Consider the following 60,948-nt stretch of genomic DNA (forward strand, 5'->3'; position numbering starts at 1 on the left):
GTCTCCAGGCAGGCTGTACTCCTTCACTAGCCTCCTGGTGGCAACTAGAAGCCTGGACTATCTTGCTGCATGTCAGGAGGAGGCCCTCAGCATATCTCTGGCTGGTGCCTTCTCACTTCTGTCTCCACTGACTCCTGACTATGACCTAATCCCTCCCTGTCTGGGCCTGACATTTATACTAGGGGCTCCCTATCTCCCTCTAGTGTCTGGGATGTCTAACTACACCCAAATAGGCCTGCTGAGCATATAACAGGGGAAACAACACATGTAAAAACACATTAAATGCATATAGGAATATAACATTACTGTCCCTTGTGAGCAGAAGTAACAAGTGACCCAATTAACCCTTGTGTAGTGCCCACTCCTACCTAGTGGGACACTACAATATGACTCCTTTGCTCAGTGTGAGTAGAGATTTAGATGATGTGACAACTCGGGGTCACTTAGCTCTCCTGGATCGCCATCTCCTCAGCTTAGGCTGCCTGCAGCGTTTTGCTGTCCGCTTGACGAAACTGAGCCAAACGGATCCGTCCTGGCACACAATATAAGTCAATGGGGACGGATCAGTTTTCTCTGACACAATCTGGCACAATAGAAAACAGATCCGTCCCCCATTGACTTTCAATGGTGTTCAAGACGGATCCGTCATGGCTATAGAACACGTAATACAACCGGATCCGTTCATGACGGATGCATGCGGTTGTATTATTGTAACGAAAGCGTTTTTGCAGATCCATGACACATCCGCAAAAAAATCTAGTGTGAAAGTAACCTTAGACGGTTGGCTCTGTTTAAGAAGCTCCTCCAACACTGCAGATTTTGCAACCAGCTTTATTGTCACTTTCACAGCAGTAAAAACAGAAAACATAAATCCTCGGCCGCTTGGCCACTAGCTACACAGTAGTTCTCCCTCTCTATCGGGATCCGGGTCTATCACCCAGCTCCCTAAAACACCACGCAGTGCTTACCCCACACAGGGTCAGAGGGTCCCGACTCCCACAGGCCTTGGTGCAGCTGGCTTGTTCCCCAGACTGGGAGCCCTGATTGAGGAGCCCAGCCCACATTTACCAGAGCTCCTCGGCTGCCCCTCATTAATAGCCTGGGGTACACACCGAGGAAAAACCCTATTTTCCCAACCTTTCCTCTGGGTGAGATACACCATTTTAGCGGCTCCCTTATAAGTTATAAATCTTTTCCAACAGAACTAGATATTTTATAAATCGGCTCAGCAAATCCTGCTCTATAACATGCTGCCTGCAGATTAGACAGCATTTTCATTGTGATAGGTTCCCTTTACGGACTCTTTCACACGACCGTATGGCTTTTTCAGTGTTTTGCGGTCTGCTTTTCACGGATCTGTTGTTCCGTTTTTTTGTTTCAGTTGTGCTTCCGTTTCTGTTCTGTTTTTCCATATGGCATCTACAATATACAGTAATTACATAGAAAAAAAAATTGGTCTGGACATAAAATTTTTAATAGATGGTTCCGCAAAAACAGAACGGATACGGAAGACATACAGATGCATTTCCGTATGTGTTCCGTTTTTTTTTGCGGACCCATTGACTTGAATGGAGCCATGGAACGTGATTTGCAGGCAATAATAGGACATGTTCTATCTTTCAACGGAATGGAAAAACAGAAACGGAATGCATATGGAGTACATTCCGTTTTTTTTGCGAAACCGTTGACGGGAAAAAAAGACGGTCGTGTGAAAGAGGCCTAAGGGTGAGTTCACACTCCTTCTAGTTATTTCAGTTTTTGTTCAGCTCTGTTAGAGGAGCTGAACAATGAAAATAACAGAAATGCTGGATTCAACATAATAACTGACCTGAAAAGACTCCATTGACTACAGCGGTTTCCGTTTGGGATCCTGTTTATTTTTACCGGACAAAAATGGAGATGCTGAACAAAGCCTCCAACACAGATGTTAACAAGCCTTAGGCCTCTTTCACACTACAGTATGTTGCATTCAGTGTTTTGCGTTCCGTTTTTCACGGATCCGTTGTTCCGTTTTTTGCTTCCGTTGTGGTTCCGTTTCCGTTCCGTTGTTCCGTTCCGTTTTTCCGTATGGCAAATACAGTATACAGTAATTTCATATTAAAAATTGGGCTGGGCATAACATTTTCAATTGATGGTTCCGCAAAAAACGGAACGGATACGGAAGACATACGGATGCATTTCCGTATGTGTTCCGTTTTTTTTGCGGCCCCATTGACTTGAATGGAGCCACGGACTGTGATTCTCGGCCAAATATAGGACATGTTCTATCTTTTCAACGGAACGGAAAAACGGAAATACGGAAACGGAATGCATACGGAACACATTCCGTTTTTTTGCGGAACCATTGAAATGAATGGTTCCGTATACGGACCGTATACGGAACGCAAAAAACTGACCGTATACGGAACGCAAAAAACTGTAGTGTGAAAGAGGCCTTAAAGTGGGTTTCTTATATAGACAACTCCCATCTTTATGCCCTGTGAGAGCATCCGGATATAATAGAGTGGAATTCCCAAGGAGTATGCAGAGTAGGTGACTTTGTAGGGGGATAGGCAATTTATGGATTAATAAAAATACTGTAGTGTTCTTCCTTTAAATGTTTTACCGTTCATGTTACCCTGTATAAGTAAGAATACTAGGGGATAGAAAGGTACAACAGAGAACAATTAAATGAAGAAACTATCATATTGAACTTTAGGCAACAAGGGGGCATCCATTCCGAAACACTGTCTTGGACATAGACCCCCCTCTTAATTAACCAATGAAGAGCCTCTGTAAATAGAGAGTGAACCCCACCCATTCCTTATCCATACATTCTCATTCATGTCCAGCCCCTTTTGTGCCCGCCACACAGGAAGGATGCCTCCTTAGTGCTCCTCACAATTGTGATCACTCCTTAGTGCTTCAACACAGTAAGAATATACTATTAGTGCTGGCCTCACCATACCCTTAGTGCCCTCCACACATTGAAGGTGCCCCCAAACATTGGTGTTGCCATCTTAGTGCTCCTCTGACAGTAATGATGCACCCTCGGTCCCCCAACACAGTATGCTACTTCTTTAGTGTCTCTGACATAGTGTGATGACCAGATTAATAACTATCTAGTCCTGAACGAAACTCATCCCTTACTGCAGGCCCGTGCTGTCTGTGGCTCACGGCAGGTGAGCTGAAGTGGCTGCATTGTGCCTTTGCCAAACCGCTGCAGGTGGAGCAGGGAGCTAATGGCATCCTTCTTCAGCATTGTACTTAACTATATATGGGTCCTCAGGACACAGATGCATTTGGAATTTGGACATGTTCCTGTCATCCCGGACAGCACCTGAAATCTGAGACTGTGCCACTGGATCCGGGAAGATTGGAAGACTAGCTGGAGGACACAGTCTGCATGGGCCCTAAATCATTGTGGTATACAATGAAGGGAACACATGGTGGCCTGGTTCCTTTCATTGTATTATGTGTTAATAAAGTTATCTTACCTGGTAATAGGTGTCATCCATGAAGATCAACAACAATTTCTTGTCGTTTATCTTGATCTTCACCATCATTGGATGGCAGCCTAATGGTAAAGGCAGGTGGACACCTATAAAAGAAGAGAAATAACGCATTCTCGGCTTTGAAAAGGAAGCTGTCCCTCCCACCCGCCCTATAGAACTGCCTTGTTCAATTATTGGGGTAAGTCACTCATACTGTATGTTGATGTGTTCTTATGAGAGTAAGTTAACAGTTATCAATAGTTTTGTAAATAATGGAACACCGCGGCCTAGATAATCCACTAATAAATCTCATTTCATGGAACAAAAGAAATGTTATCTTAAAATATTTTAATGCTTAGTGTCAAGTTATTTTAATGAAAACTGGAACATATGCCACCATGTCTATGCATTACACGGACGGCCCATTCCTGACCAACTACCAGTGGCCTGGCACCATATATGGGAGGACATGTCGTTGAGATGTATATATGGGGTGCATGGCATAACAATGGCTGGCACTTTATGTGGTGTGTGGTACGCTCTTGGCCTAGTGGGGCATGGGGTTAGAAATTTGTATAGGAGGGTGTGTAGTTGGACTGTATAGGTGGCAGGCAACTCTGGTCTATAAGAGGGCACACAGCTGGCACTATGGGGGAATTTGACTGGTACTTGGCATGATATGAGTTCAGTGGTTTTCACTGTATATGGGAGCATGTGACTTTTTCTTTATGAGGCCTACTGATGAATTTTTCATTCTCAAATAGCGAGAATTCTGAGGCTCAGCCCCCTCACCCCCTTCTGCTGGTGTCCTATCACGATGATCACACATGGACTCTGGTTCAAGAATACTGATACACTCTCAAACACTAGAGGGCAGCCTACTGTTCAAGACGCATCTCTATATCCTGCATCGACAAACCAATAAGTACTGTGGATGCAAGGAAGCATGCTGGAAATAATATATGTATACAGTGTGATTGTAATTTCTTATCTTGTTGATTTAAGATTTGCTGTTAATGGATTTCTCTGAAGATAAGCAGTTGCAGTGTTTGCTGTTAATAGGTGTTTGCTGAGGAACACATATATAAGAAGAAGCAGATGCAGGACACAACCATCAAAGTTACATTCTGAGTGTTGACTTGATTATTTAGCACCTCGGTATAGCAGCCATGGCAAACCTAGCATTCTGCATTCTGGTTGCTTTTGCAGCGGTTGGGCAACTTACTGAAGCTCGAAGAATACCATTACAATATGGACTGGTAAGAGCTAAGATAATGGAATGTGGTCATCAAGGAGAGGGGCTTTATACTGGTCGCATCACTTATGTGTTTTAGGTAATAGGAGGACAATAGAGGGGGGCCTTCCTGAGAGCACTATTGTAAAGGCTAGCCAGGAGAGCTGCCACAAACAGAGGCTCTTATTCTGATAGACCAGTACTATCCGTTTATTATAAGGATGCCTGCTTACTTCAGTGGGTGCCTTGTAATACTCCATTTCCCTTTGGGTGCAGCCCCGATAACCAGTACTTTGTAGGGGCTGCCCTTTCGAATAGGAAATTAAGGGGTAGCTGGACAATTAGCTGTAATCCGCATGTGGATCCCGAGTCCCAGGCTGCACCATGTAAGGACACCCTTTGGGTGAAATGAGCAGTCTAGTGAATGCTAAGCAGATCATTATTAGATCCTCATCAATGGCAACCACCTTGGTCTAGGGCCATCATCAAGAAAAGCAGCAGCTGGGCACTTCTTTATTGTCTAAAATCAGAGAGTGAAGCATGTTCATATTTTTTAACATTTTCTAATTGCAGATTTAGATTTTTTTATTTTTTTAGTACATGATTATGGGGGCAGCCATCTTGCCTAAGCTGCTGTTAAAGAGGTTATCCCAGGAAAAGTATTAATAAGCAATAAATAGGGCATTGGAAATTAACTATTATTGCAAAATACATGCAATAAAAATATTGTCAGTTTTTTCATGTACATTACATTTTCCTTTTTGGTGGCGCCCCCTGCTGTGTATCCTTATGGTCCACCTTCTTTTGCATTCAGTGGTGCGCTAAGGCTACTTTCACACTAGCGGCAGGATGGATCCGACAGGCTGTTTACCCTGTCAGATCCGTCCTGCCACTATTTCGCTGTGCCGCCGCTCCATCTCCATTGACTATAATGTTTATGGGGACGGAGCTCCGGCGCAGCACGGCAGTGAGAGGCCGCCAGACTATAAAGTCGGACATGCAGTACTTTTAGTCCGGCGGCCTTTCGCCACGCACTGCCGTGCTGCGCCGGAGCTCCGCCACCGTCCCAATAATAGTCAATGGGGTTGGAGCGGCGGTCCGGCGAAATAGCAGCAGGACGGATTCGACAGGGTGAACAGCCTGTCGGATCCGTTCTGCCGCTCAGTAGCTTCCCTGCTCCCTCCTCTCAGTGTTGGTGTAGTGATCTCATAGTGAAGCGACCTAGACGCCTTTCATTCATTCATAGAAGCATACAACTGTAGACAATGGAGAAGGAAATTGGGCGAGGACATTATATACTATATTTATATCTGGGGCTGGGAGGGACTATTTTCTATGCAGGGGAGGAAGTTATTATCAGGAATTCTGTAGCTGCTGCTGCTCACCTACAGAAAAGGAAAAACATCCTCCAGATATGCGAATTAAAAAGAAAACTTTAAAAATGAGAAGAAATACCCTATTTAGCAGCATTTCAATATATGTTTCACAGCAGCCATGTGGCCATTAGCAGCAATCGACATGACATTTTCTGTGGGAGAGTTCATTGTGTGCAGGTCATTGTGCAGAGAGGGGAGTAGGTCAGCTGTGACCATCAACTATTGTGATTATTGGATACTATGCTATCTATACAGAGGGATTACCTGTCTGTAATCCTGCATGTGACGATCATAAGATGACTGCTGAAAGATGAGTCGTACGGAATGGAAAGTTTCAGCCTATTATTAGGCTCAGTGGCCAGAGTGAAAAAGCAGGATTATTTTAAATATACCGTATTTTCACTTTATAAGACGCAGGGGGGGGGGGGGGGTGGCAGTGCATCTTATGAAGCAAATTCTGCCATTTTTACTCTGGTGATGCTGATACATCGCCGGCCGCTATGCTGAACAGAGCAGCCTGCGATGTATCAGCGGGGAGGGAGGAGGGGCTGGAGGCCGGCAACTGGTGTTGGAATCGCGACAGGGCCCGGTGTAGTCACTATACTCTATTACACTGGGCCCCACTCACAGCAGTCTTTATATGTACTGTGTAGTCATGGCAGCTTTGTTAAAGTAGCGCAATCATCTGTAGTACTTACTATCAAACTACCATAGCAGGCAGGCCGGCAGCGTAACACCACTCACTCCGTCACGCGCCTGCTCCTCCTACATTATTAATGAAGCAGGTGGAGCAGGCGCGTGACGGTGTGAGTGACGTTACGCTGCCGGCCGGCCTGCCTGCTACAGGGCCCGGTGTAATAGTGAACAATGACTGCCCCGCCGAGATTCCAACAGCAGTTGTCAGCCTCAAGCCTCTCTATTGGGGGGGTCACTATTTACACAGGGACACTGTTATGGGGGGGGGGGGGATCTGTGGATGACACATATATAGCATAAGATGTTATATATGTGTCTTCCACAGATCCCCCCCATAGCAGTGTCATCCATAGATCCCCCATAACAGTGTCATCCACAGATCCCCCCTAACCATGTCATCCACAGATCCCCCTAACCGTGTCATCCACAGACCCCCCAACCGTGTCATCCACAGATCCTCCCCTTACCGTGTCATCCACAGATACCCCCATAACAGTGTCATCCACAGATATCCTCATAACCGTGTCATCCATAGATCTTCCATAACAGTGTCAACCACAGATATCCCCATACAGTGTCATCAACAGATCTCCCATAACAGTGTCATCCACAGATCTCCCTATAACAGTGTCATCCACAGATATCCCATAACAGTGTCATCCACAGATATCCCATAACAGTGTCATCCACAGATATCCCCATAACAGTGTCATCTACAAATATCGCCATAACAGTGTCATCCATAGATTCCCCCATAACAGTGCGTTATCTATAGATGCCCCATAACAGTGTCATCCACAGATATCTCCATAACAGTGCGTCATTCACAGATGCCCCCATAACAGTGCGTCATCCACAGATGCCCCCATAACAGTGCGTCATCCACAGATGCCCCCATAACAGTGCGTCATCCACAGATCCCCTCCATAATAGTGTCATCCACTGACCACCATTAGTTCAAAACCCACCAAAAGCACACCTTTTAGTTCAAAATATATTTTTTCTTATTTTCCTCCTCAAAAACCTAGGTGTGTCTTATCATCAGGTGCATCTTATAAAGTGGAAAATACGGTATATAGGGCCATGGATGCATAAACAACACCAACATTTCTTCACCAAAAATATTTAATCAGTAGGTTATTATCTGATGGCACGTTCCCTTTAAAATGGTTTTTCAGGGTTTAAAAACTTAGAACTCCCTTCATTATTTACACAGGGACAGTGCCATACATGTGCCAGCAAGGACTTGTCAGTCATAGTCAATTTAATAGAGATTTGCGGCACACAGCTTTTTTTGTCTGCAATTTATGGCATTTTATTCATGTTATATCACATGATCCAGTAATATCTAAGAAGCAAAAATTAATCACATATATCAGATTTGGCAACCGGACGTTTCGGCCTGTCAAGGCCTTCCTCCGCGGTCTATTATCTCAATGCGGCTTTGACCGTAAGAGCCGCATTGAGATAATAGACCGCTGAGGAAGGCCTTGACAGGCCGAAATGTCCAGTCACCAAATCATGCATGCTGTTAACATAAGGTTAGGGCTAAACGACAACATTTGTCACGCAACTATTTTTCGCAGTAATGTCGTGCAACATTTTATAATGATAGTCTATGGTGACGCACTGCGACATGCTGCGACTGCAAAACGACAGTTGGAAAAAACCTGGATGGGTTTTTTGCGACTGTTGAGTCGCAGCAAGTGGCATGTGGCAGTGCAACACCATAGACTATGATTATAAAATATGTCGAGTGACATTACTGCGACATGAATGTCGCGCGACAGATGCTGCAGTGTAGTCGTACCTTATAGGTGGCTGTGTAGTCTTAGCCTAAAACTGCATGGTTCTGAGGTAAAGCAAGCATGGAGAGACAATGTTAAGTATACCAGAGCAATAAACAGGGTATTACATATCATAGCATAGGCAACTAACTATACATTACAAAATGAGCCTCAGGTTTTAAGTGGAAATTTTTTAAAAGTAACATAAAATCTATTAATATTCACTTTTAAAATAACCAAAAACAGAAGTGCAGAAAAGTCCTCTTTTTCGTTTCAAAATACTGAAAATTATACTCTTCACCACTAGAGAGCAGCCTACTCTCCTCAATTCATCTCATTGAAGACCAGGGTAAGGCCTCTTTCACACTTGCGTTGTCCGGATCCGGCGTGTACTCCACTTGCCGGAATTACACGCCGGATCCGGAAAAACGCAAGTGAACTGAAAGCATTTGAAGACGGATCCGTCTTCAAAATGCTTTCAGTGTTACTATGGCAGCCAGGACGCTATTAAAATATATATAAAGAATCCCAGCAGTCGTGTCTTAGTGCAAATCAGATGTCTTTTATTCCATAAATGAAAAGACCAGGACCAGGTTTCGGCAATGTGCCTTCGGCAATGTGCCTGTTGATGAAGGCACATTGCCGAAACCTGGTCCTGGTCTTTTCATTTATGGAATAAAAGACATCTGATTTGCACTAAGACACGACTGCTGGGATTCTTTATATATATTGCTGTGGATTGACGTCCTCTCCCGTGCAGCGTGCACTTGAATGTGAGTGCTGGTTTCTCTACATCAAAAAGGACGCTATTAAAGTCCTGGTTGCCATAGTAGTAGTGGGGAGCGGGGGAGCGGTATACTTACAGTCCGTGCGGCTCCCGGGGCGCTCCAGAGTGACGTCAGAGCGCCCCATGCGCATGGATGACGTGCCATGCGATCACGTGATCCATGCGCCTGGGGCGCCCTGACGTCACTCTGGAGCGCCCCGGGAGCCGCACGGATGATAAGTATGCTGCTCCCCCGCTCCCCACTACACTTTACCATGGCTGCCGGGACTTTAGCGTCCTCGCAGCCATAGTAACCATTCAGAAAAAGCTAAACGTCGCATCCGGCAATGCGCCGAAACGACGTTTAGCTTAAGGCCAGATCCGGATCAATGCCTTTCAATGGGAATTAATTACGGATCTGGCCTTGCGGAAAGTCTTCAGGATTTTGGGCCGGAGCAAAAAGCGCAGCATGCTGCGGTATTTTCTCCGTCCAAAAAACGTTCCGTTCCGGAACTGAAGACATCCTGATGCATCCTGAACGGATTTCACTCCATTCAGAATGCATTAGGATAAAACTGATCAGGATTCTTCCGGCATAGAGCCCCGACGACGGAACTCTATGCCGGAAGACAAGAACGCAAGTGTGAAAGAGCCCTAAAACATCTAGTCTTCATGAAACCATTTGACTACAATATGATCGCCATTTCTTTATCTTACTGGTTTAATACCTGGCTTTGATGCTTGATAGATTAACAGTTGTGGTGTTTTCTATATTGATTTAGGGATGAGCGAATCGACTTCGGATGAAACATCCGAAGTCGATTTGCATAAAACTTTGTTTCAATACTGTACGGAGCAGGAGCTCCGTACAGTATTAGAATGTATTGGCTCTGGTGAGCCGAAGTTATTACTCACCAGAGCCAATACATTCTAATACTGCACGGAGCTCTCGCTCTGTACAGTATTAAAAATAAGTTTTATGCGAATCGACTTCGGATGTTTTATCCGAAGTCGATTGGCTCATGCCTATTTTGCTATATTCGCCTTTGGGGTTTATAAGGAGAAGCAGATGTACAGGATCAGTGTATAGCAGCTATGGTAAAGCATGCCTTCTGTGTCCTAGTTGCCTTGGCAGCATTAGGACATCTATCTGAAGGTATGATCGTAATTCCATGGTGGAGACTCGCTATGGTAAGAGCTGACATGATGCATCACTTACATCCCACCGATATGCTGTTCACAACTTCACTATTAACCCTTTAAGGCGTTTTCGTTTTGCTCTCCCTGCCTTCCTAGAGCCATAACTTTTTAATATTCTGTTCACATTGCCACATGAGGGCTTGTTTTTTGTGCGAAAAGTTGTACTTTCCAACGCCACCATTTAATATTGCATATAATGTAATGGAAAGCGGGGAAAAAATTCCAAAAGGGGTGAAATAATTAAAAAAAAAAGCAATTCCACCACAGTTTTACGTTTTTTATTTACGATGTTCGATGTGTGATAAAACTGACCGGTTACTTTTTCTCTACAGGTCAGTACAAATCCGGTGTTACCTTATATGTATAGTTTTTCTTGCGTTTTGATAGTAAGAAAAAAATGTAAAAGTGGGAAAAAAATCTGTTTAATTTTTTTTTCGCCATATTTTGACCCCTATAACTTTTTTGTAATTATTTGTATGGAGCTGTATGGGGGGCTCATTTTTTGCGGGGCAATCTGAGCTTTTCATTGATACCATTATGGGGTGTGTGTGACTTTATGATCACTTTTTATGAAAAAAATTGTAGAAAATGAAGTGGCCAAAAACGTAGATTTGCATGCTTTTTTCCATCTTGCTGTATGGGGAATATATTTTTATACTGTGCTGTGGGCGTTTTCGCACATCGCGACACCCATGATGTGTATTTTTTAATTTTTTAATTTTTTTTAGTTCTTTTATTTTTATTTTGGGAAAAGGGGGGTGATTTTTTTTAGCCTTTTATAGTTCCCATAGGCAACTATAACATGCAATCATCTGATTCTTCTATTCTCATAGACTCCAATGCACTTGCATTGGAGTCTATGATAATTTTACTAGTTTCCTATGGAGCCCTATTACAGGCAAGGGCTCCATAGGAAATACTATTCAGCAGCCTACTGTCATACACGCTCCGGCTCCTTCGATCGCCACACGGGGGAGCCGGAGCACAACTGAAAGTGAGCACTTTTGGTTTCAGCGCGCTCAGATGCCGTGGTCAGGATTGACCACGGCATCTGAGGGGTTAAATGTCCGCGATCTGCATTACTGCCGGTTGCGGACATGAGCGACATGGGTGTCTACTAGAAGAAGCATGTACCGCGCTGGGCATGAAGGGGTTAATCAGAAATTAAGACATTTTTATTTGGCCATATTTTATGGGATAGCAGATAAGCCATCAATATCTGATCAGTGGGAGTAGCTCCATTGGAAGTAGACATGGGAACCTCCATAATGGCCATTCACTCTCAGGGGGACAGCAGTGAAGTAACCAGCTGTGGTCACTACAAAATGAATAGAGCTTTGTAGTTCTATTTCCCGCACAGGAGCTACTCCCCAAAGGCTGATACGAAACCCTGCTGATCTGATGTTGATGGCCAATCCAGAAAACCCCTTTAAATTCCCAATTTACCAGTTTGTTTTTGGAGTGTGTGAGAAAGCTGTCACGAGGGTGTCAAGAGCCACGTCTGACTCCGTTATACCCGGGGTCAGGAAGTCGCAGCGGGTGGCTGCGCGCTCTATGCCTAAAGATCACGGTGTTTCTTAGTGTTTGTTTTCTGTGTTTGCCTTGCTATCCTTTTTGTCTCACTCAGGGATCCGTAGCTTCTCCTCCTCAGCTGTTTCTTGTCTGCCACTCCCAAACTCCTTATATTCTCCTCTCACACTTCTCTTGTTGCCAGTTATAGAGCTTCCTGCCTGGACATCTATGCTGACCCACTGGAGCTGAGAATCTGGTTGTTGTTCCAGAGTGCTACCCTCCGGATCCCTGTTGGGCTTTTGTTGTCTCCTGTTGTTGCCCACCTGGGATTATATGTTTAGTTTGTATTGTCTGTCCTCCCCTTGGTGTTTTCCTCTAGAGCTAGTGGTGCGGACTAGTGTTCCCACCGCCCTGTTCACTATCTAGGGCTCATCCTAGGGAAAGCCAGGGTTTTAGGCACGTGATCGGCGTACGGGTGAGGAACCCGTCTAGGGACGACAGGGCAGCCAGGTGCCAGACGCAAGGTGAGTCAGGGGTCACCACCTTCCCTCTCACTAGGGCAGGGCCTCCCTCTGTTCCTCCCTCCGTGTCACGTATGTGACAGTTACGCCGATCGTGATATTATAACTGGCCCTTATTTTTTGAGAAAAAATAAAAAATAAAAAAATTATTTAATTTTTTTTTCTCTACTTAGAATCCAATATGGATCCTATTGCTGCTTTGGCAAAACAGCTTCAAGGCCTGTCTTTGGAGGTGGCAGGATTGAAGGCGTCTGTCCTCCAACAGCAGCAGCAAATGCAGCAGACCGTAAGCCCAGCGGTTGCTATGGGTAACCAGGTTGTTACAGAACCCAAGGTTGTTCTTCCTGACAGATTCTCTGGGGGAAGGGACAAATTTGTGTTGTTCCGTGAGGCCTGCAAATTATATTTTAAGCTGCGCCCTTACTCCTCAGGTAATGAAGAACAGCGGGTGGGGATTGTTATTTCCCTGCTTCAGGGGGACCCGCAATCCTGGGCGTTCTCGTTACCCCCTGGTTCCCAGGCTCTCCGGTCAGTGGAGGGATTTTTTGGGGCTTTGGGTCTCATATATGATGACCCTGACCGTGTCGCCCTGGCTGAGTCGAAGTTACGGAGACTCCTACAAGGAGATCGGCCAGCAGAGGAATATTGCTCAGAGTTCCGTAGGTGGGCTACGGATACTCAGTGGAACGACCCAGCTCTCAGGAGTCAGTTCTGCTCTGGGTTATCTGAAAGGGTTAAGGATGCGCTGGCGCTGTATGAGACTCCCCTTTCCCTTGATGCTGTTATGTCCCTCTCTATCAGGATAGATAGACGTCTTAGGGAGAGATCGAAAATTCCTGAGCAATCGGTAACCTCTCCCAAGCAGCAGTTAGTCTGTACTGACTTGGATGAGCCTATGCAGCTAGGAGGAACTTCTCGTCAGGTCCGTCCTCCTGAGGTTCGCCGTAGGTGGGGGGCTTGTTTTTTCTGTGGGGAGAGGGGTCATTTCATTAATGTCTGTCCCTCCTTTCCCAAAAACAAAAGACCGTCGGAACTACTAACCCCAGGCTGTGCGGAGGATGTCAGCCGGGGGGTATACGTTTCCTCCATACGAACATCTCAATTTGTGTTGCCAGCGGTTATTGTTTTTGGCGCTAAGACGGAGACTATTTCTTTTTTTCTAGACAGTGGTGCAGGGGTAAATTTGATAGATGCCCATTTTGCCCGCACTATGGGTTTGTCTCTCTGTACGCTGCAGAGACCCATTCCCATATTCGCTATTGACTCTGCTCCTCTGTCTCAGAGAAACCTCACTCACGTTGTCCATAACTTACATCTTCGGGTAGGGGACCACCATAAGGAGCGTCTTTCATGTTACGTTCCGGAGGGTAGCACTCTGGAACAACAACCAGATTCTCAGCTCCAGTGGGTCAGCATAGATGTCCAGGCAGGAAGCTCTATAACTGGCAACAAGAGAAGTGTGAGAGGAGAATATAAGGAGTTTGGGAGTGGCAGACAAGAAACAGCTGAGGAGGAGAAGCTACGGATCCCTGAGTGAGACAAAAAGGATAGCAAGGCAAACACAGAAAACAAACACTAAGAAACACCGTGATCTTTAGGCATAGAGCGCGCAGCCACCCGCTGCGACTTCCTGACCCCGGGTATAACGGAGTCAGACGTGGCTCTTGACACCCTCGTGACAAAAGCAGAGAAGTACATAAATACTTCGTGGAGATGTTGCCTATGGTCAGATTTAATCCCAGGACACACCTTGGTGTATTAGCTCTAAACCTCAGCCCAGCCCAGCTCAAAATGCGTCAGTGTTATCTGTGCGCTCGGCAGTTTATTGAGGGATTTCATTCATGATGAGTTGGTGTGCTATTATTGGTTGATAACCCTTTTAAACTTTCAATGTTTCCCACAGGACTTGAAGAGTATTACATGGGAAAACTGTGATTCAGGCAAACTGCCTGGAACAATCAAGAGTCTTTCTATTAGCCCCGACCCCGTCTCTATCCCCGGAGATGTGACCGTCTCTGTCGTCCTGAACACTGAGGTGCCCTTAAGTTCTCCCCTCCAGGTGAGCTAACATCCTGAACTTTTCATGCCAAGTCATGAGGTTTTCTACTGCTACAGGCCCAATGTTGTAGGAAATGTCCGAGCATGCTTACAAACTGAGATTAAAACACTTATCCAACCTGAGACCACAAAGCCTCACCTTCTCTGCAATGGATATTTCAGTTCTGTTTGTTGGTGCCTCTCCTAGTACCTGGGGCACATGTCCCACCAACCCTTCCCTAGCTATGTCCCTGTTTTGGATGACAGTTCCCTCAATCGTTTCTGGTTGTCTATCCTTGTAAGGTCTCATGCACACGACCGTTGTTGTGGTCCGCATCCGAGCCGCAGTTTTTGCGGTTCGGAATCGGACCCATTCACTTCAACGGGGCTGCAAAAGATGCGGATAGAACTCCTTGTGCTGTCCGCATCCGTTGCTCCGTTCCGTGGCCCCGCAAAAAAAATATAGCATGTGCTATTCTTGTCTGTTTTGTGGACAAGAATAGACATTTCTACAATTGGTCGCCCGTTCCGTAAATTGCGGAAGGCACATGGGCGGCTTCCGTTTTTTGCGGATCCGCGGTTTGCAGACCGCAAAAAAACTAACGGTTGTGTGCATGAGGCCTAAGTCTAGCCCACAAAACTGGTGTCACTTATAAGTGTCGTATACTGAATTATATACCCAGTACTTCCCTCTGTATTCCAGATCAAAATTACTGCTGAGAAGGAACTGCTGGGCGAGTGGTTGACTGTTCCCTGTATCGATAAGTTTGGCAGCTGCACCTACAATGATATCTGTAGCTTGCTGGATGCTTTCTTCAAGCCAGGACAGCAATGCCCAGGACCCCTGGCAACCTATGGCCTTCCCTGCCACTGTCCATTCAAAGCTGTAAGTATTCTTTGCTGCTATTGTGGCAGCACTTAAAAATTCCATCAGCATGTAAGTGCTCAAAGGGGTTGTCCAGGATCCCCTTAGTCTTGAGTTAGCCTCCCTAGGATGGTTGACCTAATAGAAGACTCATACATACCTGGTCCTCGCCTCTCTGCTCCTGTGCCCTGGTTGTGGTCAACAATCTGATCCCAGGTTTGTTGACTTCCAATTGGGATGTGGATAGGATCACGTGTGCTGCTGCAGCCAAAAACTAGCCTCAGCAGTGATGTGTCCTCAGGGGATAGATGCTGTGTTTTGCGTTCCGTACACTGAACCATTCATTTCAATGGTTCTGCCCAAAAAAACTGAATGTACTCCGTATGCATTCCGTTTCCGCATTTCCGTTGTTCCGTTCAAAGATAGAACATGTCCTATTATTGCCCGCAAATCACGTTCCGTGGCTCCATTCAAGTCAAACGTTCCGCAAAAAAAAAGGAACACATACAGAATGTACTCTGTATGTCTTCCATATCCGTTCCAGTTTTTGCTGAACCATCTATTGAAAATGTTATGCCAAGCCCAAATTTTTCTATGTAATTACTGTATACTGTATATGCCATACGGAGAAACGGAAACACTACTGAAATAAATTTAAAAAAACCTGAAAAACTGCCTGCAAAACACTGAAAAAGACATACGGTTGTGTGAACAAGCCCTAATTCTAAACTCCAATATCCAGGGACCCCACCCAGAGCCTCCAAAAATTCATCAAGACCATCCATATAAAAAATGTAATGCAGGGTTCCCATACTCCATGATGGATTATCAACTCCCACCTGCTATGACAAGGGCAAATACAAATATGACCACCACAACATGATACATAAACTGCACTGAACCACATCCCACCGATCTGTCCAGGAATGCCCACAAAACTTCCAGAAAATCCCATCTTGGAGAACATTTGCAGAAGCTCATGCCCTCTGAGATCTGTTTTGCAGTACAATCCAGATCCTTATCCCAAAATTGGGAGACCCAAGTAGTATTCTTCCTACTGTTTCATTGTACCACATAATAATTCAGTTCTGTTTTACCTTTTTAGGGTTCCTACTCTCTCCCGACCACCAGTTTTAAGATCCCAAACATTTCTCTGCCATCCTGGATGGCCGATGGGAGTTACAGAGTAACTGGAATTCTGACCCACCAAGATAAGGAGATTGGATGTGCTAAATTAACCTTTTCTCTGTCATCTACCTCCTCCTGGTGGTGGTAAAGAGAAGACCCTGCAGCTGCCTGCGACAAAGAAGATATTTCATATCCAAAATGATTTCCCTATATCTGATACCACCGACAGCCCCACTAGCAGCCTCATTCACACTGTACAAACACATGTATTTAAGGACTAGTCTGTAAAGACAGATGCAGCAGATCTGATTTTGTCATGAATAAAGTGAGACCTGTTGATATGCACAAAAATAATGCAGCCCCAATGTTGCAAATGACAAACTCAGCTCTACTACATCTGTATGGCCATGCTACTCACACGTCTCCATAATGGGTATTATGAGAGCCCGGATACATTGAACTTGTGACAGCTCCACTTTTTCCTTCTTGGTTGCAGCCTGAAATACTACTGTCCTGCATGTTTCATCCCCTGTCCTGGTAAAGAATAGCCCCTGAGCACTACAGGCTCTGTGCACCTAACAAAGAGGCGATCATGTTCCTAATGCAAGGCTGATGGTGAAAATGGTTTGGTCGAAAGTGCAACCTTGGAGCAAATGTCCACATCAGCAGCACAGAAGTAAAGCTGTTATCAATGGTCAGAATGAACAGATGCATTAGGACTTCACTAGTCTTCCCAGGATCTGTTACTGCTGCCCCTATAGAGTGACGCTCTTGTTAATATTCAGCCTCTATTTATGTACTGACTCTATATAATTCCATCTGTCTCAAAATCAATCTTCAATCACCACCAATAAATCTGTTACTACTTAAATATGTCTCTGTGCTTTATGTAAGGGCCAAGTCATGTGGGGTGCTCTTGATAATTATGATGAAAAGTAGCAACTCTGTTATGAAACTGGATGTGGGTAACACAAGATCCACTATTACAAATAGGTTATGAGGACAGGTACTCCCCCTCCCTGCACAATGACCTCTGCACGTTACACTCTCACAAGTTATTAAGTAGTTTTCAGACTCCATCATTGTCTGACAGCACTGCCGACCATTCAGATGTACAATAAAGTACCATGCTTTCTCCACCAATCAGAAAGCAGCCCTGCCAAATTGAACCACCCATGAGGTTTTAATAAGGTCACGAAGTGGACTTGGATCTCCACTAATGAGAGAGCAGCACTAGATATAAGTAGCAGCAGATGTCTATGCAGCATGCCCAGCAGAGGAGAGGAGTGATAGTAGATAAGAATGGTGATTGTAGTTGTTACTTACTGTGACGTTCCACTAGGATGTGCAGTGATGCAAATGGAACATCTGTTCATTTGGGAAATTTAAAGAATATAGTGGCTCACCCTCTATGTGACAGGGAAAGGTGCTCTTGCTCAGAAAGTAGAGTTGAGCGGACACCTGGATGTTCGGGTTCGAGAAGTTCGGCCTGAACTTCCCGGAAATGTTCAGGTTCGGGATCCGAACCCGATCCGAACTTTGTCCCGAACCCGAACCCCATTGAAGTCAATGGGGACCCGAACTTTTCGGCACTAAAAAGGCTGTAAAACAGCCCAGGAAAGGGCTAGAGGGCTGCAAAAGGCAGCAACATGTAGGTAAATCCCCTGCAAACAAATGTGGATAGGGAAATGAATAAAAATAAAATAAATAAAAATTAACCAATATCAATTGGAGAGAGGTCCCATAGCAGAGAATCTGGCTTCACGTCACCCACCACTGGAACAGTCCATTCTCAGATATTTAGGCCCCGGCACCCAGGCAGAGGAGAGAGGTCCCGTAACAAAGAATCTGGCTTCATGTCAGCAGAGAATCAGTCTGCATGTCATAGCAGAGAATCAGGCTTCACGTCAGCCACCACTGCAACAGTCCATTGTCATATATTTAGCCCCAGCACCCAGGCAGAGGAGAGAGGTCCCGTAACAGAGAATCTGTCTTCATGTCAGCAGAGAATCAGTCTGCATGTCATAGCAGAGAATCAGGCTTCACGTCAGCCACCACTGCAACAGTCCATTGGCATATATTTAGGCCCAGCACCCAGGCAGAGGAGAGAGGTCCCGTAACAGAGAATCTGTCTTCATGTCAGCAGAGAATTAGTCTGCATGTCATAGCAGAGAATCAGGCTTCACGTCAGCCACCACTGCAACAGTCCATTGTCAGATATTTAGGCCCAGCACACAGGCAGAGGAGAGAGGTCCCGTAACAGAGAATCTGGCTTCATGTCAGCAGAGAATCAGTCTGCAAGTCATAGCAGAGAATCAGGCTTCACGTCAGCCACCACTGCAACAGTCCATTGGCATATATTTAGGCCCAGCACCCAGGCAGAGGAGAGAGGTCCCGTAAAAGAGAATCTGGCTTCATGTCAGCAGAGAATCAGTCTGCATGTCATAGCAGAGAATCAGGCTTCACGTCAGCCACCACTGTAACAGTCTATTGTCATATATTTAGGCCCAGCACCCAGGCAGAGGAGAGAGGTCCCGTAACAGAGGATCTGGCTTCATGTCAGCAGAGAATCAGTCTGCATGTCATAGCAGAGAATCAGACTTCACGTCACCCACCACTGTAACAGTCCATTGTCATATATTTAGGCCCAGCACCCAGGCAGAGGAGAGAGGTCCCGTAACAGAGAATCTGGCTTCATGTCAGCAGAGAATCAGTCTGCATGTCATAGCAGAGAATCAGGCTTCACGTCAGCCACCACTGCAACAGTCCATTGTCAGATATTTAGGCCCAGCACCCAGGCAGAGGAGAGAGGTCCCGCAACAGAGAATCTGTCTTCATGTCAGCAGAGAATTAGTCTGCATGTCATAGCAGAGAATCAGGCTTCACGTCAGCCACCACTGCAACAGTCCATTGTCAGATATTTAGGCCCAGCACACAGGCAGAGGAGAGAGGTCCCGGAACAGAGAATCTGGCTTCATGTCAGCAGAGAATCAGTCTGCATGTCATAGCAGAGAATCAGGCTTCACGTCAGCCACCACTGCAACAGTCCATTGGCATATATTTAGGCCCAGCACCCAGGCAGAGGAGAGAGGTCCCGTAACAGAGAATCTGGCTTCATGTCAGCAGAGAATCAGTCTGCATGTCATAGCAGAGAATCAGGCTTCACGTCAGCCACCACTGCAACAGTCCATTGTCATATATTTAGGCCCAGCACCCAGGCAGAGGAGAGAGGTCCCGTAACAGAGAATCTGGCTTCATGTCAGCAGAGAATCAGTCTGCATGTCATAGCAGAGAATCAGGCTTCACGTCAGCCACCACTGCAACAGTCCATTGTCATATATTTAGGCCCAACACCCAGGCAGAGGAGAGAGGTCCCGTAACAGAGAATCTGTCTTCATGTCAGCAGAGAATCAGTCTGCATGTCATAGCAGAGAATGAGGCTTCACGTCAGCCACCACTGCAACAGTCCATTGGCATATATTTAGGCCCAGCACCCAGGCAGAGGAGAGAGGTCCCGTAACAGAGGATCTGGCTTCATGTCAGCAGAGAATTAGTCTGCATGTCATAGCAGAGAATCAGGCTTCACGTCAGCCACCACTGCAACAGTCCATTGTCATATATTTAGGCCCAGCACCCAGGCAGAGGAGAGAGGTCCCGTAACAGAGAATCTGTCTTCATGTCAGCAGAGAATTAGTCTGCATGTCATAGCAGAGAATCAGGCTTCACGTCACCCAACATTGGAACAGTCCATTGGCATATATTTAGGCCCAGGCACCCAGGCAGAGGTTCATTCAACTTTGGGTAGCCTCGCAATATAATGGTAAAATGAAAATAAAAATAGGATTGAATGAGGAAGTGCCCTGGAGTACAATAATATATGGTTAAGGGGAGGTAGTTAATGTCTAATCTGGACAATGGACGGACAGGTCCTGTGGGATCCATGCCTGGTTCATTTTTATGAACGTCAGCTTGTCCACATTGGCTGTAGACAGGCGGCTGCGTTTGTCTGTAATGACGCCCCCTGCCGTGCTGAATACACGTTCAGACAAAACGCTGGCAGCCGGGCAGGCCAGCACCTCCAAGGCATAAAAGGCTAGCTCTGGCTACGTGGACAATTTAGAGACCCAGAAGTTGAATGGGGCCGAACCATCAGTCAGTATGTGGAGGGGTGTGCACACATACTGTTCCACCATGTTAGTGAAATGTTGCCTCCTGCTAACACGTTGCGTATCAGGTGGTGGTGCAGTTAGCTGTGGCGTGTTGACAAAACTTTTCCACATCTCTGCCATGCTAACCCTGCCTCAGAGGAGCTGGCCGTGACACAGCTGCCTTGGCGACCTCTTGCTCCTCCTCTGCCTTGGCCTTGGGCTTCCACTTGTTCCCCTGTGACATTTGGGAATGCTCTCAGTAGCGCGTCTACCAACCGTGCGCTTGTACTCGCGCATCTTCCTATCACGCTCCAGTGCAGGAAGTAAGGTGGGCACATTGTCTTTGTACCCTGGATCCAGCAGGGTGGCAACCCAGTAGTCCGCACACGTTAAAATGTGGGCAACTCTGCTGTCGTTGCGCAGGTACTGCAGCATGTAGTCGCTCATGTGTGCCAGGCTGCCCAGGGGTAAGGACAAACTGTCCTCTGTGGGAGGCGTATCGTCATCGTCCTGCCTTTCCCCCCAGCCACGCACCAGTGATGGGCCTGAGCTGCGTTGGGTGCCACCCCGCTGTGACCATGTTTCATCCTCATCCTCGTCCTCCTCGTCCTCCAGTAGTGGGCCCTGGCTGGCCACATTTGTACCTGGCCTCTGCTGTTTCAAAAAACCTCCCTCTGAGTCACTTCGAAGAGACTGGCCTGAAAGTGCTAAAAATGACCCCTCTTCCTCCTCCTCCTCCTCCTCCAGGGCTACCTCCTCTTCCATCATCGCCCTAAGTGTTTTCTCAAGGAGACATAGAAGTGGTATTGTAACGCTGATAACGGCGTCATCGCCACTGGCCATGTTGGTGGAGTACTCGAAACAGCGCAACAGGGCACACAGGTCTCGCATGGAGGCCCAGTCATTGGTGGTGAAGTGGTGCTGTTCCGCAGTGCGACTGACCCGTGCGTGCTGCAGCTAAAACTCCACTATGGCCTGCTGCTGCTCGCACAGTCTGTCCAGCATGTGCAAGGTGGAGTTCCACCTGGTGGGCACGTCGCATATGAGGCGGTGAGCGGGAAGGCCGAAGTTACGCTGTAGCGCAGACAGGCGAGCAGCGGCAGGATGTGAACGCCGGAAGCGCGAACAGACGGCCCGCACTTTATGCAGCAGCTCTGACATGTCGGGGTAGTTGTGAATGAACTTCTGCACCACCAAATTCAGCACATGCGCCAGGCAAGGGATGTGCGTCAAACCGGCTAGTCCCAGAGCTGCAACGAGATTTCGCCCATTATCGCACACCACCAGGCCGGGCTTGAGGCTCACCGGCAGCAACCACTCGTTGATCTGTTGTTCTATACCACGCCACAACTCCTGTGCGGTGTGGGGCCTGTCCCCCAAACATATGAGTTTCAGAATGGCCTGCTGACGTTTACCCCGCGCTGTGCTGAAGTTGGTGGTGAAGGTGTGTGGCTGACTGGATGAGCAGGTGGAAGAAGAGGAGGAGGAAGCCGAGAAGGAGGAGGTGGCAACAGGAGGCAAAGAATGTTGCCCTGCGATCCTTGTCGGCGGAAGGACGTGCGCCAAACAGCTCTCCGCCTGGGGCCCAGCTGCCACTACATTTACCCAGTGTGCAGTTAGGGAGATATAGCATCCCTGGCCGTGCTTACTGGTCCACGTATCTGTGGTTAGGTGGACCTTGCTACAGATGGCGTTGCGCAGTGCACACTTGATTTTATCAGATACTTGGTTGTGCAGGGAAGGCACGGCTCTCTTGGAGAAGTAGTGGCGGCTGGGAACAACATACTGTGGGACAGCATGCGACATGAGCTGTTTGAAGCTGTCTGTGTCCACCAGCCTAAATGACAGCATTTCATAGGCCAGTAGTTTAGAAATGCTGGCATTCAGGGCCAGGGATCGAGGGTGGCTAGATGGGAATTTACGCTTTCTCTCAAATGTTTGTGAGATGGAGAGCTGAACGCTGCCGTGTGACATGGTTGAGATGCTTGGTGACGGAGGTGGTGGTGTTGGTGGTACATCCCCTGTTTGCTGGGTGGCAGGTGCCAACGTTCCTCCAGAGGCGGAGGAAGAGGCGGAGGCGGCAGCAGCAGAAGAGGCCGAGGCGGCAGCAGCAGAAGAGGCCGAGGCGGCAGCAGCAGAAGAGGTAGCAGGGGGAGCCTGAGTGACTTCCTTGGTTTTAAGGTGTTTACTCCACTGCAGTTCATGCTTTGCATGCAGGTGCCTGGTCATGCAGGTTGTGCTAAGGTTCAGAACGTTAATGCCTCGCTTCAGGCTCTGATGGCACAGCGTGCAAACCACTCGGGTCTTGTCGTCAGCACATTGTTTGAAGAAGTGCCATGCCAGGGAACTCCTTGAAGCTGCCTTTGGGGTGCTCGGTCCCAGATGGCGGCGGTCAGTAGCAGGCGGAGTCTCTTGGCGGTGGGTGTTCTGCTTTTGGCCACTGCTCCCTCTTTTGCTACGCTGTTGGCTCGGTCTCACCACTGCCTCTTCCTCCGAACTGTGAAAGTCAGTGGCACGACCTTCATTCCATGTGGGGTCTAGGACCTCATCGTCCCCTGCATCGTCTTTCACCCAGCCTTCCTCCCTGACCTCCTGTTCAGTCTGCACACTGCAGAAAGACGCAGCAGTTGGCACCTGTGTTTCATCATCATCAGAGACGTGCTGAGGTGGTATTCCCATGTCCTCATCATCAGGAAACATAAGTGGTTGTGCGTCAGTGCATTCTATGTCTTCCACCGCTGGGGAAGGGCTAGGTGGATGCCCTTGGGAAACCCTGCCAGCTGAGTCTTCAAACAGTATAAGAGACTGCTGCATAACTTGAGGCTCAGACAGTTTCCCTGGTATGCATGGGGGTGATGTGACAGACTGATGGGGTTGGTTTTCAGGCGCCATCTGTGCGCTTTCTGCAGAAGACTGGGTGGGAGATAATGTGAACGTGCTGGATCCACTGTCGGACACCCAATTGACTAATGCCTGTACCTGCTCAGGCCTTACCATCCTTAGAACGGCATTGGGCCCCACCATATATCGCTGTAAATTCTGGCGGCTACTGGGACCTGAGGTAGTTGGTACACTAGGACGTGTGGATGTGGCAGAACGGCCACGTCCTCTCCCAGCACCAGAGGGTCCACTAACACCACCACGACCATGTCCACGTCCGCGTCCCTTACTAGATGTTTTCCTCATTGTTATCGTTCACCACAACAACAAAAATATTATTTGGCCATATGTATTGAATTCAAATTCAGGCCTTTTTTTACAGACACCTAACACTATCTGGCTATCTATTTAGGTACCGTATTACACTAATACAGGCACAGCAGTAACTACAGATTTAGCTGAATATAAATTTGAGGCCTAGTATTTAGGTGCTGGGTGACAGGTATAGGTTTACTGACAGAATTAGACTTGGAAATGCACAGTAGCGTGTGTGTGAAGTTATTCAGAATGACCCTATGTGCACCTTGAATCTTATATACCCTTTTAGGGATAGATTTAAAATAGCTCTGATACAGCAGAAACCACTTAATTAGGAAATTGCTAAATTGGGAATTGTATTTCAACCCAGAACAAAAACTGTGCTTTGACGGACACTAAATAACTTGACCAGCCACAACAGTACAGCAGTAACGACAGATTTAGCTGGATATAAATTTGAGGCCTAGTATTTAGGCGCTTGGTGACAGGTATAGGTTTACTGACAGAATTCGACTTGGAAATGCACAGTAGCGTGTGTGTGAAGTTATTCAGAATGACCCTATGTGCACCTTGAATCTGATATACCCTTTTAGGGATAAATTTAAAGTAGGCCTGATACAGCAGAAACCACTAAATTAGGAAATTGCTAAATTGGGAATTGTATTTCAACCCAGAACAAAAACTGTGCTTTGACGGACACTAAATAAATTGACCAGCCACAACAGTACAGCAGTAACGACAGATTTAGCTGGATATAAATTTGAGGCCTAGTATTTAGGCACTCGGTGACAGGTATAGGTTTACTGACAGAATTAGACTTGGAAATGCACAGTAGCGTGTGTGTGAAGTTATTCAGAATGACCCTATGTGCACCTTGAATCTGATATACCCTTTTAGGGATAGATTTAAAATAGCTCTGATACAGCAGAAACCACTAAATTAGGAAATTGCTAAATTGGCAATTGTATTTCAACCCAGAACAAAAACTGTGCTTTGACGGACACTAAATAAATTGACCAGCCACAACAGTACAGCAGTAACGACAGATTTAGCTGGATATAAATTTGAGGCCTAGTATTTAGGCGCTGGGTGACAGGTATAGGTTTACTGACAGAATTAGACTTGGAAATGCACAGTAGCGTGTGTGTGAAGTTATTCAGAATGACCCTATGTGCACCTTGAATATTATATACCCTTTTAGGGATAAATTTAAAGTAGGCCTGATACAGCAGAAACCACTAAATTAGGAAATTGCTAAATTGGGAATTGTATTTCAACCCAGAACAAAAAATTTGCTTTGACGGACACTAAATAACTTGACCAGCCACACCAGTAACGACAGATTTAGCTGACTATAAATTTGAGGCCTAGTATTTAGGCGCTGGGTGACAGGTATAGGTTTACTGACAGAATTAGACTTGGAAATGCACAGTAGCGTGTGTGTGAAGTTATTCAGAATGACCCTATGTGCACCTTGAATCTGATATACCCTTTTAGGGATAGATTTAAAATAGCTCTGATACAGCAGAATCCACTAAATTAGGAAATTGCTAAATTGGGAATTGTATTTCAACCCAGAACAAAAACTGTGCTTTGACGGACACTAAATAACTTGACCAGCCACAACAGTACAGCAGTAACGACAGATTTAGCTGGATATAAATTTGAGGCCTAGTATTTAGGCGCTCGGTGACAGGTATAGGTTTACTGACAGAATTCGACTTGGAAATGCACAGTAGCGTGTGTGTGAAGTTATTCAGAATGACCCTATGTGCACCTTGAATCTGATATACCCTTTTAGGGATAAATTTAAAATAGCTCTGATACAGCAGAAACCACTAAATTAGGAAATTGCTAAATTGGGAATTGTATTTCAACCCAGAACAAAAACTGTGCTTTGACGAACACTAAATAACTTGACCAGCCACACCAGTAACGACAGATTTAGCTGGATATAAACTTGAGGCCTAGTATTTAGGCGCTGGGTGACAGGTATACGTTTACTGACAGAATTAGACTGGGATATGGCCAAAAAATAACCACACTATTGATGGTTAAATGCACTTGGTGTGACAGCTTGACCAACCACACTACTGAGGGTTAAATGCACTTGGTGACACGCGCATCTTGCCCCTGATGTAGTATATGGCCAAAAAATGAACAGACTATTGCTGGTTAAATGCACTTGGTGTGACAGCTTGACCAACCACACTACTGAGGATTAAATGCACTTGGTGACAGGCGCAGCTTGCCCCTGATGTAGTATATGGCCAAAAAATAAACAGACTATTGCTGGTTAAATGCACTTGGTGTGACAGCTTCACCCTGATGTAGGATTTAGCAAAAAAACAACCACACCATTGAGGGTTAAATGCACTTGGTGACAGGCTCAGCTTGCCCCTGATGTAGTATATGGCCAAAAAATAACCAGACTATTGCTGGTTAAATGCACTTGGTGTGACAGCTTCACCCTGATGTAGGATTTAGCCAAAAAACAACCACACCATTGAGGGTTAAATGCACTTGGTGGCAGCTTGTGCTGGCACACCACAAGACACAAAATGGCCGCCGATCACCCCAGAAAAAAGTGACTGAAAAACGCTCTGGGCAGCCTAAAAACAGTGAGCAATTCAATAGCAGCAGTTCAATCATCCACAGCTGCAGATCGATCTCTGAATAAAGTCCTTTGGAGGAGTTAATCAGCCTAATCTCGCCCTACTGTCGCAGCTGCAACCTCTCCCTAGCAGAGTGACGTGCGGCGCTACGTGACTCCAGCTTAAATAGAGGCTGGGTCACATGCTGCACTGGCCAATCACAGCCATGCCAATAGTAGGCATGGCTGTGACGGCCTCTTGGGGCAAGTAGTATGACGCTTGTTGATTGGCTGCTTTGCAGCCTTTCAAAAAGCGCCAAGAAAGCGACGAACACCGAACCCGAACCCGGACTTTTACGAAAATGTCCGGGTTCGGGTCCGTGTCACGGACACCCCAAAATTCGGTACGATCCCGAACTATACAGTTCGGGTTCGCTCATCCCTATCAGAAAGTGATTCACCCAATCACAAAAAATAAAGTAAATGTATTTCAAATAAGCAGGCACTCCCCATCTGGTTATATATAGAGCAATTAGTGTAAACATGTATATCATTTATTTATAATAGTCTAAAATACATATGTTAAAACCTAAAAGTTATGACTAAAATAATGTACAAATACCATACAATTACCAGTCGTTTTCTCAATGAAATCAAACGTGATGGAGTTTGATTAGCATATCACTTAAAGACCCATGATACATTGTAAGTGAGGACAGATCCGTTTGGCTTCGCATCGTCAGGCGGACATCAAAACGCTGCAAGCTGCGTTTTGGTGTCCGCCTCAAAAGCGGAATGGAGACCAAACGCAGACAAACTGATGCATTCTGAATGGATCCTTATCCATTCAGAATGCATTGGGGCTGAACTGATCCGTTTTGGGGCCGCTTGTGAGAGTGGACACAGAAACGCCAGTGTGAAAGTAGCCTAATATAATATATTATAAGATACAAAATATCGGTATAAATTATTGGCTATCGGCCTGAAAGTTCACAGGTTATCGGTATCGGCTCTAAAAAATCTATATCGGTCGATCCCTAAACACAATCACTTATACATATCAATAGGAAAATAAAAAAGTTTTAAAAATATCAGTTATCTTTAAAGGTCAAAAATAGTAAGAGGAAACTTTCATTTTTTTGTGGGAATGCAATGTAGAAGTGTATTATGGCCAAATAAATTAGCAAAAGGAGTATTATGCATTTGCTAACAGCAGAGGGCAGCATCGCACCTACGACTGCAGCTTATTTGTCTTGCCCATGATGCAGCTGGTCACACAATACAGAACAAGGCCACCTATTGAGCTGTAGTGTCATGTGAATAGCTGCTTCAGGGCACTTCCTCTTTCTGGGGCTGCATGTCAGGACTGTATTTGCTGTGCAGAGCAAGAAGCATCTATAGGTTAACCACTGCAGACCCTTGGACTGGGTGCAGCATTCACCCACAATGGCACACACATATATGTGTTTTCTCTTGGCATGTGTTGCTGTAGTGCCACTGGTGACAGCCTCAGGAATATTAGTCAACCGACTACAATGGAGGATCACATCAGTAAGTTCTAGCACTCCTTACATGATCAAAATATTACGTTGTAAATTTTACTGTAAAATTATTTTAATAGAAGTTATTGTTTTTAAAGGGATTTTCAATTTTGTCAATTGTGTTAGTCGTCTTAGGCTACTTTCACACTTGCGCTTGATCGGATCCGTTCTGAACGGATCCGATCATATGCAGACGGAGGCTCCGTTCAGTACGGATCCGTCTGCATTAATAACTTAGAAAAATTTCTAAGTGCGCAAGATGCCTGAGCGGATCCGTTCAGACCTTCAATGTAAAGTCAATGGGGGACGGATCCGCTTGAAGATTGAGCCATATGGTGTCATCTTCAAGCGGATCCGTTCCCATTGACTTACATTGTAAGTCTGAACGGATCCGCTCGCCTCCGCACGGCCAGGCGGACAGCTGAACGCTGCAAGCAGCGTTCAGCTGTCCGCCTGGCCGTGCGGAGGCGAGCGGAGCGGAGGCTGAACGCCGCCAGACTGATGCAGTCTGAGCGGATCCGCTCCATTCAGACTGCATCAGGGTTGGACGGAGGCGTTCGGGTCCGCTCGTGAGCTCCTTCAAACGGAGCTCACGAGCGGACCGACGAACGCTAGTGTGAAAGTAGCCTTACTTGTAAGCAAGGACTGCTGTCCCAGTGGCCACAGTCTCCATGACTTAGGGACTGCAGCAGGATGAGTGCGGTATATACATTCTTTTTAATAAAGGGTCCATTCACAAGTCCGCAACTGTTTTGCGATCCGCAAAACACGGACACCGGCCATGTGAGTTCCACCTTTTGCTTACCGCACATGGCCGACACTATAATAGAAATGCCTTTTTTTGTCTGTGGCTGCGGACAAGAATAGGACATGTTCTATTTTTTTGCGGGGCCGCCAAACAGAAGTGCGGATGCGGACAGCACACAGTGTGCTGTCCGCATCTTTTGCAAACCCAATGAAAATGAATGGGTCTACACCTTTTCTGCAAAATTACGGAAAGGATGCGGACCCATTATGCGGAAGTGTGAATGGACACTAAAAAAAAAAAATTTAACCACAGAACTTGCTGACTTATTGGTCTCCAACTTTTGTGCAACCACTGGAAAGCCACCGTTTGCAGGTCTCTTGCAGACGAGGCCCCTTGCAGACGAGCGTGTCCGGATAGGGTCCGGATGCGTTCCGGCAAACCCGTGCGAGTAGGTATCCAATTGCAGTCAGTTTTGACTGCAATTTCATTCTGTTGTTCAGTTTTTATCGTGCGGGTGCAATGCGTTTTGCACGCGCGTGATAAAAAACTGAATGTGGTACCCAGACCCGAACTTCTTCATTGAAGTTCAGGTTTGGGTTCAAGGTTGTGTAGATTGTATTATTTCCCCTTATAACATGGTATATAGTACAATAGGGCTGGAGGAGCTAAAAAAATAAAAATAAATTGAACTCACCTTAATCCACTTGTTCGCGCAGCCGGCATCTCTTCAGTCTTCTTCTTTGAGGAATAGGACCTTTGATGACATCACTGTTCTCATCACACGGTCCGTCACATGATCTTTTACCATGGTGATGGATCATGTGACGGACCATGTGATGACCGCAGTGACGTTTCCACAAGTCCTTTTCCCGTGCACAGCAAAGATGAAGACAGAAGAGAAGCCGGGCCGCACGAACAAGTGGATTAAGGTGAGTTAAATAATTTTTCCTTTTTTTTAACCCCTCCAGCCCTATTGTACTATGCATTCTCTATTATGAATGCTATTATTTTCCCTTTATAGCCATGTTATAAGGGAAAATAATAATGATCGTCCTGATCGTCTCCTAGCAACTGTGCGTGAAAATCGCACCGCATCCGCACTTGCTTGCGGATGCATGCGATTTTCACACAGCCCCATTCACTTCTATGGGGCCTGCGTTGCGTGGAAAACATAATACACAATATAGAACATGCTGCAATTTTCACGCAACGCACAAGTAATGCGTGAAAATCACCGCTCATGTGGACAGCCCCATAGAAATGAATAGGTCCAGATTCAGTGCGGGTGCCATGCGTTCACCTCACGCATTGCACCTGCGTGGAAAACTCACCCATGTGAAAGGGGCCTAAAAGGAACATGGTGTAGGACAGGAGGAGCTGAGCAGATATATAGCTTTGTGGGAAAAGATTCAGTATAAATTGTAGTTTGATCATCTCAGTCCATGCCAATTGTGAGTTGGCGGTCAATCATTGAGTATGACTGCCCCGTGGACTCCTAAACCCAGAGATATTGAGATTAAAAACAGAGATACAGTGTTCTTATTTCTTTTTGAAAGAGAGATCATTTCCATACCTTTTTCCCAGAGAAGACTTCTTAGGCCTCTTTCAAACGGGGCGAGATTTCCGCATGGGTGCAATGCGTGAGGTGAACGCATTGCACCCGCACTGAATCCGGACCCATTCATTTCTATGGGGCTGTGCACATGAGCGGTGATTTTCACGCATTACTTGTGCGTTGCGTGAAAATTGCAGCATGTTCTATATTGTGTATTATGTTTTCCACGCAACGCAGGCCCCATAGAAGTGAATGGGGCTGCGTGAAAATAGCAATCAAGTGCGGATGCAGTGTGATTTTCACGCATGGTTGCTAGGAGACGATCGGGATGGGGACCCGATCATTATTATTTTCCCTTATGACATAGTTATAAGGGAAAATAATAGCATTCTTAATACAGAATGCTTAGTAAAATAGTGATGGAGCAGTAAAAAAATTAAATAAAATTAAGCTCACCTTAATCCACGCTGCCCGGCTTCTCTTCTTTCTTTTTCTTTGAGGAAAAGGACCTGTGGTGATGTCACTGCGCTCATCACATTATCCATCATGTGATGGACCATGTGATGAGCGAAATGACGTCACCAAAGGTCCTTTTCCTCAAAGAAGAAGAAACAAGAGAAGCCGGGCAGCGGGTTTAATTTTTTTAATTTTTTTTACCCCTCCATCACTATTGTACTATGCATTCTGTATTCAGAATGCTATTATTTTCCCTTATAACCATGTTATAAGGGAAAATAATAAAATCTACACAACACCTAACCCAAACCGGAACTTCTGTAAAGAAGTTAGGGTTCGGGCCTGGGTACCAAACATGGCGATTTTTCTCACAAGTGTGCAAAACGCATTAAAACGCTTTGCACTCGCAGGGAAAAATCGTGCATTTTCCCGCAACGCACCCACATCTGTTCCGGCACGTCACCCGCAACACCCGTGTGAACCCAGCCTTACACCTAATAGACGCTCCCCATAATAAGAAAATAGGATCTCCAGATCCCCAACAGAGGCCTGTCACTCAGCCAAACCTGTTCTCTGCTCTGCACTGATGAAGGGCAATCACCCTGAAATATCTGTCTCCAGATGGGCCTGTATAACAGCTTGGATATTGACTTATAGCCTAGCTGCCTTCTAAAAAATAGCACTAGAGGCGCAGTTATTTTGCTAATTTGCATAGAATTTATACGGAACCTTTTTCCACAAAACTATACATCAAACTGCTGCTCTCCTTCTATTGTATACCAAGCTGCTAGCAGATTGGAATACATGTACAACGTGACAGGTTCCCTTTAATGTAAACAATATTTATACTGTATGTTAAAAAATCAAGAAAAAAAATTGCAGATATGTGTTTCCATGGTTACAGACTACAAACAAGCCACATGTAGTCTGATCTTGAAGTCATGCTTTCTTCCATCTCTTCACTTCTTGCTCACGTACATTTAGTGGGTGTGCAATTAGTAGGGAATGGATGCAAGAGAGTTTGACTGCAAGATCAGACTACACAAGGTTTGTTTGTAGTCTGTTACCATAGTGATGCATATGTATGACTACGGGCTGTAGACACAAACGCTAGATTTTTAGCAGACTATTTGCAATTTGCTTTATTGTTTACTTTCCAAAAAATTGTTGCAAAGGTAGACATATTCTATTCCAAGTATGCAGATTTTCATTGCTTCAGATCAAAGGATACAGGGTGCAACGTTCTTAGAGGGTATACAATAAGTATGATATTTACTATTAAATTATTTCACAGTAATGTGATATCTTTACAGATTAATGGTTTCTCATGGGCCAATTGTGACGCTGAGACTCTACCTGGTAAAATAAAAACTCTTACTATTCTACCTGACCCTTTAATTATCCCTGGAGAAATTACGGTGTCTACCATCCTGAATACAACTGTACCACTGACCGCTCCAGTCAAGGTGAGTTCTTATTTCTTTATATACATGATATGTCCATTATGGTGTGATATAGTTCAGTCCACTGCTACATGCTGGCCACGGCTTTACTGTTGTTACAGATCAGCAAGTGTGGACCTACTGTGCCAACTAATTGGTTTGGCGTACCTGCTGACCGTAAGGACATTATTCTGGTGCTCCCCGGGTATTCACCCTTTAACCCCTGTATAAGGATCTGGCCTTTCCTCCTGGGATAGCCCCAGTAGATACCAGCTGACGCACCAGGGGCAGGGACTCTGGTGCAGGCATCAGGAGCTCGGGATATAGAAAATGCACCAAAACTACAGGAGCAGTCTGAACAGTCACTAACACTGGGTTCACACCTGAGCGTTCTGAAAGGAGCGCTCTGTATGCGCGATTGTACCGGCGTTTACAATTGCGCATACAGAGACAAGCGAACGCCCATTGTCGCGCGCTCCCAAAAGTCTATGTACGGGAACGCGCGACAAAACACCCCAAAGAAGTTCAAGAACTTTTTTGAGCGTAGGGCGTTTTTCAGCGCGTTCAAACGCGCTGTAAAACGCTCAAGTGTGAACCAGGGCCATAGGGAAGCATTGGTTTTCATGTGTTGAGCGTTTTACAGTGCGTTTGAACGCGCTGTAAAACGCTCAGGTGTGAACCCAGCGTTAGGATTAAATGCTGGTTACTAGATCCGGACTGCATACTGGTAGTGTAGATGAATAAAGTACAGAACAAACTGGCAGGCTGGGTGGTAGTGAGGACACAGGAGACAAGGACATGAACAGGGTAGACGGGCAGGGTTAACTTAACCACAAACAGAACTAAAACTGGAAGTGTAGGAGCACACAGGTAGGGCCGGTGCAGGGCTATAGCACAAACAGGAACAAACGCAGGATAAATGCAAGCAAAATGCAGAACAATCGCAGGTGACTTCAACACCTTTGCTGTTCACCAGGAGCCTCAGACACCCTTTGTATGGAGAGGGAGCCTAAAATACCTAGAGACTCCTAGCCATTAGCTCGGAAAGGATTTGGAAGTGCGCACACTGGCCCTTTAAGAGGCCGGAGGTAAGTGTGTGTGTGTGCCATAAGGGGACAGAGGCTGGAGTACTAGGCAGAAGCAGATTAATGAGAAGTGCAGCATCTGTGCCCACAGGAGAGAGCAGGGCAGCGCCAGCCAAGGGTAGCTCTCCTAACATCGGTGGCTGTATAATTGCTTGTTACTACAAACCTAATGGCTCCCTATGCGGGAAAAAGTCACTCGACAAATGACGGTATTTTTATGTATTCCGTGCTGAAATAGTTTCAATTATTGATGTTTTCCATTTGCAGCTATGTGTACATAATGTGGACTTGTTACCAGTGCATTCTTTTCAGGGGGACAGAGGATTGTCCTGGGCTCCATATTGTAGTCCTCGTCCTGCATTCAGTGGTGGACCGATATGCATAGAAGCTTTCACCTCTCAGTCCTGGTGTAGTAGTGATCTCAGAGAGAAGAATGTGAAGCAGAACAGACACCAGAGAAGGAAGCTGGAGGGGCATTAGTGCTATCTATTGGTCGAGTTGGTGGGGCTCTGTTTACGGGTAACGGGACTATTTTCTATACAGTTGAGGAAGTGGTTAGCAAGAGCTGATAGCGGTGACTGAGAGATAAAGGCGCTTCTCGGTCACATATGACGAGAGTTGCCCGCCCACAGATGCTGAAGAGACCCTAGCTGAGTTCCCAGAGACAGATGTGAGTAAAGAAGCTAAAAAAAGGTGAAAACCACATAGCAGAGCAGCATTTTTTTTGCATTGATCCTGTATAGTTAAAGTAACAGACACATTGCACTCCCTCCACAAAATTACTCTCTGACCTGTTAGAAAGGTACATGATGTAAACTGTAGTGAAGGTAATCTTAAGACTATTTTCACACTCTCACGTTTTGTGCAGATCCGCCATGGACGGATCTGTTCAGATAATACAACCATCTGCATTCGTTCAGAACGGATCCGTTTGTATTATCTTTAACATTGCCAAGACGGATCCGCCTTGAACACCATTGAAAGTCAATGGTGGACGGACCCGTTTTCTATTGTGCCAGATTGTGTCAGTGAAAACGGATCCGTCCCCATTGACTTACATTGTGTGCCAGGACGGATCCGTTTAGCTCAGTTTCATCAGATGGACACCAAAACGCTGTATGCAGCGCTTTGGTGTCCGCCTCCAAAGCAGAATGGAGACTGAACTGATGCAAACTGATGCATTCTGAGTGGATCCTTTTCCATTCAGAATGCATTAGAATGGAAACTTATCCGGATCTCACAAACGTAAAGCCAAAACGCAAGTTTGAAAGTAGACTTGCCAGTGACTGTATTTGTGAGTTATAACCTCCCTTCTGATACTCAGCTGTGTCATGTGACCAACACTATGCCTCTACACAGGACAGGAAGTGAGTTACTTCTCCATTCATTCCTTTGAGACTGATATTGAAGCTCCCACGGGAATACATAAAAAACTAATGTGTCTACACATTAGATGCTGTGTTATTTGAAATATAAGAGTGCTGGTCACATGACACAGCTGAGGATCAGAAGAGAGGGGATAACTCACAAATACAGTCACTGGTAAGAAGATTACCTTCACTGCAGTTTACATCATGTTCCTTTCTAACAAGTCAGAGCATAAACATTTTTGTTGTAGTGCTTCTTTAAGATAATTGTGTGCATTACTCCAGATAATTTGTTTTTATTTTTGGTATAACCTCTTTTAGAAATGTTGGTGGTATTAGTAAATATACCTATGTGTTCTTCTGCACAATTTCTCTTTCCATGATGTGTCTTTCATCACCTTCCCTCTTGGCTTGAGATATCCTGAAATACGTAAAGCAAGAGAATCAGGTTTGAAAAATAAAAACTGTTGAGTAAGGCCCCTTTCACACGGGTGAGTTTTCTATGCCGATGCGATGCCTGAGTTGAATGCATTGCACCCGCACTGAATCCCGACCCATTCATTTCTATGGGGCTGTTCACATGAGCGGTGATTTTCACGCATCACTTGTGCGTTGCGTGAAAATTGCAGCATGCTCTATTTTGTGCGTTTTTCACGTAACGCAGGCCCCGTAGAAATGAATGGGGTTGCGTGAAAATCGCAAGCAAGTGCGGATGCGGTGCGATTTTCACACACGGTTGCTAGGAGACGATCGGGATGGAGACCCGATCACTATTATTTTCCCTTATAACATGGTTATCAGACAATGGATTTTTTTTGCTTCAAAACTGTTAAAATGAAATAAAAAAAAGTAGACATATTAGGTATTGCCACATCCGTAACAACCTGCTCTATAAAAATATCATATGACATAATCCCTCAGGTGAACACCGTAAAAAAATAGAAATAAAAACAGTGCCAAAAAAGCCCAAAAATGAGATCCTAACTAAAACAATTGGTCAAAAAATAAAAAAGCTATGGCTCTCAGACTATGGAAACACTAAAACATCAATTTTTTGTTTCAAAAATGCTATTATTGTGTAAAACTTAAATAAATTTGAAAAAGTATACATATTAGGTATTGCCACGTCCATAAAGATCTGCTCTATAAAATGTCACATGACCTAACCCCTCAGGTGAACGCTGTAAAAATAAATGAATAAAAACTGTGCTAAAACCACCAATTTTTGGGTCACCTTGCCCCGTAACGTGTAAAAATGAATGATCAAAAAATTATATGTACCCAAAAATTGTACCAATAAAAACTTCAATTCTTCCTGCAAAAAACACGCCCTGCACAAGACGATCGGCAGAAAAATAAAAAAAATATGGAGTTCATAAAATGGAGACACAAAAACATATAATTTTTTTTCAAAAATGCTTTATTATGTAAAACTCAAACAAACAAAGAGAGTATACATATTTGATATCATTGCGTCCGTACAACCTGCTCTATAAAATAGCACATGATCGACCCTGCCAGATGAATGTTGTAAAAAATAAAAAATAAAAACAGTGCCAAAACCTTGCCTCACAAAAAACGTAATATAGAGCAATTCAAAATCATATGTACCCCAAAATAGTACCAAAAAACTGGCACCTTATCCCCTAGTTTCCAAAATGGGGTCACTTTTTGGGAGTTTCTACTGTAAGGGTGCATCAGGAGGGCTTCAAATGGGATATGGCATCTAAAAACCAATTTAGCAAAATCTGCCTTCCAAAAACCATATGGCGCTCCTTTTCTTTTGTGCCCTGCCGTGTGCCCTTACATCAGTTTACGACCACATGTGGGGTGTTTCTGTAAACCGCAGAATCAGGGTAATAAATATTGATTTTTGTTTGGCTGTTAAGCCTTGATGTGTTAAAGAAGAAAATTGATTAAAATGGAAAATCTGCCAAAAAAGTGAAATTTTGAAATGTCATCTCCATTTTCCTTTAATTCTTGTGGAACACCTAAAGGGATTAACAAAGTTTGTAAAATCAGTTTTGAGTAACTTGAGGGGTGCAGTTTCTACTATGGGGTCATTTATGGGGGATTTCCACTATGTAAGCCCCACAAAGTGACTTCAGACCTGAACTGGTCCTTAAAAAGTGGGTTTTGGAAATTTTCCAAAAAATTTTAAGAATTGCTTCTAAAATTCTAAGCCTTCTAACGTCCTAAAAAATATAAAATGACATTTACAAAATTATGCCAACATAAAGTAGACATATGGGGAATGTTAAGTAAAAAATATTTTATGAGGTACCACTTTCTGTTTTAAAAGCAGAGAAATTGAAATTTAGAATTTTTTTCATAAATAAAGGTGAAATATATTGACCCAAATTTATGACTATCATGAAGTACAATGTGTCTGAGAAAACAATCTCAGAATGACTTGGATAAATAAAAGTGGTCCAAAGCTATTACCACATAAAATGACACATGTCAGATTTGCAAAATTAGGTTAGGAAGGGGGTATATAGCCCGGTCTGGAAGTGGTTAAGAGACTAACCAGTTTATTACAGACACATCAGTTGGCTGAGATGACTTGTAGGCTACAAAGAACCCTCTTTCCCCAGGGACTTGCCTTCTCAAAATCGTTCAGGGACCCCTATAATCAGTCACCTTGACCATCTTGCTGCTGTCTGAGCAGGTAGCATTTGCATGTAGTTGTACAGTGAGCCCTTAGAATAAACTGGTGGGCCCTAGGCATCCCAGTCCAACACTTGATGTGGACCCACTAATTTTGTAGTCCCGCAAAAAAATAACTGAATGTCTGATACTTGTCCTTTTTATGGACAAGCATAGGACATTTCTATAGAAGAAAAATCCAAGGTCGGCATGTCCACGGCCGGTATCCGTGTTTTGCGGACCGGAAAACAGTTTGTGCGCATGAGGCCTTACATACAACGTCATACAAGTGGGTCATTTTGTGCAACTCATTTCAGTATATCGTGAGCCAAGAGGAAAGGTAAGGGTGGACATAGACATCTGTACAAATCCTGTGGTAGGTAATCAGCCCTCCAACATTCTGCATGCTGGATGAAAGTGGCGTTGTTGTAGATAAGAGCACACTGGTGTAACAGTACTACTAACAACAAGCAGCGCATGCTATAATACCTTGTGTATACAAAATATTCTTACTCAACACACAACACAGCCCTGGATATATCGGACACTGCCCTTCAGGTCTTCATGTAGGCTTGTCACTGTCCCGTATATTACAATAGGTGCCTGAAGGATTGCATTATCAAAATCATTTTAATTTGAAATGTAAAAAATGTGTGCAGCAAGCTGATAAACATTTCAATTTTGAATGTATTTCATTATTTCGGACAAATACTGGTGTCAGATGTTTCACATCTGATTTTTTCCAAATGTAGCAGAGCAGAGGCAAGAGGAAGCTGTAATACCTGTTCTTGGTGTTACATAGCACTATGGGTAAAGGTGGCCAAACACCTTCAGTAGCTGTCATCCGAGCACTATTCATCCTCAAGCCCCCGTACACATGCAGGCTTGCCTTGGGCCATGAATGCATGTGTTCTCAATAGGGAGAGGGGACTAAGCTGCTGTCAGACGTCTCTGCGGGCAGGTTAAATCCCTTGAAAACAGAATGATCGGGCTGGTTCTTCTGAAATCAGTCAACTTTACTCTTATGTGTATGGGCACCTTAAAGGGGTTGTCCAGATTTTTATATTGATGGCCTATGCTCAGGATAGGCCATAAGTATCAGATCAGTGGGGTCCAACACCCCGCACTCCTGATGGAGTTCCATGCACTGTGTAGTGAACAGGTGCTGGAACTGCAGTGCTGCTCTTATTGAAGTGAATGGGAACAGCGCTGCCACTTCCGCCATCGGAAACAGTAGGTTGTCAGAGTGGTGGTCTCGGACTCCCACCATTCTGCTATTGATAGCCTGTCCTGACTGAAGATAAGCCATCAATGTCAAAATCCAGGACAGCCCTTTGAAGCCTATGTTGTCATGTAACTATGATGTACAATCACAACGTAAATATGACTTGAATATGTTATGGGGGGGTCTGACATCTAGGAGCCCCGTTTGTGGTATAAATAAGGGATCCTGGGACCTGTTATAGTGGGTAAGATGACTGTTATTCATAGCGTGTCTATTTGACATACAGTAAAAGTATAAAAAAACCTTTAAATAACAGATTCAGCTCTGCTACATCTGCATTCGTATCTATGCTGATAATTTTTAGGACACTACAGGCTGTTCTAAAAAACCAGTACACTGCACCACATGACTCACGATGTGATCACTTAAAACTCTGGGACCCCCAGGCATTGCAGAGGGAGGTGGTTACATCTGCACCCCCTGTTGTTAGTATACTAGTCACTGTGACTGTAACCCTGTGTAACCTGCAATCCTCAACACATTCATCATGGCATTCCATGATAGCGGAGAATAATAGTGAGGACATATGCCCCATAAACAAGTGTCATTACTGTGATCTTTGGACCGAGCTGTAATCCTATGGCCAGTTCCACGGGCATAATATAAGAGAAAACAAGGACAGCGCTCATAACCTGATATTCCACTGCTCTGTACATACAGTGTAATTGTTCCCAATATATTTTTGGATTATTGCAACGTGCCAGTCCACAGGGGTAGAACACGTGAGGTTCACGGTGGGCCGGAATGTACATATAGTTCATCGGTTACTCACAGTTTAGCAGACGCCTCCCTGGGCCAGTAGTGCAGTGAAGGGGAGAACAGCACTGGATTCTCCGGGCCACACTCGGTTACAGGGGACTCCGGCCAGGTGGTGATTGTGGTGCCCTTGATGATGAATGGTTGCTGAGTGCTTGTGCAGCTGGGCCACTGGTTTAGGTTTTGTCGTGACGCCAACACCTTGGTGGTGCAAAATGTTGAGAGTGGTAGTGGTGTGGAGTTAGATTAATGAGGCAGGCTTAAATCCAACGGTAAACTTTACTATAACCAGGTTCTTGAGAACAGTTTACATCCAGCAATAAGACAGTCTTTGATACACATGCAAGTAGGATGTGATAAATCCTAGTAACAGGCTGTACTGATGATACTGTGTCAGGCTAGCGTAGTTAGTTAGGTACTCACTGATATTCAGTTCCTTAATCTGGTTCTGTTTCTCCAGCTTTTTAATGGTGAGGCTGCCTGAAGCTAGTAAGTCCTTCACCTTGACTCCAAAGGTCCTTGAAGCCTAAATAAATGGCTGTTGTCTCTTGAATTGCCTTGCATTTAACACAGCTACAGCTGCACTCTCACTCCTTCACTTCCCACTTCTTCACTCAACTGACTTAACTCCCTAACTAGGCCTGAACTACACTATTTATACTGTGGTGCTACCCCCATCTAGTGGTGTATGTATGTAGTGCACCTGACAGCCTGGTAGATAGGAATATCACAGGATACCCTAATACAGCATGATAACAAAAAGCTTTTGCAGTTCCCACATAGGCTAGTGGGACGCTGTATACCCCCTTTGTTTAATATGTGTCGGCCTTGACACATTCTGGACGACGTCCCCTGAAAGACACAAAAGAGGCAGGCATGCAGACAAGCATACAGGTATAAATAACAAGTATAATGAAAATTCACATTATGAAAACACACTTTAGTATATCTTGGTGACAAGGGGCCGTCGTTCTCCTCCAAGACTGGTGAACTGGGGCGCTGACCCGGCACAGCAAACAATGAAAACCAGGATAGTCCGTAATAAAATCAACAATAATCCTTACAGGAGTCTCACAGGGCATGAGTCCGTTCCCTGAACAAAATGTCAATAGTCTGATCCCCCAATGGATCGCTAACATAGAGGTATTTCTATATAATAAATGACCACCTAATTGTATTATCATTTGGGGGTAGGGCTTATATCTTTATTTTATATAGATTCTAGTGTATTATACTGTGCCCTGTATTTCCCAGTAGAAAATGATGCTTGGGAAACACAGTCCTGGGTTCACATCCTATTTTTGCCATCCATTTAATGCATACCAAAAATGTATGTGTTAACAGATGCCTCAGACTGATGCCGTACAGTGGTGTCCATTCACCATACAGTTCCATGGTAGAAAAAAAAAATTACGTTAATGTATGCATTTTTTTTAACGTGGAGTGCTGCACATTTGTATACATCAAACCGATAGGAAAAAGTGATGTGAACCCACCGGGCGGCAGGGGACGTACAAAAATTTGCTGTGGGGCCCAGTCTGTTCTAGCTACATCACTGCACAGCTCCTTCTCTCCTCCAGGCTTGGCCCAACAGTGACGTCATGATGTGGGTCTCACTGCTGCCCTGCACAGACAGGAGGAGAGAAGGAGCGCAGGGAGATGAGCTGCGGTTAGTGAATGACAGGACCGCCGGCTCCCCTGCGCAATGATAGGTATGTGAGGGGGCCACTGGGGGGTAACTACACTGTGAGGGCCCCTTACACAATAGAATGACCCCCAGTGCCCCCCATTTAGTATAATGATCCCCATTCAATAAAATGACCCCCAGTGACCACCATACAGTATAATAACGCCCAGTGCCCCCTCCATACAGTTTAACCCCCAGTGTGGGGGCCACTGGGGGTCATTATTCTGAATGAGGGGCGACTGGGGGACATTATTCCGAATGGGGGGCGACTGGGGGATATTATTCTGAATAGAGGGCCACTGTGGGGTCATTATACTGTGTGTGGGGCCACTGGGGGTCATTATACTGTGTGGGGGGGTCATTATACTGTGTGGGGGGGTCATTATACTGTGTGAAGGGCCACTAGTGGTCATTATACTGTATAGGGGCCAGTGGGGGTCATTATTCCGTGTGGGAACCACAGAGGGACATGTAAATGTAAAATAATGCCTCAAGGGGGCCCACTGGGATTTATCGCCCAAGGGCCCACATGAGCCTGGAGCCGACCCTGAACATCATGGCATGATGCCAACCACTTACAGCATTTCAGCTGCTTCATTTAAATAACAGACTTCTTTCACTCTTTTTTTTTTTTTTTTTCTGACAGACAGATTTTCATTTCGTTCATATGAGATGCAGTCACAATGGTCCCTTAAAGAGGACCTGTCACCACTCCTGACATGCCTGTTTTAACCCCTTCCCGAGTAGCGCCGTAATAGTACGGGGCAGCGGGACGTGACTTGCTGCCCAGCGCCGTACTATTACGGCAGGCTGATCAGGCAGGTGCAGGAGCTGCGCCCGTCCCTTCAGCTGAAGGGGTCCGGCAGTCACTCATAGTCAGACCCCTGCTGTATGCGCCGGCATCGGTGAAACACAGATGCCGGCGCATTAACCCTTGCGATGTGTGGAGGGAGAGAGCTTCCATTCGGTCCTTGCGCTGCATTGACGGGGACCCGATGGCAGGGAATGCAGCCCGATGCCTTACTTAGGCATCGTGGCTGCCTTCTGGGAGAGCCTGTGAGATCCAGCCCCCTGGATCTCACAGGCAGGAAGGCTGTAAGTGTATTACACTGTGTAATACACCTACAGCCAATGGATGACAATAAAGAAGTATTGTCATGCATTGTAAAGGGGATCAGACCCCCAAAAGTTGAAGTCCCAGAGTGGGACAAAAAAAGACAATCGCCCAAAAAAAAATATAAAATATGGTCAGTCCTGGAGAATTTTTCTAAGGCTCAGAAACCGTTGCTTCCCATACATAGATTGGCACAGGGAGTTTGGAAGGAAGCAAAATTAACAACCCAATTTACTGAAATACCATTATGGCATAATCACTCCCTGCTGGGGATACCGGCGGTCAAGGGAGCGGAGACATGGAAGACGGCTGGGGTGCACAGCCTGGGGGGATGTATACGACCAGGAAGTTTTTTGACATTCATGTTCCTATTTACACCTCAGATCGATCCTACAAGCTATTTATCCAGACCCCAACACTAAATTCTCCCAGTATCCGCTAATAGGAGTTGCTAAAACCCAGGGACCCAGAGGCCTTATTTCTGCAATCTATTCACATCTGCTGCGTGAAAGTCTCTTGCCGCTCCCCTGAAGGTAATAGATAAATGGAAAAGACAAATCCCCACACTCACAGATGAATCAATATCTGATTTATTAGAGTCACATTTACAAGTAGCACCAGCAATAAGTAACAAGCTAATTCAACTATACATTATTCACCAAACATATCTCACACCAATCAGATTGCATAGAATGGGAAGGTTGCCCAATACGGCCTGCCCAAGGTGTGGAGAATTGGAGGCAGACTTCTGGCACATGATGTGGGTATGTGATCCAATTGTTGCATTTTGGAATGGGGTGACAGACATTCTTTCAACCCTGCTACCAGTTCGGGTTACACGCACCCCTGACCTGTGTCTCTTGGGAATAATGGAGGAGGATCAGTGGGACCATTATATGTCTATCTTTTTGCGAGAGTCGCTATTCCTAGCACGCAAATGTATAGCCTTGAGATGGTACAGCCCAAATGTCCCAAATTTAGGCATGTGGAAAACACAAATAAACCAGATCTTTCCATATGTTTCTGTAATTTACAGGCATCGTAATAGACCTCAAAGGTTTGACAGGGTTTGGGGCAAATATACAGTTCCGAGAATGCACCAGGCCCTGTCAACTATACAGGATTTCTCTGTTCATTCCACTTAGTTAATAAATGTAATGTAATAAATGCTTCGACTTTCATATACAGTATGACGTTTACTGATATGGCAAGGTGTGTGCAACTGTATGATATGTACTGGACTGATACGCGTTCTGTTATATTGAACATTATTGTAAGTATGACTGTTATATTATTCTATTTCTGAATTATTAAAGAGTTAAAAAAAAAGAAAAAGTGACATGGCAGCTTAAAATTATCCCAGTGAAATCTGCCTTTCGAAAACCATATGGCGTTCCTTTCCTTCTCTGCCCTACCGTGTGCCTGTACAGCAGTTTATGAACACATATGGGGTGTTTCTATAAACTACAGAATCAGGGCAATAAATGTTGAGTTTTGCTTGGCTATTAACCCTTGCTTTGTTAGCGGAAAAAAATTGATTAAAATGAAAAATCTGCCAAAAAAGTAAAATCTGTTTTGATTACCTAGAGGGGTGTAGTTTCTAAAATAGGGTCATTTTTGTGTGATTTCTATTATGTAAGCCTCACAAAGTGACTTCAGACCTGAACTGGTCCTTAAAAAGTGGGTTTTTCGAAATTTTCGGAAAAATTTCAAGATTTGCTTCTAAATTTCTAAGCCTTCTAACTTTCCCCCAAATAAAATGGCATTCACAAAATAATCTAAACATGAAGTAGATATATGGGGAATGTAAAGTAATAACTATTTTTGGAGGTATTACTATTGTGGGTTTTCGCTCTGGTAGACAAGATTAGCGGACGCAGTATAGAGACAACAACAAGTTCTTAGGATCAAACAGTTCAGTGTTTTATTCACACTTTAGGCAAGTGACAAAACAAGCAGTCATATTCAAACAAAAAGTCACCTTGCGGTGTTGGTGGTTATTCACACCATGCGGCAATTCTGCCTCAAAGCGTCCTTGCTGATAGCAGCACCAACCTGTTTTCACGCCAAACAGGTAGCAAGCCTTTATACAGACACACGGCTCCTGAGCTCCACTGTCAGAGGGAGGTAAATCCATGCACCTGGCAGTGCTGGCTGGTTTTTATGCCTGGCAAAACCCGGCCTGGAACATGGGGAGTAGTCACCCACCCAACAATTTGACTACTCCCAGTAAGAGCCGTCCCGGATCAGCTATGACAGCCTTGCTAACTCTCAAGGTGTCAATTAGCACTAGCTGCTGCTGACTCATAAAATACTGGCTCTTACTTCACCGAGGCCAGGAACCTCGGTGACACATACCTTCCATCCACGATGGTCCCCTGCGCCTTCCTACATACCTCCCCCCTTTGTTCAACCCTGAGGGGGTGAACACTTGTCAGACAGTGTACCCAGGACAGGGCATCCGTGTTTCCCTGCAAGCGGCCTGCCCTGTGTTCCACTGAGAACTTGAAGTTCTGTAATGGCAAGAACCATCTGGTGACCTGAGCATTCCTCTCTTTGGCCTGGCTGATCCACTTGAAAGGGGAGTGGTTGGTGACCAACAGATAATAGCAGAGAGACTTGAGTGCCCACTTGATGGCCAGGCACTCTCTCTCCACTATACTGTACCTGGTCTCCGCTGGGGTGAGTTTGCGGCTCAGGAAAACAACGGGATGTTCCTCCCCGTTAATTTTCTGAGAGGGTACAGCTCCGAGGCCTACTTCAGAGGCATCGGTCTGTACCAGAAACTCCTTCTTGAAGTTGGGCTTCACCAAAACCGGTGACCAGCACAGGACCGACTTTAACGCAGAAAAAGCCTCTTCCGTCTGGTCATTCCAGTGGACCATTAAAGAGCCCTGTCAACGGAGCTGCTAAAGTGGCAAAATGGGGAACGAACCTCATATAATAGCCCACCATTACCAGGAATGACTTGACTTGCCTCGTGGTGACAGGTCGGGGCCAATTCCGAATCGCCTCTCTTTTATTCTCTCTGGGTTTGATAACTCAGCGGACCGTACACAGCCCCAACTGGTTACTACCCCTCTGCACCCTTACTGAAGGCTAATAGCAATTCATTCATAACTTCTAGCAGGGATGATAGAGGAATGGCACATCATAGAGCCATAAGAATAGAGACTCCAGAATTGTTATTACATGGGAAATGCATGAAGCTATTAAAACAGACATGTCAGGAGCGGTGAAAGGTCCTCTTTAATCCTGGGGGACCTGTGAAGGCACAATGACAGTGTAAATCATGCTGTATCTTATTAGTCTGTGTTCACACATTGCAGTCATAGATAGAGCATTTTTGGGGGATTTACCATCAGTGATCAGGTGATAACTGTGGGCCTTTCAGAGAAAATTTATCACACTGCATCTATTCAAATAAAATAAGGCATTTAAAGGAGTTGTCCCGCAATATATATTGGTGACCTATTGTCAGGATAGGTCATCAATATCAGATCAGCAAGGGTCCGACACCCTGCACTCGCCGATCAGCTATTTGAAGAGGAGGCGGCGCTCATTGCATTATGTCACCCCTGTGGAACGGCGGCGTGGTGTAATTACAACTACTCGCTACTCATGAAGGACAACCCCTTTAAGCCCTTCCCCAGGAGCGGGCAAGCGCTCTGCATAAGCCCCACTTATTTTCTGCCCAGGACAGCCTGAATTTGCTGGGATTGGCTCTGAATATTATGGCCAATCCCTGTAAATTCCGGATTGTTGGCAACTATGAGTATCTAATGTTTAGTCATAATGAAGGAGATTTATCGAAACTGGTGTATAGTATAATTGGCTTAGTTGCCCATAGCAATCAATAAGATTCCACCTTTCATTTTTCAAAGCAGCTCTGAAAAATGAAATGTGTAATCTGATTGGTCGCTATGGGCAACTAAGCCAGTTTTCCTTTACACCAGTTTTGATGAATTTCCCCCATTGAGTCCACCGCTCTCTGCTCTCATAGATGGTAATTCAAACTGGAGGCACCTCTCTATGACCTCCATATACTGTATCTGTATAGGGCACTTGGAAAGCATACTGGGGTAATACCTGGGCTATGAATCGTCATCTTAGGGCTCATGCTCACGGCAGTAGTTTTTGCCTAATAAAACACTTTATCCAGCTCACCTTCCTGGTCAAATGTATTCACCCGACTCCTGAAACCTTTGGGGTGGGTCCCCTTTGCAATCAGCAGAAAACTTGAAAAAGAAATGGTTCCGGATTCAATAGAGATCCTCTTTAAAACTTCTTCTTTTATTTAACATTCATTTACAGCAGACAGCCACTTGGTACACAAGACATGTTGGCGCGTTTCGGTACTAGACCCTTAGGGTACTTTCACACTTGCGTTTTTCTTTTCCGGCATAGAGTTCCGTCACAGGGGCTCTATACCGGAAAAGAACTGATCAGTTTTATCCCCATGCATTCTGAATGGAGAGAAATCCGTTCAGTTTTCATCAGGATGTCTTCAGTTCAGTCATTTTGACTGATCAGGCAAAAGAGAAAACCGCAGCATGCTACGGTTTTCTCTCCGGCGAAAAAAAATGAAGACTTGCCTGAACGCCGGATCCGGCATTTTTTCCCATAGGGATGTATTAGCGCCGGATCCGGCATTCAGAATACCGGAATGCCGGATCCGTCGTTCCGGCATGCGCATGCGCAGATCGGTAAAAATGAGAAAATATATACAAGACGGATCCGTCGGTCCGCATGACAAGCGGAGAGACGGATCCGTCCTTGCAATGCATTTGTGAGACGCATCCGCATCCGGATCCGTCTCACAAATGCTTTCAGTCAGCGGCAGATCGGCAGATCCGGCGGCCAGTTCTGACGACGGAACTGCCCGCCGGATCACACTGCCGCAAGTTTGAAAGTAGCCTTAGTCGTAACAATACAGCACAGTGAAACACAAAAATTTTAATGGATATTGAGCCCACCCCTCCAAACTTCTGGGGAGGAGAGCACCTTTTCATTGGTTGTTTCACTGTGATGAACACCCATCATCTAGACTGCTAATCACAGAGTAGATGTCCTTCACATTGTGCTGAAGCTCTCAGACCAATTAACCCCATATGGGGTGTGCCTGGTTATATTTGGCTGGACAATGGAAAAAAGAAAAACCGCACAATGTGAATGATGTACTACTTATAAAAACATATGGTGACATTACTAAATTGTTCTCATATCTACATTTATTTTTATTTATATATAACTTCCTCCCAGGGGCAATAAACAGATCCTTTGTGTTGAGAATCCACTGGCATGAATAAGGTCATTTTAGTAATGTCACCATATGTTTTTATATGTAGTACATCATTCACATTGTGCGGTTTTTCTTTTTTCCATTGTCCAGCCAAATATAACCAGGCACACCCCATATGGGGTTAGTTGGTCTGAGAGCTTCAGCACAATGTGAAGGACATCTACTCTGTGATTAGCAGTCTAGTCGATGGGTGTTCACCGCAGTGAAACAACCAATGAAAAGGTGCTCTCCTCCCCAGAAGTTTGGAGGGGTGGGCTCAATATCCATTTAAATTTTTGTGTTTCACTGTGCTGTATTGTTACGACTAAGGGTCTAGTACCCGAAACGCGTCAACGTGTCTTGTGTACCAAGTGGCTGTCTGCTGTAAATGAATGTTAAATAAAAGAAGAAGTTTTAAAGAGGATCTCTATTGAATCCGGAACCATTTCTCGGCTGATGTTTGTGTTGTGGACCGCAAAAATGGCTATGGCTGCGTGCATGAGCCCTTAAAACTATATTCTGGGACCCATCAAACTAAGGCTCCAGTCACACGTCCGTGGTGTGTTGCGGATCCGCAACACACCCGCCCAGCACCCCTGTAGAAATGCCTATTCTTGTCCGCAGCTGCGGACAAGAATAGGACATGTTCTATCTTTTGCGGAGCTGCGGATTCGAAGATAGGGGCCGCGCTCCGCAAATGTGGATGCGGACAGCACACGGTGTGCTGTCCGCATCCATTCCGTCCCCATAGAAAATGAATGGGTCCGCACCCGTTCCGCAAAATTGTGGAACGGATGCAGACCCATTTGCAGACGTGTGAATGGATCCTAATTTATTTAGCCATAACTAGCCTGCAGAATAGACTTTCCAGTGTATTTATGGTCTTGAAGTTGAATGGATCGGACGCTCTGGAACCCAGTAACATGACGCTCCACTCTTCGAAAATCCTGCATCCACTGATGTCACGTCTTTCAGTCTGAATATCAGTTTCTGGTCTGGTCTATGGATGGGCATGTCACTCCACAGCCTGAGGACAGAGGAAGATGCTGTGGACGGGGTCAGAATTATTTGACTCCCTGGTCCTGTTCACACCACCTTCCCCGTCCTGGGCTGTGGAAGTGACGTGCAGTATTGCTGACCTATCCTCAGTTCATCAATATCCTATATGTGTCTGACTCTGGCACACCCGAAAGTCCACTGTATCAGGAGGCAGCAGCACTCGGACAAGCGCATAGTGGCCAGGCTTGTCACCTGAATAGGACTGAGCTGCAGAATGGCTATGTAACTGATCGAGGCGTATATCCACATGGCCATTCCGCAAAAGAAACAGGACATGTCTTATTATTGTTGGGATTACAGACAAGGATAGGACTATTCTATTAGGGGCCGGCCCAAAATGTGGAACGCTCGTGGCCAGTATCCGTGTTTTGCAGATCTGCAATTTGCAGACTGCAAAACAGCCAACAGCCGTGTGAATGAGCCCTAACAGTGACACCCACATGACCCCATAACGGTATGTCAGATGGGTACATAAATGCTTATTTTTTTATTCTTTTGCTTCCCATAGATACAAGTTACAGCAGAGAAAGAAGTGATGGGCGAGTGGTTGAAGATTCCCTGCTTGGAGAATTTTGGAAGCTGCACCTATGATGATTTTTGTGACCTTCTGGATCAGTTAATTCAGCCAGGGCAGCCATGTCCAGAACCTCTGCACACTTACGGACTACCGTGTCACTGTCCCTTTCACGATGTAAGTTCCGGTAGCTGCTATATGCCCCTTATACATTAAACTATATGTCAGCTATTTACATATATACATGTGAGGCTGAAATTACACTGGAACATCTATCTATCTATCTATCTATCTATCTATCTATCTATCTATCGGTAAGCAGGATATTAGGAGCTCTGTAACAGAAGGAGCTCTAATCCTTAGGCCTCCTGTACACAACCGTAACAGTTTCCTCACTCTTTTCACTAGAACTGCCTTTTCTTGCCCGCAAAATGGACACAAATTGACATGTTCCATAATCTGAGGAACAGCAACATGGATGCGGACAGCACACGGATGACATCTATGTGCTGTCCATATTTTATCTGAGAAATTCTCTTGAGTCTGTGTCCGATCCACAAAAGATGCGGATTGAACACGAACCCAAAATATGGTTGCCTGCGTGAGGCCTAATAAAGATACAGTATATGGTGCAATTTCTTGGACCACAAAAAAAAAACTAAAAAAAACCAGAAAGATTCTTATTGTTGCCCAGTGGCACCAATCATAGCATAGCTTTCATTTTATCAAGAACAGATTATGAAATGAAAGCTGTGTTGTGATTGGTTCCTATGGGCAACAAAGACTACTGTGTGGGGACCTTAATTCCACCACAGAGTAGCTATGTCCCCACACAGTAGTTATGCACCCTTACTGCCTCCACATAGTTAAAATGTCCGCTTAGTGCCCCCACAGTTATGCCCCATTAGTGCCCCACACTGTTAACCAGCTCAGCTCCCCTAGCTTAAATCCCCTTAATGACCAGCACCACTTTTTACACTTCTGCACTACACTACTTTCACGGTTTATTGCTCGGTCATACAACTTACCACCCAAATGAATGTTAACTCCTTTTCTTCTCACTAATAGAGCTTTCATTTGGTGGTATTTCATTGCTGCTGACATTTTTACTTTTTTTTATATTAATCAAAATTGACCCAAATCTTTGCAAAAAAACGTCAGTTTTCAATTAAAACTACATTTCCATATACATTTTTCTCTAAATGTATTGTTCTACATGTCTTTGATAAAAAAAAAAATGCAATAAGTGTATATTTATTGGTTTGGGTAAAAGTTATAGTGTTTACAAACTATGGTGCAAAAATGTGAATTTACGCACTTTGACTTTCTGAGCACCTGTCATGTTTCCTGAGGTTCTACAATGCCCAGACAGTAGAAACACCCCACAAATGACCCCATTTCGGAAAGTAGGCACCCTAAGGTATTCGCTGATTGGAATAGTGAGTTCATGGAAGTTTTTATTTTTTGTCAAAAGTTAGGGGAAAATGTTTTTTTCAAAGTCTTATATTCCACTAACTTGTGACAAAAAATAAAATTTTACATGAACTCACCATACCCCTCATGGAATACCTTGGGGTGTCTTCTTTCCAAAATGGGGTCACTTGTGGGGTATTTATACGGCCCTGGAATTTTAGGGGACCTAAAGCGTGAGAAGAAGTCTGGAATATAAATGTCTAAAAATTATTACGCATTTGGATTCCGTGAGGGGTATGGTGAGTTCATGTGGGATTTTATTTTTTGTCACAAGTTAGTGGAATATGAGACTTTGTAAGAAAATACAAAAAAATAAAAATAAATTTCCGCTAACTTTGACCCCAAAAAATAAAATCTTCTATGAACTCACCATGCCCCTCAAAAGTTATCTTTATAGCGCCGCAGCGATTTTACGATGCTTTTGCAGTGATCAGAAAAATATATATTTCTGTCACTGCGGTGGGGCGGACAAGTGTGCGCGCAAGATCAGGCTTGATCAGGCGAACACTGTGTTTTTTGTAGAGCCTATAGAACATGTCCTATTATTGTCCGCAATTGCGGACAAGAAAAGGCATTTTCTATATAGTTCTGGCAATGTGCGGATCCGCAAAACACATACGGACGTCTGAATGGAGCCTTACAGGGGGGTGATCAGGGGTTAATAAGTGACAGGGGGGGGGTGTAGTGTAGTGTGGTGCTTGGTGCTACTTATTACAGAGCTGCTGGTGTCCTCTGGTGGTCGATCCAAGCAAAAGGGACCACCAGAGGACCAGGTAGCAGGTATATCAGACGCTGTTAACAAAACAGCGTCTGATATACCTTTTAAGGGTTAAAAAAAAAAATCGCATCTACAGCCTGCCAGCGAATGATCGCCGCTGGCAGGCTGTAGATCAACTAGTTTACCTTCGGATCGGAAATCTTGCGTCTCGCGAAATGACGCGCCAGGGCATCAAGGAGGAATAACCCGGCCGCCCGCAGGACACAATCCTGCGTTAGGCGGTCGGGTAGTGGTTAAAATGTCCCCTAAGTGCTCCCAGTTATGGCCCATTAGTACCCCTTCACAGTAGAATGCCCCCACACAGTAGTTATGCCCTCTTACAGTAGTGCTGCTCCACATACAATATGAAGTCCCTTATTGTTAATAAAATAAAGTTATGCTCACCTAGCCCTGTTCCTCCGATGAACAGAGCACATCCTATTCTCTCCAGCAGCAGGTGCGATGAAGTGACATCATCACGCCTGCTGAGCTGAGCAGGAGTGCACAGTCTGATTCCCTGGCTGGGGAATGATTCTTGGCCTGTGTGCTCTCCTCCACAGCTCAGCAGGCATGATGATGTCACTGAATGGCGCCTGCTACGGGGGAAAGCACTGGCTCGTAAATGGTGGAGCAGGGAGCTGTCCTCAGGGTGCTAATACAGTTGACTTTGGGACATATCAGCTGTCCTGGGAACACAGGACAGCTGAAGATCTCTGGGACTCTCTCACTGGATCCCGGACAGTTGGAATGTATGGTTTTTGTGCAGTGTTTTTGAGCCAAGGCCAGAAATTAATAAGTATATGTATTCCCTTTGTCATTGATTTCCATTCCCTTCTAAACCACTTCTGGTTTTGGTTCAAAAACCAGAATCAAAAACTGCCACAAAAAGCTATGTGTGACACCACCCATAATGTAGCATCTAATTATGTCTTCTCCTTACTTTGAAGGGTTTCTACTATCTCCCTGTCACCAGCTTTGAAATTCCAAGTCTGTCTATTCCATCTTGGTTCACCAAAGGCAATTACCGCATAAAAATTGTCATCAGCCACGAAGACCAGGAGATTGGTTGCGCCAAACTCACTCTCTCTCTATCAGGTTCTTATCTCTAAAGAAAACAAGGGACCACAAAAGTGACAACGAATATGGCTTCCATGATAAGTTGACATAAGCACAATGTTATACTGTAAATGATAAATGGAATGCACTGAGGCCTTTAAAACTTTACTTTACTTTTACATATTATTACTTTTTTCTAACAGTACCAAGGTAAAAGTTTATTAACCTGGTGTTTTAACATTTTTAATGTGTACATGTATATAGTAGGGACACAATGCTTCTATGGGAAAAATCTGTAAAATAGAAGATTAATTTTAGAGCACTAAATAGAGTATTAGTGATATAGGGTTACACTGAAATGTGAATGCATTAGAAATCCAGTCACAATTAAAATATGACAAGTGTTTATAGCCGTTGAGATGCCCTCTTCTGTCATTATCTAGTTATATCTGCTTCCAAGAAAGGTTGGTTGGCTTCCACAGAGACTATCATTTATTACCTGGGGAATGCACAGAACACACACATGGTTACCTCCTTTTCATCTTTTGAGTCATGGATCCACTGATTCCCCCCTTCTACCACCAAAGATGGCCACGCTTCTGATACACACTGCGCATAGACAGTCCAAGGCACTTCCTGTTTGTCCAGCTCTGGTCTTGGCCATCCGATGTTGCTTATGTGAGTATCGCTTCTCAATCTGAGAATAGCAGGAAGTGTCTTGAACTGAGATGCCCAGTGTGCATCAGGTAGTCTTTGAAGCGGTGCGGCCATCTTGACAGAAAAGGGGTCCGGGAATTGTTGGATGCATGGCTCAAAAGATGAAAAGGAGGTCACCATGTAAGTGTTCTCTGTATTCCCCAAGTAATGTGAATTTTTTGTTTTGAACCATAAGGTCACTTTAATAGAGGAGGCGCCCTGTTCTGGACCCGCAGTTATTTCTCCTGCGCTGGAGGGAAATTGAACACCTCTTAGCAGGTTGTTTTACAGATCATAGCTAATTGTTGGGTGTCCCAGACATGGCATCCTGTGATCTGGGGACTCTACAAGCACAAAAGACTGTCAGAAGTGGACCACCTCTTTAGTAGTCCTCACTAGCTTGACATTTAAAGGGGTTATCCCATGATTAATATAAAAACTGAAAATCAGACATCATAGAGTACATGACAATCTCTTTCTAACAAAGATAGAACCAGCCCTGTACCTCACATGGATCCAAAGATCTCCACATTTATTGCTCTACTAGATTTGACAGCTCAATGGGAGTGTCTTTTCTGCTGCAGCCCCGGAGGCGTCTCTGTGCTCTGCGTATCACAGCTTAGGAGGTAGTTGAAGGATGAAACTGAGCATGTGCGGCCTTCTCAGTGAGCAGGACAAAGAAATAAGAACAAGAACAGGTTCTTTTACTGGCGACCATTGGTGGTGGTTACAAAAAGATGCTACTGAACAATATCATTTTATCACCTTTGCAAAAGAGAACAACTTAAAGGGATATGGGATAACTATTAGATTGGTCGGGGTCCTACAGTTGGGACTCCCACCAATCATGAGAACGGGGGCCTCTTACCCTGTGGAGGCAGCAGCCGGTTGGACATGTACTCAGGCGCTTCATTTCTATGGGAGATCTGAAGATAGCCTAGTACAGCTTATATACGTAGGACTCCCACCGATCTAATAGTTATCCCCAAGCCTGGGGAAAGGAGGTACCTTAATGTAACCAGAATACCCCTTTAATATCAGTCTATGTCCACGTAATAAGTGGCAGAGTGACCTCTTAGCAGGTTGTTTTACAGATCATAGCTAATTGTTGGGTGTCCCAGACATGGCATCCTGTGATCTGGGGACTCTACAAGCACAAAAGACTGTCAGAAGTGGACCACCTCTTTAGTAGTCCTCACTAGCTTGACATTTAAAGGGGTTATCCCATGATTAATATAAAAACTGAAAATCAGACATCATAGAGTACATGACAATCTCTTTCTAACAAAGATAGAACCAGCCCTGTACCTCACATGGATCCAAAGATCTCCACATTTATTGCTCTACTAGATTTGACAGCTCAATGGGAGTGTCTTTTCTGCTGCAGCCCCGGAGGCGTCTCTGTGCTCTGCGTATCACAGCTTAGGAGGTAGTTGAAGGATGAAACTGAGCATGTGCGGCCTTCTCAGTGAGCAGGACAAAGAAATAAGAACAAGAACAGGTTCTTTTACTGGCGACCATTGGTGGTGGTTACAAAAAGATGCTACTGAACAATATCATTTTATCACCTTTGCAAAAGAGAACAACTTAAAGGGATATGGGATAACTATTAGATTGGTCGGGGTCCTACAGTTGGGACTCCCACCAATCATGAGAACGGGGGCCTCTTACCCTGTGGAGGCAGCAGCCAGTTGGACATGTACTCAGGCGCTTCATTTCTATGGGAGATCTGAAGATAGCCTAGTACAGCTTATATACGTAGGACTCCCACCGATCTAATAGTTATCCCCAAGCCTGGGGAAAGGAGGTACCTTAATGTAACCAGAATACCCCTTTAATATCAGTCTATGTCCACGTAATAAGTGGCAGAGTGACCGTGTGTGTCCATCTTAAAGGGAACCCGTCACCGGGATTTTGTGTATAGAGCTGAGGACATGGGTTGCTAGATGGCCACTAGCACATCCGCAATACCCAGTTCCCATAGCTCTGTGTGCTTTTATTGTGTAAAAAAACTGATTTGATACATATGCAAATTAACCTGAGATGAGTCCTGTACGTGAGATGAGTCAGTGATAGGACTCATCTCAGGTTCATTTGCATATGTATCAAATCAGTTTTTTTACACAATAAAAGCACACAGAGCTATGGGAACTGGGTATTGCGGATGTGCTAGTGGCCATCTAGCAACCCATGTCCTCAGCTCTATACATCAAATCCAGGTGACAGGTTCCCTTTAATGTCAGCAGGTCTCTGGAAGACTCAGGTATGCCTTGGCAGTACAAGATGTAAATGTATTTTTTCTTTTAGGTATAGTGATAACTAATGATGTCACATGACACTGAAATATCTTAATAAAATATCTTTACATAACTCTTCTGGTCAGTTTGTCCTTCATATATTTTATTATGGATGTGGCGTTTCGTTCCCATGTATGGCTCATTAAAATGGTTGTTAAGTAAAAAAAAAAAAAAGTAGCTTATTGAAACAATAAAAAAAAAAGTTAAATTCCGTTCAAAACCCCTACGCTCAAGTGCTTCCGCTCTGATCTTGCTAGAGCAACGGCCCCCAACCGGACCAGTTTCATGCAAGACAATTTTCCTATGGACCGGCGGGTGATCACACGCATAACAAAACACAGTAAAGTGCGTATTATATTATTTAATTATTACATTTATAATGCAAATGTGACTGAAATCACCATAATGCGGAATCAGAGGGAGCACTGAGCGTGTTTCTCTGCTTAATTTATGGTTGTATCTAAACTCCATCCTTAGTAGGGGCCTTGTGACGTTGTGAGGGATGTAGATATTAAATATCTGCTTCAAATGGTCGATGGAGTTTAGACACACACCATAGAGACCTTATGATGTCACAGGATTAAACAAAAATGGGATAACCTTTGAAATAAAACACTATATTACGTGCCAATCCAGCTTTGTAATCTATTTAATCGAATGTGGGTGTGGCCTCCAATATCCAGAGACAATACCAAAAACACAGCGTCTCTAGACATTGCGTGTCCACGCCTGATAATGAGAAACATCCATTGAAATTTACACCTATCGACCACATACCCAAAAACCCGTCTCCTCGATTCAGTAGCCTCCAAAAACCAGAGGTTTACTGGATCTACCAATTAGATACTGTCTCGACTCTCGGTAACGCTGCCTGGTGCTGGGTAGGTGCAACCATCTCCACTCCCAGTGATGCTGGTGGCTGCAGGGACTGGGGACCAACAATCTCCTCTCCCTGTGATCCTGTCTGCCACTGGGGAGAGAGACCGGTTGTCATCTCTCCCTGTAAGGTAAGCTGCCGATTGGGGGTCAGACGGACTGTCTGGACTCCGGGTAACGCTGGCTGTAGTTGGGGATCTGGGCTAGCTGCCCAGCATCCCTGTAGGGCCGGTGGAGAGACTTCGGTTCCATCTCTACCTGCCGTCGGGAGGTCTTCCCAGAACCAGTCGATGAAGTTCTTTGGGAGTTGGTAGGGAGGCAGGGGGTATCGCCGCCAAGTCTTCCCAGTTGTAGGAGATCAGATCTGGCTCTGCTTTCCGGGTAGGTTGGGGATGAATGGAGCTGAGCAGGTGTTGGTAGGTCTGCTCAAGCGAATGCGTTTAGTGAAAAGTGCGCAATTTCGCACAGTCGTCCAGTTTTGTCTGCAATCGCGTTCAGTTTTTATCGCACGGGTGCAATGTGATTTAATGCGTTTTGCGCAACTGAAGGTATACAAACAACATCTCTTAGCAACCATCTGTGAAAAACGCATCGCATCCGCACTTGCTTGCGGATGCGATTTTCGCGCAGCTCCATTCACTATGGGGCCAGCGTTGCGTGAAAAACGCAGAATATAGAACATGCTGTGATTTTCATACAATGCACAAGTGAGGAGTGAAAACCAACACACATGTACAAAGCCCCATTGAAATGAATGGGTCCATATTCCGTGCGGGCGCAATGCGTTCCCATCACGCATTGCAACCGCGCAGAATGCTCGCTCGTGGGACAGGGGCCTTAGTCTCATGGTGGCTACACTCAGGCCTTGCTGTGCAGCACCACTCACATACTCCCATCTCTTAGGGCTCATACCCATGAACGTAAGGGCTCCGTGCCCATGCTGCGGACCGCATACGGTGGTTCCTCAATACACGGGTCACCAGCCGTGTGCATTCCGCATCACGGATGAGGACCCTTTCACTTGACCCAGAGATGCGGTGCGGAAGCACGAATCGGAACCCTACAGAATGCTTCCATGGTGTTTCTGGCCGTGCCTCCGCACTGCATAAAAGTAGTGCATGCACAAGTGAATGTATCCGCGATCTGCATGCGGGTGCCCGTTCATTGCGGACTGCAGCACGGGCACGGAGCCCTTACACCTTGCCTTCTGTGGTGGAGAGGGAGAGCTCCCAGGAGGAATGGGGAGGGTGGAAAAGCCCTGTCCTGTGGCCCCTCTCCTTAGGCACCAGAGAAGCTGCATAGGCTGTATCCTGTAAGGCCCCAAGGCCTCCACGTTTAGCATATCCCAAAATAGAGCTCATCTAATTCTATATAACAGAAGCATTCTCCTCTAGAGCATTGCTTCTGGAGAATACTATGGCGCTTCAGAGAAGTACTATACGCTGACACTCTTAATGCTTCATATTATGGACCCGTAGTGCAAGCTGTACGTCTGTTCGAGCTAATATGCGCAGCATTGCCATGTGCGACTTCCTTCACACTTGGGGAAGGTTTATCATGAGGGGAATTTTTTAAGTGCTCTTTAACGTGCAAGGTTATATTCACACCTAGCTGTTCAGAACACTGCATAAAAGTCTAGTCACGGATTCCAGATGCTGTTGTAGCGTAGCTAAAGGCTCATGGGCCCTGATGCAAGGGTTGGGTTTGCCCCCCCCCCCTTTCCTCAGTGCTTTGTAGTCAGGGCCAAGGAAGCAAATAACCTTCATGCTGCCTGAGGCAAACATTTAAACAGCTACCCTCCCCCATGCAAACTTCTCTACCTAACCCCTTCCCTCCAGCCAGACGTGTAACTTGACCAGCATGCACTTTCTATAGGGCCTCATGCACACGAATGTGCCATTTTTTTGCGGTCCGCAAATTGCAGATCCCGCCCATGTGCCTTCCGCAATTTGCGGAACGGAACAGGAGGCCCATTATAGAGATGCCTATTCTTGTCCGCAAAGCGGACAAGAATAGGACATGTCTCATAATTTTTGCGTGGTCACTGGCCCGTGTGCATGGGGCCTTACAGCGCTCACTTTTCTATGGGCAGATTTTCTTTTCATGCTTTTTTTTATTATATAATAATGAAATCCAGTTAGATTTTTTTTTTCCATTGAGCTTACTAAGGTGTCCTTCACACGTAAGTGAATCACAAACGTGTGCAGTCCGTGTTCTCCAAGGACAGTACACAGATCCGTGTGGGCGAACACACATAAGATCCGCATAAATTAGATGCAGTTTAGCGGCAGATCTCACAGTTCATTGGAAAATGGTGAAATCTGCAGCTAAACCCGCAAACATAATTGACATGTTGCAGATTTGGAAATCCGCACGGCAGGTCAATTTCCAGGCAGAAAAGTGTGCATAACATTTGTGTAATGTCATACACTTTACTGGTACTGTACTGGTACCGCGTGGAAAAACGGCAGGTATTCCGCAAAGGTGCAGGTGGCCTAAAGCTCTGTGTTCTCCAGACAACACACATACCCAGAGATTTGAATCAGTTTATTTACACACCAGTAACTGCGGGTCAGTGGGAAAAAACATCGAGACTTGCACTGCTTTGGTCTGTGATGCGGATCAAACATGCCCATTAGAGTCTATGGGTCCATAAAAACCACTAGCACAACACATATGGCACCCTTCTTCTGCCAGTGATTTTCATGGACCATTGCTCTGGAAACTCTGGAGAAAATCTTCCTATTTATAGCATTGGGCTCTGTGGCTCAAAGGGTCTTTGTCTTCAATACAGAAGGTCCTGTGTTCAAAACCCGCAGAGACAATTTAAAAGTAGGTACCTATCACCATGAAAATGCGAATAATTCTGCAGAGCTGAGCAGATTCATATATAGTTTTGTGGGAAAGGATTCAGTATAACTTGCATTCCATTCGTTTAAATTCCTGCTTGTTCTGAGCTTTGAAGTCCAGGAGGCGGCCCTATCAGTGACTGACAGCTGTGTATACTGTCATAGAGGTAAGGCTGTCAATCACTGATAGGTCCGCCTCCTCATAGAGGGAAGGCTGTCACTCACTGATAGGACCTCCTCAAAGAGGGAAGGCTGTCAATCACTGATAGGTCTGCATCATAGACGGAAGGCTGTTAATCACTGATAGGACCTCCTCATAGAGGGAAGGCTGTCAATCACTGATAGGACCTCCTCATAGAGGGAAGGCTGTCAATCACTGATAGGACCGCCTCATAGAGGGAAGGCTGTCAGTCACTGATAGGACCTCCTCATAGAGGGAAGGCTGTCAATCACTGATAGGACCTCCTCAAAGAGGGAAGGCTGTCAATCACTGATAGGTCTGCCTCATAGAGGGAAGGCTGACAATCACTGATAGGTCTGCCTCATAGAGGGAAGGCTGTCAGTCACTGATAGGACCTCCTCATAGAGGGAAGGCTGTCAATCACTGATAGGACCTCCTCATAGAGGGAAGGCTGTCAATCACTGATAGGACCGCCTCATAGAGGGAAGGCTGTCAGTCACTGATAGGACCTCCTCATAGAGGGAAGGCTGTCAATCACTGATAGGTCTGCCTCATATAGGGAAGGCTGTCAGTCACTGATAGGACCTCTTCATAGAGGGAAGGCTGTCAATCACTGATAGGACCTACTCATAGAGGGAAGGCTGTCAATCACTGATAGGACCTCTTCATAGAGGGAAGGCTGTCAATCACTGATAGGACCTCCTCATAGAGGGAAGGCTGTCAGTCACTGATAGGACCTCCTCATAGAGGGAAGGCTGTCAATCACTGATAGGACCTCCTCATAGAGGGAAGGCTGTCAGTCAATGATAGGACCGCCTCCCTGACTTCAAATACCAGAATGAGCAGGAATTTAAACGTATAAATTACAAGTTTTACTAAATCTTTTCCCATAAAATGATATATTGATCTGCTCAGCTCCTTCTGCTCTATAAAATGCTGCCTGCAGCTCAGACACCATGTGCAATGTCACATGTTCCCTTTAAATACACAGGGGTGTCCCCAAACATACAGATTAGTTCTTGGGGATTCTCCACTTCATAACACTGACTCTATATATAAAATCAGTGGGGACTCTTCAAGGGGTTGTCTGGGTTCAGAGCATTTTCACCCCGGCAGCCCCCCTGACTTGAGCATTGGAGCAGTTCATGCTCTGATGCTCTCCTTTGCCCTGCGCTAATTCGCACAGGGCAAAGGCATTTTCAGGAGTTCTGGTGATGAACCAGGTTCTCCATGGGGCTGCCAGGAAGCCTGGTGATGTCACCGGCACTGATGGGCGGGCTTTAGCGCTGCCCTTGCCAGTAAAACGGCTAGGGCAGAGCTAAAGCCCGCCCATCTGAAGCCTCCACCCAGTTATTGTAAACAAAAGAGCCCATGCCCTGCGCAATCTAGCGCAGGGCAAGGGAGCGCATCGGAGCATGAGCTGCTCCGATGCTAACATCAGGGTGGCTGCCAGGGTGAAAATATGGGTATGTCCGGGTTCAGCTCTGAACCTGGACAACCCCTTTAAAGGGGTATTCCCATCTGGGACAATGGGGGCATATCGCTAGGAGAACAGAGCGGGGAATGCGGTGCCCGGAGGACCCCGGGTTTTCCGGGTTCCGGCCACCACCAAGTGCTCTCCCCGTAGTAGTAAATGGGAGCACAACGCTCTTGTGTGGCCACTGCTTCCATTCATTTCTATGGGGCCGAC

The 60,948-nt window shown here is 45.2% G+C and overlaps 2 protein-coding genes across 2 annotated transcripts in view; both read left to right on the forward strand.

The window, feature by feature from the left end:
• Positions 1-17,396, forward strand: part of LOC122926491 (ganglioside GM2 activator-like) — a 19,515-nt gene extending 2,119 nt beyond the window's left edge. The window contains exons 2-4 of the mRNA XM_044277877.1: positions 14,469-14,624; positions 15,306-15,488; positions 16,573-17,396. Of these exons, the coding sequence (XP_044133812.1) occupies positions 14,469-14,624; positions 15,306-15,488; positions 16,573-16,743 (510 nt within the window). The 3' untranslated portion in view covers positions 16,744-17,396. The remainder of the gene's footprint in view (positions 1-14,468; positions 14,625-15,305; positions 15,489-16,572) is intronic.
• A 10,442-nt stretch (positions 17,397-27,838) lies between these two features.
• LOC122926493 (ganglioside GM2 activator-like) lies at positions 27,839-53,127 on the forward strand. Its single transcript, XM_044277878.1, has 4 exons — positions 27,839-28,085; positions 32,148-32,300; positions 49,068-49,250; positions 52,251-53,127. The coding sequence occupies exons 1-4, from the start codon at positions 27,981-27,983 to the stop codon at positions 52,410-52,412; spliced, it is 603 nt and encodes a 200-aa protein (XP_044133813.1). The 5' UTR covers positions 27,839-27,980; the 3' UTR covers positions 52,413-53,127.
• The last annotated feature ends 7,821 nt before the right edge of the window (positions 53,128-60,948 follow it).

This window comes from Bufo gargarizans, chromosome 2 (assembly GCF_014858855.1).
Source record: "Bufo gargarizans isolate SCDJY-AF-19 chromosome 2, ASM1485885v1, whole genome shotgun sequence".
In the NCBI taxonomy this organism is placed as follows: domain Eukaryota; kingdom Metazoa; phylum Chordata; class Amphibia; order Anura; family Bufonidae; genus Bufo; species Bufo gargarizans.

Excerpts from the sequence above, each read along its gene's own strand:
- LOC122926493 (XM_044277878.1), top strand. The coding sequence starts at position 27,981 with ATGGCACACACATATATGTGTTTTCTCTTGGCATGTGTTGCTGTAGTG. Across the intron at positions 32,301-49,067 it reads CACTGACCGCTCCAGTCAAG|ATACAAGTTACAGCAGAGAA; the intron begins GTGAGTTCTTAT and ends TGCTTCCCATAG. Across the intron at positions 49,251-52,250 it reads GTCACTGTCCCTTTCACGAT|GGTTTCTACTATCTCCCTGT; the intron begins GTAAGTTCCGGT and ends CTTACTTTGAAG.